The 72,089-nt window shown below is 40.8% G+C and overlaps 1 protein-coding gene and 1 pseudogene across 2 annotated transcripts; one reads left to right on the forward strand and one right to left on the reverse strand.

Annotated features, from left to right (window-relative positions):
- Positions 1–24,494: 24,494 nt before the first annotated feature.
- On the forward strand, positions 24,495–32,294 carry LOC143853213 (uncharacterized; annotated as a pseudogene). Its single transcript, XR_013237051.1, has 2 exons — positions 24,495–25,214; positions 32,177–32,294. The product of XR_013237051.1 is annotated as an uncharacterized LOC143853213 (transcript).
- Positions 32,295–46,603: 14,309 nt separating this feature from the next.
- LOC143853514 (7-deoxyloganetin glucosyltransferase-like) lies at positions 46,604–50,619 on the reverse strand. The gene is made up of 2 exons (XM_077363312.1): positions 50,038–50,619; positions 46,604–47,668 (listed from the first exon to the last, which is right to left on the reverse strand). Exons 1-2 carry the CDS (start codon positions 50,549–50,551, stop codon positions 46,767–46,769), a joined length of 1,416 nt encoding a protein of 471 aa, XP_077219427.1. The 5' UTR covers positions 50,552–50,619; the 3' UTR covers positions 46,604–46,766.
- Between the last annotated feature and the right edge of the window lie 21,470 nt (positions 50,620–72,089).

The raw sequence follows: 72,089 nt of genomic DNA on the forward strand, positions 1-72,089 counted from the left end.
CCCAAAGCGGGTCCCACAGAGGGTCCCACATCTGCGGGTCCCACATCCGCGGGTCCCACAGCGGGTCCCACATCGGGTCCCACAGCGGGTCCCACAGCGGGTCCCACATCCGCGGGTCCCACAGCGGGTCCCACATCAGTAGGTCCCACAGCGGGTCCCACATCCGCGGGTCCCAAAGCGGGTCCCACAACGGGTCCTACAGCGGGTCCCACAACGGGTCCCAAAGCGGGTCCCACAGAGGGTCCCACATCCGCGGGTCCCACATCAGCGGGTCCCACAGCGGGTCCCACAACGGGTCCCACAACGGGTCCCGCAGCGGGTCCCACAACAGCGGGTCCCACATCAACGAGTCCTACTATGAATAGTAGTTTTGAATAGTACTTATAAATAGTAATTATGAATAGTAGTTTTGAATAGTACTTATAAATAGTAATTATGAATAGTAGTTTTGAATAGTACCTATAAATAGTAATTATGAATAGTATTTTTGAATAGTAATCTTGTATAGTAATTATAAATAGTAATTATAACAGTCTTCAGCACAGGAGTCAGTCCTTCAGTCAGTCCAGGAGTTTTTCCTATCATCATAGGGGTTAGGATTCTGTCCATCCTCTCATCAAGTCGTGATCTTTACCCGCTCCTGCAAGGTATAGGATGCTGTCCAACCCTTGCCGAGTTATTTTCCTGTTCGTTCCCCCGCAAAGCATAGGATGCTATCCAACCTTTGCGGGATTCCAGAAGTCTCCCTACCCGTATGATGATAGGATTTTATTCTCTGGTGTCAAAAAACAATAAAAACATTTCAAAAATACTTGAAAACAACAAAAACATTCCAAAAAACACTTGAAAATTCAAAAACATCTCAAAAACAATTCAAAATCCAAAAACATTTTAAAAATCAAAATTTCAAAAAAAAATCTTGAGTCATGTGCAGAGTAGTTAGGAATTCTAGTCCGAACTACGGATGGCTTGATCCCTAGCTGAGGGGTACGTAGGCAGCTCAGGCGTGCTGCTGGCACCCTGAGTTCAGTCACCATTTTTAGACACCATTTTTACACCCTTTCACCATTTTTAGACACCATTTTTACACCCTTTCACCATTTTCAGTCACCATTTTTGTAAATATTTCTCACAACTTTCACCATTTTTCATAACTTCAAAACCTCAAAAAAATACAAAAAACTTCAAAACCTTTTCAAAAAGATCTTCCCCTAGAGTTAGGAGTCTGTCCTAGATATTTAGGGTGTTTTAGAGTTAGGAGTCGGTCTTGATTTGTATTGATGTGGTGTGTCCTGTCGTGTGAGTGTCCTTAGAGTTAGGAGGCCTCGAGTCGATCGGTCAGACACTTAGTCGAACCGATGGCTAGACTAGGAAGCATATAGTCAGCCCATGGTTTTCTTTATGTTGCACAGCCTAGATACACATAGGATGTAGGGCCCACCTGCATTAGCTTAAGGCTAAACAACCTGCATTAGTTAGGACATAGAGAGTCCTAAAAATCACAATCCACTTGAATTTAAGCAATCGCACAAAAAGCTTTAAAAACTAGTCGAGTCTAGTTGATCGAGTCTAGGATAGCGGTCCTAGAGGTTTAGGCATTGTAGTTTAGCATAAGACACCGAACTACGTTGGCTCTGATTCTTCCCGAGGTCGGGATACGTAGTGCAGCTAGGATGGATGGCCATCCTGGTCCGAGTCAAGCATTGCATTAGAGTTTAGGGTTTGTCGTGTCAAGTCATGTGTTGTGTTGTATGCTTTGTTGTGTTTTCTTACTTTCATGTACAGATCCTATACCTTTAGTTGTAGCATGCATGTGTTCGTCCACCAGAACTTAGACACCAATCAGGCATGTCACACATAATCTAGCTATTCGTAGGCGACACTTCTTTCATTTCTTTTGTGTGTGTTTCTTATTCATCTCCGAGACATGCATGATTAGCTAGACGTTGTCTCGGAGATATTTGTTCCCATTTCGCATGATTTTTGCCCAAAACTCTTCAAAATTAATAATAAATGGCATAAGAGACCAGGTGCTAGCACTTGGGCGAATTGGGGGCGCCTAATCCCTTCCCCATTCGTCATCAGGCACGAACCCTACTTTGTATCTCTGGTTATCCGTTGCGACAGAGCACAGCATGGGATCCAGGGCCCACTTCCTTGGATGGCGACTCTTCTTTGTTTAAGGTACGCCTCGAATCTGGGCTAGTCCCCGAATCGAGAGGTATCTCACTTTACATCGCCGCTCATGCTGTGAGGGGCACTCTTTCGAGGGTTCCTTGGTGGGGCTCTCCTTCACGTGGATGGTCTAGAGACTCGCGCGGGGGCCCGTCCCCTCACGCCCGTCCCGGATCGGGGTTCCACAGGCTGGCGACTCTGCTGGGGAAATCTTGAAACATTGCCTAACTCTATAAAAATGCCATTTTTATTAATTTTGAAGAAATTTGGGTCAAAACCAAGTTAAATGAGAACTTTATCGTTAGAAATCCAGGGGCACCAAGTAGGTGCGTAAATAAAACAAGGGATTCACACACTGCACATCATGCATTGTCATATTCTTTATTTCTTTCATTATTTTCCTTATTGGCCTCAGGGAATAGATATGACGCGCACCAGATGGGAGCCGTTGTATCTATTTCCTAGCTATGCGCCGGAGCTGCAGCCGTAGACACTGGGTGTGCTGGTGTTCTACAGCAGCCGATGAGCAATGAACATACTCTGTATAATGCTGGGTGTGCTGGCGTTATACATCAAGGGTATGGTCATAGGCATAGTACCCTGCAGAAATGCCTGGGCCCTACTTTCATTTCATTATATTATGTATATATATTAGTTGCTCCCTTTAGAACCAAAATTAGGGAACCCTTGCTAGGACACTATATATATGTACTCATATAGGACGAACATGTGTTGCTCACACGTGTGGAGCCTAGAGTTAGGAGCTTTGTCCCCTTTGTAGACTAGGGTAGTTCATTTTGACATGGCTACAGCGGTCCTAGTACACTCATCAGTCTGTCTTGAGTCGAGACTTCCTTGACTCCGCTAGTTAGACTAGGGTTGGTGCCCCTGGTTAGGATGTATATATATATATATGTATATATTTATTATTAGATTAGGGCTTGCTTCTTAGTTAGGTTTCCTTCTAATCTAATCAATTTTTCCCCATCTATCCATTCTGTGGATTATCATCAGATTCTTGGCTCTTTTAGTCATGATCTGTCTTCCGTGAGCTTGATCATTTGATTGATCCTGATCAGACCGTGTTCCACATGTCGATTGTGAGTCTATCTTGCCATTATCATTATCGGAGTGTGTGTTCTTGCTGAGAACCCTGCTTTATCTTGACCATGACGGCATACTCTTCATGTTTAGTTGCTGAGACCCTCCTAGTATAGCCGTCATGCTGCCAATTTTTTTTAGAACCCTTGAGCGTAATCATTATCCTTTTGGGTTCATTGACAAACCATGTGCTTACCTTACCACATCTCCTGGTATAGCCGTTATGCTGCCGAATTTTCTCCAAATACCTTGAGTGTGGTCATCATCCTTTTAGGCTTGTTGACAAACCATGTACTTGTCGTACCACATCTTCATGCACAACCGTTAAGCTGTCGGATTTTGATCCAAGGGAAGGATGTGTTGGCGCTACCTTTTGTCTCAACTTGCACATTACATTGCTATGGGATTAATTCTCATTGAGCCTAGTGTTTATGATGTCCATGACAGGAGTCTTAGTCACTCGTTTACCATCAACCCCAAAAAGCTTTCATCTCTAAACTCGCTTGGTCTAGCCCGCTATACCTTTTTCCTCTCACATTGCCCAGATGGCTGAGTATGCTGAAAGTCTCGTCTTGAGAGAAATGAGAGAGATGGTGATGACATCCATGACCTGATAGACGGGGATCCCCTCAGTCTTCTCGAACTCAAATGCTTCTGAGAACCCTGCACATAACCGTGTTGCACTTCTTTCACCCACCATGGGAACCATTCAACTCATTCAACCCTTCACAGATCTTACCACCTCTACCTATACCACCTCTGGGCTGGAAAATGATTAGGAAGGGAAAAGAAAAATGTCAGAGCTTGAACTCCTTGAAAACATTATACCAGAGAAAGCCTTGCCATTGTCAGGTGCTAAAGGACAATTTGAGCTGGATCAACAGAAACCAAAGAGGCCCTCTCTTCTGAGATTCTAACTCCAGGATTGCTCTCTCCAATCATTATCAATGAAGGCACGTTGTCCTTGAACTTTCAGCGCCAATCCGTTGCCTCCGATGAAGTGTCTCATCTTTGAAATTTGTTTGGAAGAGTGTATACCAACCCTCCTGTCAAAGTTGGTAAGCCTAACCATGCCAATATCAATTCTACGTACGTTGTGTTTATTGGTCTCTCTCATTGTGAACCAATGTCCAATCTTTTGTTGAATTTGATGGAGAGCCTATCGTGGCGCGTCAAAAATCAATGTATGTACTTCAAACATTCAACGCAACGAACATTTGATTCCAGTGTCGTCATTATTCTTGTATATGTTCACTCTTGGATCTAATGTTAATAAACAAATTAAGACACCCTCCTCGGACGAGGATGCCGATGAAATTCTCCTCGAGATTTGAAAGATGATCAAACGAGAGGAAGAGTGTTGAGCAAAGCCACTTGAAGATGAAATCGATACCGTGGATAGTGTTATCGAAATCCGAAACTCGGGAAATAAGGATTAGCAAAATCTCCCGAAGAGCGCAAAGAGTCGATAAACCTATTTAGAGGGTTCAAGGAAGTGTTGCTTGGTCCTATGAGGATAAATCAGAAGCGTGCCTTGGCACTGTTCAACGTGAGTCACCCTCAGCTTCAGACATCAGGTCGAAAGAGCAAAAAAATTCAAATGAAGAATACCAAACATCAAATGCAGTGAATGAAAAATTGAGAGAAGACTTTCAGACAACAAAGTCATGAGCATAGAGCATGAACCCCAAAAAGAATACTTGGGCTATACATTGCGATGGAATTTCAAGTTAAAGCATTCCAGGCGTAGGGGCATTCCCCACATCCAAGCAAAAAAATAAAAATCAGAATGAACAAAGAAAAATAAGATAGAATCCAGAGACGAAAGGAGAAGGGAGCATGCCCCACGTCAACTCCTTAGAAATATCAGAATCCCGAGAATTTGAGTCGGTTTTAAAGCATCTTCAGCATATAGAGAAGACCCTGAGTCTTAGAATACTGAGCATCAGTGCAAGATCCCAAAGACAAAGTGGGAATTCAATCAGTCAAGTTTGCGCAGTACAGATGAAGTCTTGCCAGGAAATGCCGCCAGACTCCTAAAAAAAAAAAGAGAAAAAAGTTCAAAGCCATTGAACCTTAGCCATTCAAGAAGCTTGTATGCCAAAACATCAGAAGGCCATCCTTGGACGCCTGAGCCTTAAACGCCAAAAATCCCAAGTTCAAAAAAAAAATCCTTTTGCGAACACCTTCGAGCCTCAACAAAATCAAACATTCTTTTCAAACACCCGCAAATTAGGGGCATTTCGGCCCGAACTACGTCTGACCTGATCCCCAACTCTTCGGGGGTACGTAGGCAACCTGATCAATTCAGGTTCGGTCAACCTTTGGGATAAAAATCAAATTATTCCCTTTCAACCTTTGGGATAAAAGTCAAATTATTCCCTTTCAACCTTTGGGATAAAAGTCCATTTATTCCCTTTCAACCTTTGGGGTAAAAGTCCATTTATTCCCTTTCAACCTTTGAGCTTAAAAGCCAAATCATTCTGTTCCAAATCTCAGTGAACTACGCGAACCTGATCCTCCATTATTGGGGTACTGAGGCAACCTGGCCAATCCAAGTCTACTCGAGACTTTGAAATCCAAAAGAAATATCCAACCGTTTTGAACCCCAGCCCACTTAGAAAGTCCTTCTGGTGAACAAGCAGAGGTTCAAAGTCAAGAACAAAAAATGATGGAGTCTGAAGACCCGCTAGGCTGAAAACCCAGGAGGGCGGTCTAGGCAAAATTTAGGGTCATTCACCCGCTAAGTTGACAACTGAAAAGTCAGCTTAGGCAAAAGTTAGGGTATCGAGCCCGCTGGATTGAAAACCCGAAAGGGCGAACCAGGCAAAAGTTAGGGCAAGCGGTCCGCCAGATTGAAAACCTGACAAGGCAATCTGGTCAATGGCAATGACTTCCAACGAAAAAGCGAATCATTGAGGTGGAGAAACAGTCTTCAACCAGGGTAAAATCTTGGAGTCCAAGTAGTGCCAGCAAGCTTACTTTAACATTCATCTAAACTAGGGGCATTGAAACCGAGCAATCCGAAAGGGATAATAATCATGACATAAACACCGAAAAAGGAGAATAGTGCCTCTTGACACGGTCTTCGAAATACTCTAAGAGTGGCTAAGCCATACCCTTGAAAAATAACACATCAGATCCAAGAGTGAGTCGAAAGCGAGTCGAGTCCTCCGAACAACAAGAATCTTCTTTGACCGAGTCCTTGGAAATCTATTCCTCCTTCATATTTGTGTTCCTTTTCCTTGCAAAGTCCAAACTGTCGGGTGCTAGAAGAATGGGAGCGTGTCCTCCAAATTGCGAAGAAAATTCAGAGTAAATCCTGGTTTAGGTATCAGAAGGGGCGGGAGACATCTTGTTCAAACCTACCCGAGATCTTAAGCCTCCAAAAGTGAGCCATGCGAAAGAAGAGATTTCCAGACTCAGCCATCATGGTTATTGTCCTATTCTCTCCATACAAAAGAACTTTGCATCCTCGAGCCTTCATGAAACGAAGCATCTTTTCTTCAACCATCATTGCCCTGCCTCCTTAAAACTCCTGTCATGGAAACACAATATACTAGGGGCATCTTTTATGACTTGCGTCATAAAAGATATCAAGCACAAAAGGCAATCAGTGCCAATGTCTTCAGTAATTTGAGATAAGAGATGTACGAGTATATCTCGAGCCAAACTTCAAACTTCTCAGACGAGTGCACTATCTAAAAGGTCTACTTCCCCAGAAAATCAGTTTCCCAAGCAGAGTCTAGAATTTGCTCGCGCAGCCTTCAATCCCCGGCAAAATCAGAAAAATGGTCAATACTCAAAACCTCAGCAAGTTACCTGTGTCTGGTTCTCAGCAGAGATCGCACACTCCTAACGTTCTCGGCAAGAGACAATCAATCATGTAATGGAATCGATCGAAATCTCGATTTCTTGAATCAAAATTGTTCCTCCTTGAGTTTCGTGCTCTTGATTCTTAGAGTGGTTTGATCATGATAGCTGTCTAATCATTCCGCCATGTTGATCTGTCAAGATGCTATCTTCCCATATCCCAATTTAGGTATGATCATGATAGCTGTCTAATCATTCCGCCATGGTGATCTGTCTAGATGCTATCTTCCCAGATCCCAATTTAGGTTTGATCATGATAACTGTCTAATCATTCCGCCCTGTTGATCTGTCAAGATGCTATCTTCCCAGATCCCAATTTCGGTTTGATCATGATAGCTGTCTAATCATTCCGCCGTGTTGATTTGTCAAGATGCTATCTTCCCAGATCCCAATTTAGGTTTGATCATGATAGCTGTCTAATCATTCCGCCGTGTTGATCTGTCAAGATGCTATCTTCCCAGATCCCAATTTAGGTTTGATCATGATAGCTGTCTAATCATTCCGCCATGGTGATCTGTCAAGATGCTATCTTCCCAGATCCCAATTTAGGTTTGATCATGATAGCTGTCTAATCATTCCACCATGTTGATCTGTCAAGATGCTATCTTCCCAGATCCCAATTTAGGTTTGATCATGATAGCTGTCTAATCATTCCGCCCTGATCATCTGCCAAGATGCTATCTTCTCAGATCCAAATTCAGGTTTGCATATCTTCGACCTTTCGGTTCATTCGCAACCAGGTCAATCCTTGAGTTTTGACTCATTCGCAGTCTCGCTCACATCCTCGACCTTTCGGTTCATTCGCAACCAGGTCATAGGTTTGATCATGACAACTGTCTAATCTTTCCGCCCTGATCATCTGCCAAGATGCTATCTTCTCAGATCCAAATTCAGGTTTGCATATCTTCGACCTTTCGGTTCATTCGCAACCAGGTCAATCCTTGAGTTTTGACTCATTCGCAGTCTCGCTCATATCCTCGGCCTTTCGGTTCATTCGCAACCAGGTCATAGGTTTGATCATGATAACTGTCTAATCATTCCGCCCTGATCATCTGCCAAGATGCTATCTTCTCAGATCCAAATTCAGGCTTGCATATCTTCGACCTTTCGGTTCATTCGCAACCAGGTCAATCCTTTGAGTTTTGACTCATTCGCAGTCTCGCTCATATCCTCGACCTTTCGGTTCATTCGCAACCAGGTCATAGGTTTGATCATGATAACTGTCTAATCATTCCGCCCTGATCATCTGCCAAGATGCTATCTTCTCAGATCCAAATTCAGGTTTGCATATCTTCGACCTTTCGGTTCATTCGCAACCAGGTCAATCCTTTGAGTTTTGACTCATTCGCAGTCTCGCTCATATCCTCGACCTTTTGGTTCATTCGCAACCGGGTCAAAATCTTAGGTTTCCGACTCATTCGCAGTCAGGCCTGTTTTCTAATTTCTTGACTCATTCGCAGTCAAGTTAATCTCTTTGACTTCGGTTCGTTCGCAGCCAAGTCATAATTCTGGCATTTTGGTTCATTCGCAACCGGGTCAAAATCTCGGACTCTTCGGCACATTCGCTGCCAAGTTCTCGCTGATTTCTTGATTCATTCGCAATCAAGATAATCTCCCTGACTTCGACTCCTTCGCAGTCGAGTCAATCTTCCAATTCTTAACTCATTCGCAGCTCAAATCAAATTCCAGTCTTTTGGTTCATTCGCAACCAAGCTAAAATCTTAGACTCTTCGGCTCATTCGCTGCCAAGTTTCTTGCTGATTTCTTGATTCATTCGCAATCAAGCTAATCTCCCTAACTCTGACTCATTCGCAGTCGAGTCAATCCCTGACTTTCTGGTTCATTCGCAACCAAGTCAATTATTCGGTCTCATAGTTCATTCGCAACTCGGCCAGTATCCCTGATTTTTGCTCATTTGCAGTCAAGTCAACCCTTCGCTTCTCGGTTCGCTCGCAACCAAGCAAATTTTTGACCTTCCGACTCATTCGCAATCAAGTCAATTCTAGGCTTCTGGTTCAATCGCAACCATGCCAATATCTTTCCCGGCTCTCTCGCAGCCAAATCAATCTTTTAAGGTTCTGCAAGAGAGGCTATCTCATCCATACATCCATTATTGAGTTACGAGTTCAAGAGAGGCTATCTCACCAGCGTTTGTAGAGTCAGAGTCCGGTGAAAGGCTATTTCACCATGTTATCTTTGTGAGTATCATTTTCAAAAATCAAAAAAAAAAAAAAAAACCTCTGATTTTGGGCCAGTCAAAATGTGTTGTCTGTTCAGCTTTGACATTCGCGCGACAAGCACGCTCTGCCAAAGAGGGGCATCTGTAGACACCCCATTTTGACCGTGCCCTAAACCTTCCAATTTTGTGCAAAACCCCATCAGATCAATGATCTAGGGTCCCAAACTTAACCCTAGGCTAGCTTTGGGTCCCAGCTAGGTCCCCGCAAAATTTCGTCAAAATCCGAGTACGTTCGCCTAGCGAACGAGCAGAGAAAGGACCGTAGTGTAAACCAGAAAAGGGGGGTGAATTATCCTGGAACGGTGCAGAGCAGATTTCGAATAAGACACGATTGGATGGTGCGCCCATCAATTTTTCCGCCAATAGTGCGCCCATCAATATTGGTAGTGCCAATATCACCACCCTGTTTTTATAAAATAAAAAAAATAAAAAAAATAAAAAATCCGTTTTTTTAGAGAGAGAGAGAGAAGCGAATCGTCGGTTTCTTTTATTTATATATATATATATATAATATAAAATAAAAAACCATCATCATTGTCCCCCCTTTTTCTCTTTTCTTGGGCCCACACCTCCCATTTGACGAAAAAAAAAAAAAAGAAAAAAAAAAAATCATGATGACTCATGATTGTTTTCTCTCTCGCGAGAAAAAAACCAAAAGACCAGGGGAGAAAAGAGAGGAGGGAGAGAAGAAAAAAACCAGAGGGAAGAGAAAAAAAAAAAAGGAAAAAAAAGAAAAACCAGAGGAAGGAAAGGAAGGAAAAACCAGAGGAAAAAAGAGAAAGGGAGAGGGAGAGAGAGAGATAGATCTGCAGAGGGGAGAGAGAGAGAGAGAGAGGAGAGATCTGTAGAGAGAGAGAGGGAGAGAGAGAGAGAGAGTCTTCTCCTCCGGCAACCCAGCCGGAATCCGGCGAGGCCAAACCCATCTCCGACCGGCCATCCACCGATCACCACCACCTTCTCCGGCATCCTCCCAACCAACCACCGGAGCTCCACCGGCATCCACATCTCCTCCACCCCACCTCCAGCGGGCCCCACCTCCAGCGGGTCCCACATCAGCGGGTCCCACATCAGCGGGCCCCACACAAGCACGACTCTGTCAACACCTTCCTGGATCTCTTGTGGCGTAAGTTCATTTTTTTTTTTTTTTAATTATTCATTCTTTGCACTACACACACGGGTCCCACAGCGGGTCCCACAGCGGGTCCCACATCCGCGGGTCCCACAGCGGGTCCCAAAGCGGGTCCCACAGAGGGTCCCACATCTGCGGGTCCCACATCCGCGGGTCCCACAGCGGGTCCCACATCGGGTCCCACAGCGGGTCCCACAGCGGGTCCCACATCCGCGGGTCCCACAGCGGGTCCCACATCAGTAGGTCCCACAGCGGGTCCCACATCCGCGGGTCCCAAAGCGGGTCCCACAACGGGTCCTACAGCGGGTCCCACAACGGGTCCCAAAGCGGGTCCCACAGAGGGTCCCACATCCGCGGGTCCCACATCAGCGGGTCCCACAGCGGGTCCCACAACGGGTCCCACAACGGGTCCCGCAGCGGGTCCCACAACAGCGGGTCCCACATCAACGAGTCCTACTATGAATAGTAGTTTTGAATAGTACTTATAAATAGTAATTATGAATAGTAGTTTTGAATAGTACTTATAAATAGTAATTATGAATAGTAGTTTTGAATAGTACCTATAAATAGTAATTATGAATAGTATTTTTGAATAGTAATCTTGTATAGTAATTATAAATAGTAATTATAACAGTCTTCAGCACAGGAGTCAGTCCTTCAGTCAGTCCAGGAGTTTTTCCTATCATCATAGGGGTTAGGATTCTGTCCATCCTCTCATCAAGTCGTGATCTTTACCCGCTCCTGCAAGGTATAGGATGCTGTCCAACCCTTGCCGAGTTATTTTCCTGTTCGTTCCCCCGCAAAGCATAGGATGCTATCCAACCTTTGCGGGATTCCAGAAGTCTCCCTACCCGTATGATGATAGGATTTTATTCTCTGGTGTCAAAAAACAATAAAAACATTTCAAAAATACTTGAAAACAACAAAAACATTCCAAAAAACACTTGAAAATTCAAAAACATCTCAAAAACAATTCAAAATCCAAAAACATTTTAAAAATCAAAATTTCAAAAAAAAATCTTGAGTCATGTGCAGAGTAGTTAGGAATTCTAGTCCGAACTACGGATGGCTTGATCCCTAGCTGAGGGGTACGTAGGCAGCTCAGGCGTGCTGCTGGCACCCTGAGTTCAGTCACCATTTTTAGACACCATTTTTACACCCTTTCACCATTTTTAGACACCATTTTTACACCCTTTCACCATTTTCAGTCACCATTTTTGTAAATATTTCTCACAACTTTCACCATTTTTCATAACTTCAAAACCTCAAAAAAATACAAAAAACTTCAAAACCTTTTCAAAAAGATCTTCCCCTAGAGTTAGGAGTCTGTCCTAGATATTTAGGGTGTTTTAGAGTTAGGAGTCGGTCTTGATTTGTATTGATGTGGTGTGTCCTGTCGTGTGAGTGTCCTTAGAGTTAGGAGGCCTCGAGTCGATCGGTCAGACACTTAGTCGAACCGATGGCTAGACTAGGAAGCATATAGTCAGCCCATGGTTTTCTTTATGTTGCACAGCCTAGATACACATAGGATGTAGGGCCCACCTGCATTAGCTTAAGGCTAAACAACCTGCATTAGTTAGGACATAGAGAGTCCTAAAAATCACAATCCACTTGAATTTAAGCAATCGCACAAAAAGCTTTAAAAACTAGTCGAGTCTAGTTGATCGAGTCTAGGATAGCGGTCCTAGAGGTTTAGGCATTGTAGTTTAGCATAAGACACCGAACTACGTTGGCTCTGATTCTTCCCGAGGTCGGGATACGTAGTGCAGCTAGGATGGATGGCCATCCTGGTCCGAGTCAAGCATTGCATTAGAGTTTAGGGTTTGTCGTGTCAAGTCATGTGTTGTGTTGTATGCTTTGTTGTGTTTTCTTACTTTCATGTACAGATCCTATACCTTTAGTTGTAGCATGCATGTGTTCGTCCACCAGAACTTAGACACCAATCAGGCATGTCACACATAATCTAGCTATTCGTAGGCGACACTTCTTTCATTTCTTTTGTGTGTGTTTCTTATTCATCTCCGAGACATGCATGATTAGCTAGACGTTGTCTCGGAGATATTTGTTCCCATTTCGCATGATTTTTGCCCAAAACTCTTCAAAATTAATAATAAATGGCATAAGAGACCAGGTGCTAGCACTTGGGCGAATTGGGGGCGCCTAATCCCTTCCCCATTCGTCATCAGGCACGAACCCTACTTTGTATCTCTGGTTATCCGTTGCGACAGAGCACAGCATGGGATCCAGGGCCCACTTCCTTGGATGGCGACTCTTCTTTGTTTAAGGTACGCCTCGAATCTGGGCTAGTCCCCGAATCGAGAGGTATCTCACTTTACATCGCCGCTCATGCTGTGAGGGGCACTCTTTCGAGGGTTCCTTGGTGGGGCTCTCCTTCACGTGGATGGTCTAGAGACTCGCGCGGGGGCCCGTCCCCTCACGCCCGTCCCGGATCGGGGTTCCACAGGTCACAAGGTAGCAGATTGTCCTCGGAAGAGGAATTTTCAGTCTTCAGGAGCACCCCCATCGGCGCAGGCCCCGTCCACAGGAGAGAATCGGGCATGGAATAAGAAGCAGAGGATCCCAAGCCGAGTCTATGCACTAACCGAGCAGGACACTATGGCCTCTAATGCCGTGGTGGCAGGTATGGCATTAGTTAGTTGTTGATATTTTTATACATATAAATGTCTATCTAATATTTCAACGTATTGCATTTTGATGTTTGCTTAGTTAATAGTGGGAATGGGTTAACCTATGGCAGGTACCCTTCCAGTAGCTTCGGTCTATGCATGTGTATTATTTGATTCGGGCGCCTCACATTCTTTTATATCATCCCGGTTTGTTGTGAAGCATGGCTTAGTTCATGAGCCTTTGGATGTAGAGTTATGTGTAGACACACCTGTAGGAGGTAGCCTGATTACCGACCGAGTTTGCAAGTCGTGTGCAGTGAAGATCGGTGACAGGGAGTTACTCGCTGATTTGGTAGTCTTGGAGATGAAGGATTTTGATGTTATACTTGGGATGGATTGGCTGGCTGCTAATCATACTGTAAGCCCAAGGGTTCCCCATGGGTTTATTCAATCACCTTGTTTTGATGATTAACAAACGCAAATTGATTAGTCGTTTATGGACTAATCATTTGCCTTGAGTGTTGTGCTTTAGACAAGTCCTACACAAGTCAAATCATACTAGCACACACCTTGTTGGCCTATGCTTGAAGATGAACCAAACACAATGGCAAAAGAGCTCAGAACATACTTGGACCAATCACACCTTGGAGGTACCAAGGAGAAGCTCATCATCAACCATCTCAAAGCATTGAACAAACAAAGGAAGAACAATGAAGGCCAAAGCTTGTGGATCAACAACTTGCAAAAAAGGTTGAACCAAATGGTGGCATCATCCTTGGAAGGTGTCAAGCAAAGAAGCTCAACCTTGAAGATCCCAAAGCAAGCCATGCACTCAAAGAGAAGATCAAGCAATGGCTACCTCAAGAGTTCATTCAAGAGAATGGTAAAAAGGGTAGATTGTATCACCTATCTCTCTTGTGTTTTTCTCTTATCAAGGCACATCTTAAAACCCCTAAAAATATATTTTTCAAATAGACTAACACACCCTTTAAGGACTTAAATGGATTAGTGAATGGCCATGGTGGTGTACCAACATGTTGGGACCCATATGGCATTCAACACAAGAATGAACAAAACAGAGTTCCGAAGCAACAACCTGGACCAGCAACTAAATCCTATCAAAACTTATTTAAAACATTTTCAAATATTTTTGAAAATATTTTTAACAGATAGCTCTCATTTTTCTCATATCCGTAGAGTATAGGAACGTCAAAATCCGACGAGAAATGAGGGAGATATGAATTTTACAAGTTCGACACTGTTTGCTGGAAACCAGTCTCGGAACTCCGAGAATTATTCTCGGAGCTCCGAGCTCGGAACTCCGAGAACATTCTCGGAGCTCCGAGAAATGCACCAGATTCTAAACTTAAAGGCTCTGTTTGAATTCTCGGAACTCCGAGAATTTGCTCGGAACTCCGAGAATTTCGCTCGGAACTCCGAGAAATGTTTTTCTTCAAAAAAATATAGCCGTTGGGGTGCAACGGCTAGTTGATTTTTTGACCCAGTTTTGACTGTTTTACCCCCCAAACGGTCACATGGAGTTGGGACTTTATATATACCCATTCAAGGGTCCAAAACACTAGAGGAACATTGTCCAACTTCAAGAAACCATAGAAAATCATTTGTGAACTATTTTTGGGTTAAATTCTCTCACCAACCAAACTCTTTGTGCCTTGATTTGAGAAAATCTTTTGAGATTGGTTTAGGCTTAAACTTGTTTATTCTTGAGAGCATCCTTGGAGCTTCAACTTGCATTGTAGTCTACATAGAGCCAAAGCTTTTATCTTCTTCTTTATTCGATCGGTGGCAAGGGCATCCGTTGTTTTTAATTCCCTTGGGTGAACCGCTTAGAACTCGGCGGGGAAGGAGAGTCATTGTAAAGGTGGAAGGGCATCCTTATTTAATTCCCTTGGAGTGTAAAAGCCTCGGAGCCGGGCGTCGTGGAGGTCTCAATAGTGAAAATCCTCAAGTGCGACCTTGAGAAGAGTGGAGTAGGCCGTTTGCCGAACCACTATAAATCTTTGTGTCACTTGTGTGATTGGTATTTCTCTCACTCCCTCTCACTCTCTTATTTGATTATTTGTGCTTAGAATTGAGTGAGTAGTTAGCATTGATAATCAACCTATATATCTTAACCTTGCTAACTAGGCTATATTAAAATTACCTAATTAAGTTTGCTAATCAACAAGGGTTTTGAACTTATATTAATTTGTAATATTGTTTAAGTTCAACTATTTCAAATTTAATTAAACAAGGGATAAGTCTTTGGTGAAATCTTAGGAAAAGTTTTTAAAAGGTAAAGATTTTATAAACATCCTATTCACCCCCCCCTCTAGGTTGTCAAACCAAGTCACTACTTGGATTTCAATTGGTATCAGAGCTTGGGCTCTTGATTAAGACCCTAACCGGTTAAGAGTTAAAAGATCAAACTTTTTGGCAACTTAAAAGATGGGATCTAGACTACCTATTTTGGATGGTTCGGATTATGGATCATGGTTGATCCATATGAAGACATACTTAAAAGGTCTAGATAAAGATATGATAAAGATAATTGAAAATGGATTTATGTTAAATGCTAGATCTAAAGGATTAAATGAATATAATAAAAAATTATCTTTACTAAATACAAAAGCCCTAATTGCAACATGTTGTGCATTACCACCACACATTTATGAGAAAGTATCCTCTTGTAAAAATGCTAAAAATGTTTTGGACTCTATTGAAAATCTTCAAAATCAAAACATGTGCTTAATGGGATTATCTAATGAAGACCCCTTGGATAATGCCGAATTCACACTTGAAGAACTTGTTGAAAATGTCCAAGAATTACATAAGAAACTTGAGGATCAACTAGCTAAGAATTCAAAATTGAAAAATAATTTACCTAGTATTCACAAGGAGTTTAGGTCACTAGAAATAGATCATGCACATCTTAGTGAAGAAAATGAAATTTTTAAAAAAGATTTTATTGAACTAAGTAATACCATTGCTTCACTAAGAGAGGAAAATCAACTCCTTAAAGAAGAAGAAGAGAAAATCAAAATGCTTTCATCTCTTGAATTAATAAATTTTAAAACGAAAATCAATGACTTAAACATCAAGAATGAAACATTAAGGTTGGAAAATCATAAGTTACAAGAGAATGTAAAATTCAATTACCATCATGATCACTCTTGTAATTCATCATGTTCATCCCGTCCATCTACCCACTCTTATGCATCTTGTGACTATTGCGGTAGATTTGGACATTACAAGTTTAAATATACTTTTAAACTTGTAAAAAGTAGTAAGTTTGTTTGGGTTAAAAAGGACTTATCACCTAGGACAAACTTGCTTGGAACCAAGATGGTTTGGGTTCCAAAACCCCTAACATGATCTATATTGTGTTTATTTTAGATTTGGGGATGTGCTTTAATTGAATATCATTTGAAAATATATTTGTTGATACAATGTGCTTGTTCTTGTTTAATTTTTTTTTGTATCAATATATGTTGTGCTTAAAATTGAAAATCCTTTCAAAACATGTGTATGTAGATATCATATGCTCATATTTGCTTAACATATATCTATATATCACCTTAAAATTCAAAGTCTATATGCTTAAATGTAATTAATTTGAGACTTCGATATGATGAGCCTAATTGAATATCGTTTTGAGTTTCCTAGTTTAAGTGCCCACATATACTTAAAAATCATCATGCACTTAAATATGTCATTCATCCACATGACAACCACAATAGAGCATTTAATGTGAAAACCATAAATTGATCCTTATAGAGTGTACAACAACATCTCTTGCCCATGTGTTCAAATTAAAAGCTTCAAGTACATCTCTAAAATTTGAACCCGTTTTGGTAGTTGCTAGGAGTTAGGCTAATTGATCACATCATTCTAGAAAAACCAAAAGAAAAGAAACTCATAGGTTTTAAGACTTGAACTTAAATGAAATTATTTTTGGCAATCAAATAGTATTTGAGCAAAAAATGAGAAAATGCCAAAGTACTATTCTTTTAACTTTATTTTGGACAAATATGGCACTTGCTAGACAATTGAGTATTTAATTGTTTTAATATATCATTTCTAGCAAAACTAAGATATTAGATGCTATGTCTAAGAAAACAACTCAAATCCCTTCTTAGATATCTTTTTGTGCCTTAGGTGAACAAACATGTTTATTACTTTGCACCTAATTATCCTATCAAAACCCATTCTATTACATGCTTAATGATTTTCATCAAATCTAATAAGAATCATAGATGGGTTAAAAATTAGTGTATTTCCAAAGAGCTTTAATTGGATAATCTTATGACTAAGATGAACCTTAATATGTATAGATATGTTATATGTATTTTGTTCAAGGAGTCATGAAAGTTCATAAATGGAATACATGTGTCCAAGGTAGTTTGCATCATTTGATACATAAATATTATAAAATCCTTGGATCTTTCCTTAAGTTCATAAAAGGATATATATTATATAGGAAAGTTAAATCATGAATCTAGATTCAATGTATGACTTGAAATGAAAATATCATAGAAATCTAGAATCATATTTGGGCATTTACTCACTTGAGTAAAATTACAATTCACTAAGTTGGTTGTATACATTAGATTGTGATGGGAATATGTGCCTCCCACACATTTTTGGTTTTCAATGGGCTTATGCACTTTTGTGCCTAATGCCTTGTCATTTTACATGTGGTTGTGGATGTAGATGTAATGTTTGGACCTTGTACTTCATTTGTCATGTTCACTTTGTCCAAACATAGTAGACTATCCATGAAGGCCTTGATATGGATCATATCCTTCTCATAAGGTATACTCTCACCTTCATGAATCATGGATGTCTCTCTAAGACGTGTATTTTATTCACCATTCTCACTATGTCTTAGTCCTATAGAATTGAACTCAAATTGGTATATATATATTCTATAGTTATCACCCCTTGTTTGATAATATCTACACGTATGAGATGTTAAACCTTAATCTTAAAAGTCACTCAATTGGTGCCCTTAGCCTTCTTAGATTCTAAGAGGGAGATGGTACATTCACCTTAATTAAAATATCTAACAAATTGGCCTTGTGCCAACATCTCAAACATGAATAGGTATACATTTATATGTGATCTCCCTAGCTAGTTATGTATGTTACATACTTAGGGAAGTAAAGCGTGAATTTGAGAATATGATATCACATTTAGGGGGAGCATGAGCCAAAGATTGAAAATCTTTTGTGCTATGCTTGTTTATCATGATGAGCTAGACTATGGCTATCATTTTATCATGATAAACTGACACTTGGAGAGTAAGTGTGATTGTAGCCCAAGGGTTGAGTTTAACTTGGTATCTTTTAGAAAATATATCCAAAAACCTTTGGAGTCTATGCAAGGACATCCCTTTGGATTCATGCATTGCATGATTCATTTTCAAAGGGGGAGCTTAAAGGTAAATTTGTCCTTAGTTACTTATCATATGATTCTTAATGTGATTATCACCTCACATATGATAAGTACACTCATTTGGAGCATGATTGCTCCACATGAGTTGTTTGGGCTTTTCTTGTGCTTTTATGTGTGTTTTAGAGTTTAAGACAAGAAGCCCATAGCCTAGGTCTTAGAATCATGTCCTTCTAGGCTTGTAACTTATCTTGGATAATCAAATATTATATCATCTATTTCAAGAATAAGTTTTGGTGGCCAAGTATTCCATTGTCATATCATTGGCCTATGATGTCATGTCATGCCTTAAATCTTAGGTTTATCTAAGGCCATTGACAAATACTAAGGGGGAGAGCTAATTATTGCTATCTTTATGGTTATATGGATCATTGTAAGATGTTTACACTATCCATTCAAGCATTTTCCCACTAATCATGCTAAAAAATGCATATCATTAAATTTTTTTTTAAAAAAAAGGGGGCTTATCATGCTAAACTTTAAACTTGCTTGTTTTCTTTCATGATAAGTAAAATATAAGCTTTAACTTGCTAATCTATTATTATATTACGGGTCATAGGGTAGAATTATATTGGATTTATATATATATATATATACAAAGATACACCCTAAAAATTTTTTTGCTAAAATTGAAATGTCTATTTGTTTTGCCAACATAGGCTTGATTTGTTTTGTGAGTATTCATTTCCTATGTTGATTGTTTCTTATCATGCCATATATACATTGGATTATACTTTGATTTTAATTGGTAACTCATTATAAGAAGTTAGGGGGAGCAACATATTCTCATTGAATATCTTTGATGCTTTATGTAATTGTGCTTACATGCTTAATCCTTCCTTTTTGCTAATGCCAAAAGGGGGAGAATTTGTATAATTGATTAGGTCCATTACCATATGCATTCTTGTAATATAACTTGTTAAATATAACTCATGCATATGTTGAGGGGGAGTAGTAATGATTAAATTGTCTATCTAATCCTCATAAGAGGTTCCTCCCACCTATCTAATCAATTTGGTTTGTCATCATCAAAAAGGGGGAGATTGTAAGCCCAAGGGTTCCCCATGGGTTTATTCAATCACCTTGTTTTGATGATTAACAAACGCAAATTGATTAGTCGTTTATGGACTAATCATTTGCCTTGAGTGTTGTGCTTTAGACAAGTCCTACACAAGTCAAATCATACTAGCACACACCTTGTTGGCCTATGCTTGAAGATGAACCAAACACAATGGCAAAAGAGCTCAGAACATACTTGGACCAATCACACCTTGGAGGTACCAAGGAGAAGCTCATCATCAACCATCTCAAAGCATTGAACAAACAAAGGAAGAACAATGAAGGCCAAAGCTTGTGGATCAACAACTTGCAAAAAAGCTTGAACCAAATGGTGGCATCATCCTTGGAAGGTGTCAAGCAAAGAAGCTCAACCTTGAAGATCCCAAAGCAAGCCATGCACTCAAAGAGAAGATCAAGCAATGGCTACCTCAAGAGTTCATTCAAGAGAATGGTAAAAAGGGTAGATTGTATCACCTATCTCTCTTGTGTTTTTATCTTATCAAGGCACATCTTAAAACCCCTAAAAATATGTTTTTCAAAGAGACTAACACACCCTTTAAGGACTTAAATGGATAAGTGAATGGCCATGGTGGTGTACCAACATGTTGGGACCCATATGGCATTCAACACAAGAATGAACAAAACAGAGTTCCGAAGCAACAACCTGGACCAGCAACTAAATCCTATCAAAACTTATTTAAAACATTTTCAAATATTTTTGAAAATAGTTTTAACAGATAGCTCTCATTTTTCTCATATCCGTAGAGTATAGGAACGTCAAAATCCGACGAGAAATGAGGGAGATATGAATTTTACAAGTTCGACACTGTTTGCTGGAAACCAGTCTCGGAACTCCGAGAATTATTCTCGGAGCTCCGAGCTCGGAACTCCGAGAACATTCTCGGAGCTCCGAGAAATGCACCAGATTCTAAACTTAAAGGCTCTGTTTGAATTCTCGGAACTCCGAGAATTTGCTCGGAACTCCGAGAATTTCGCTCGGAACTCCGAGAAATGTTTTTCTTCAAAAAAATATAGCCGTTGGGGTGCAACGGCTAGTTGATTTTTTGACCCAGTTTTGACTGTTTTACCCCCCAAACGGTCACATGGAGTTGGGACTTTATATATACCCATTCAAGGGTCCAAAACACTAGAGGAATATTGTCCAACTTCAAGAAACCATAGAAAATCATTTGTGAACTATTTTTGGGTTAAATTCTCTCACCAACCAAACTCTTTGTGCCTTGATTTGAGAAAATCTTTTGAGATTGGTTTAGGCTTAAACTTGTTTATTCTTGAGAGCATCCTTGGAGCTTCAACTTGCATTGTAGCCTACATAGAGGCAAAGCTTTTATCTTCTTCTTTATTCGATCGGTGGCAAGGGCATCCGTTGTTTTTAATTCCCTTGGGTGAACCGCTTAGAGCTCGGCGGGGAAGGAGAGTCATTGTAAAGGTGGAAGGGCATCCTTATTTAATTCCCTTGGAGTGTAAAAGCCTCGGAGCCGGGCGTCGTGGAGGTCTCAATAGTGAAAATCCTCAAGTGCGACCTTGAGAAGAGTGGAGTAGGCCGTTTGCCGAACCACTATAAATCTTTGTGTCACTTGTGTGATTGGTATTTCTCTCACTCCCTCTCACTCTCTTATTTGATTATTTGTGCTTAGAATTGAGTGAATAGTTAGCATTGATAATCAACCTAAATATCTTAACCTTGCTAACTAGGCTATATTAAAATTACCTAATTAAGTTTGCTAATCAACAAGGGTTTTGAACTTATATTAATTTGTAATATTGTTTAAGTTCAACTATTTCAAATTTAATTAAACAAGGGATAAGTCTTTGGTGAAATCTTAGGAAAAGTTTTTAAAAGGTAAAGATTTTATAAACATCCTATTCACCCCCCCTCTAGGTTGCCAAACCAAGTCACTACTTGGATTTCACATACCAACCTAGACTGTCACAGTAAGTTAGTGACTTTTCAGATGCCAGGACAGCGAGGGTTCAGTTTTATTGGTAGTCCTGTTGGTGCGCCCACCCATACCATTTCGGCTTGCAAGGCTGGCAGATTGTTAAGGAAGGGTTGTGAGGGATTTCTTGCCTCTATATCAGAAGTCAGTCAGGAGGCCCTCAGGCTAGAGGACATCACAGTTGTACTAGACTTCTCTGATGTGTTCCCTGAAGACTTGCATGGTTGCCTCCAGATAGTGACATCGAGTTCTCCATTGATCTGGTACCTAGCACGGGTCCCATTTCTAAGGCTCCCTATCGAATGGCTCCAATAAAGCTTAAGGAGTTGAGTGAGCAATTGCAAGAACTTCTTGATAAGGGGTTGATCAGACCTAGTGTTTCTCTTTGTGGTGCACCAGTGCTATTTGTGAAGAAGAAAGATGGGAGTATGCGGTTGTGCATCGATTATAGAGAGCTAAACAAGGTAACTGTGAAGAATAAGTATCCGTTGCCGAGGATCGAAGATCTATTTGATCAGTTACAGGGGTCTAAAGTATTCTCTAAGATCGATCTTCGCTCGGGTTACCATCAGTTGAAGGTCAAGCCAGAAGATGTGCCCAAGCCAGCTTTCAGGACCAAATATGGACACTACGAGTTCTTAGTGTTGCTGTTTGGTTTGACTAACGCACCCGCGGCATTTATGGATTTGATGAATAGGGTGTTCAAGCCATTCTTAGACAGATTTGTAGTAGTGTTCATAGATGACATCCTAATCTACTCAATGAGCCAAGAAGAGCATGAAAAGCACTTGAGGCAGGTGTTGTAGGTATTGAGAGCAGAGCAGCTATATGCAAAATTCAAGAAGTGTGAGTTTGGCTTGATAGAGTGGCTTTTTTAGGGCATGTAATTTCTAAGGACGGAGTGTCCGTAGACCCCCAAAGATTGAGGCTGTGGTGGATTGGAGCAGGCCGACTAATGTCGCAGAGGTTCGCAGTTTCTTAGGTCTGGCGGGATATTACAGGAAATTCGTAGAGGGATTCTCACGAATTGCTGTACCACTAACCCGTCTGACGCATAAGGGAACCAAGTTTGAATGGTCTGATAAGTGCGAGGAGAGCTTCCAAGAGTTGAAGCGAAGGTTAGTGTCGGCCCCGATCCTCACTATACCATTGTAGACACCCCATTTTGACCTGACTCCAATATTCCCTAAAAAAATCGAATAAATCCCGAAATCGATCCCTGAAATCGAATTCAAAATTCCCCAAACTCAAATTTCAAGTCCCTGAAACCGATTCTCGAAATTTCTAAAACTTGAGGTCCAATTGCAGAAGAGCCTGAAAAATCCGAAAATGCCCGCTTGAAAATCATTTCTAGAAATATTCTGAAAGCCTGAATGATCCCCAGAACTCTTGATAACCCCCGTTTAATCCCCCCAATTCTCTGAAACTTATGAAATTTGCAAAGTATCCCAGAATTTTGGTGTTGACACCCTCCTGCTTGGATCTCCTGGGCTCCAATGTATATCGACACAACCCTATTTTGATATTTGCACCCAACTGTCATTTATCCTTTGATCGGCTTGTCAGAGTTTATTTCTGAAAAGCAATAATCTATTGACAGCCATTTAAACACTAGATGACAAGACAATTTGCAAAGGTATGAAAATGAGGTAGTGCTAATATCATTTCTTCAGATAAAAGGGATAAAGGAGTGAATCCAAACGCCAAGGAGGCGTGCTAATATCATCGACCTCTAAAGAAAATGATATATTTGTCCCTCTTATTACCTTGGACAGCCCCCCTTTTTTTGCCAAAAAGAGTAGTCACAATCCCGCTAAAAGGAGGGGTTGTCCAGATAGGAATGGGGTCACAAATTCCGAGGAAGAAAGAGGAGGTAGATATATTTTCTTTCCTAGAGGTGGGGTGGATTAGCAAAGCAAGGATACCATTTGATTAAAAGAAAAAAGCAAGTAGAACTTAATGGCAAGAGGGTAATACACCTTAGCCTTGGGGGTATTTTGGTACAGTTGATATTGCTTCCTTCCCAAGCAATAAGCATGGGCCATTAGATCAAAAGGGTGAGGTGTAAGGCTGGATTGAATTAGAACACTCTAGATCCTTAGGATTTCTAAGATAGAATTAGGGTTAGGAGAGTAGATCAAGGGCTGAGGATAACCAAGGAGAAAAGGGCAACAAATGGAGGGTGGAGATGGGATCAAGAAGGGCACCCTAGCTATTTAACCAAAAATCAAATCGTGGAAAAAAGGGGGGGCTCAATCATTTTCTTCAAAAGAGAAAGAGAGAGAGGGAGAAGAGAAAAGGGGAGCCACCATCTTCGCCTCCTCCTCCGGCCGGAATCCGGCAAGCCCAAACCATCCCCGCCGGCGAGTCCACCACCCACCTACTCCATCTTCTTCTCCTTCCTACCACCAAGAGGACACACAGCAGAGAGAGAGAGAGAGAGAGAGAGAGAGAGAGAGAGAGAGAGAGAGAGAGAGAGAAGATGGAGGGAGCTCGAGCTCCATTCGCCACCACCAACACCCTCCCCATCTCCGGCAAGCCAACCATCTCTGCGCCCATCGACCACCTCAGCCACCACCATCATCTATTTCCCATCTCTGCAAACCCACCTTCTCCATTTTCACCCCCAAAACCCAATCTCTGGCAAACCCCACCGGAATCCGGCCACTCCCACTTTCTCCGACCACCATCTCCCCGCCAAACCCTCTTCCCAAACCCTTCTTCCTTTCTTCTCCACCTTCCCAGCCGCTTCCCACCGCCATTTGTTTTACCTCAAAACCCACACATAAACTCACCTAGATCTAAACCCACTTGGATTCACCTCCGTTTTCAGCCACCACCACCACTATCCCCCATCTCCATCTCCAATCCAGCCACCGTACCCTGTTTTTCTTTATCTGTTCCACCCCCATTAACAGCCACCATTACTCAGGCCGTGCCACTTCCGACCACCGCCCACAACCATCAACTCCGGTCATCCTCTCCACAATAACCACCTTCTTCTCAATCAAAACCCACTTCAAACCCTCTTCAAATCAGACCCCAAGACCTCCATCACCTCCATTACAGCCACCCCATCTGAGCATCGAACCCTATTTTAAGCAAACCCTCTTCAAATCAAAACCCACTTCAAACCCTCTTCATTTGCAACCCTTAGAACCAGCCACCATTTCTCCAATTCCATGAATCCGGCAACAACTCCTTGAAATTCCGGAGAAAATCCGACCCAATCTCAAGGCCTGCAACCACCACCTCTGGGATTGGATTCTCTTCTATCCTCTCAACCCTTCTGCAAATCCTGCTCTTTTTTAACAGCAACAAATAAGAGAAACAAAGATGGGGACTGAATCTGTTAATCCCAAAGCATACCCTCTGGCTGATGCTCAGATTACTATAACAATTCTAGATCTTATTCAACAAGCTGCCAACTATAAACAACTTAAGAAGGGTGCTAATGAAGCCACCAAGACTCTGAATAGGGGAATTTCGGAGTTTGTAGTGATGGCAGCTGATGTTGAGCCACTTGAAATCCTTCTTCACCTGCCCCTCCTAGTAGAAGATTAGGTACAGCCTCCAATGGAGAAATGGCTCACCAGGTTAGTATCGTCATTAGCAAAATATTGTAGCGCGGCTATCCACGGTTGGATTTTTTAATAGTGGCATTACTAAGTTTTGACAATTGAATGTAATCAGCTAGTCTATGTTATTTCAACTGATCTTATGTGATTTGCTATTAACAGCCATGTTGGGAGGCTATACCAATTTCATTTGTCTCGCACAATCACGTTCCTTCTCTGTTTGTTTTCTCTAGTTCCTGTTGCCCGGTTTTTGGTCCCACAACTATGTTGTTTGTGAGTGTAAGACTATCAAGCCATCTCGCTACACCACCACTAGTTTGTGAGTTTATAGTAGTGTTGTCCATTGTCGTGGAATGAGTTAATTATGATGCATTGCTTGATTCCCATATCATCTCATATCCTACTCGTGAGTTTGATTTTCACGTAACTTGCTCTCTTGTTGATAGAATTGGAGCTGTGTTGCCTCCTACTTTGAAAATCTGGGAATATGGATCATTCTTCAGGCGATGAAGGAATCTTTCTTGAGCCAACCCCTTGCCCTTCCTCTCATTTTCCCCATCTCAGGGTTTTCACAGGGTTTGAGGGGTTTCCTTTCTTTTCGGGACCACTCCTTGCATGTTCCTCGGGATCATTTTTGAGTTTCGGGATTCCATCGATTTTGGGAACGTCTTCTCTCGGGTCAAGGCGATGACGGAATGATTCTTGAGCCAACCCTTTGCCATTCACATCCTTCTTGGGATTCTTACAGGGCGTAGGGGTTTCCCTTCTTTCTGAGGTCATCATTTCTTATAGGATCTAGGGATTCTACCTTGATTTCTTTCGGGACTGTTCTTTACATGTTCTTCGGGATTCTTTTCGTATTTCGGGATCCTATCGATTTTGGGAACACTTTTCTCGGGTTTAGGCTATGATGGACGACAACCTCTTGAGCCAAAGCCCCTTTTTCAATCAAAAGGGATAAAAAACACATAAAAATCAAATAGCAAAAAATCTAAAAACGTCAAAAACATCAAAAGCATTTTTCGAAAAAGTTGTTTCGAACTACGTTGGCTTGATCCCTTTCCACAGGGTACGTAGGTAGGTTGGGTTCATCCAAGTTCAGTCAAACCTTTTTAATAAATATTTTCAAACATTTCAAAACAAAAACAAAAATGGGCAAGGATGATGATCGCCAGGTCACTCGGAGTCCCCTTTTCATTCCATTTCCGATTTCGATCGTGGTTTTCCGGTTTTCATCGGTTTTCCGACGTTTTATCGGGTTTTGGGACGGGCGATGGCGTAGCGTGGTCCCTTCATAGGGATTGTCCTCGCTGAGCCCAACGATAGGTCATGACGATCGCGAGACTGGTCCGATCTTCAGCAGGTTAGGATCGCTGGGCTTGATTCCTTTTGAATCGCCCTCTGAGCCTATCGTGTGTTCCATTTTCTTTTTCCTGGCAGTTTTTTGGTTCTCGTATACCGATGGTTTTCTTTTCTTTTCTTTTCTTGCATCTTTTAGGTTGTCGTGTACTTGCCTCAGATTTCTCATGCGTCGCTTCTAGTTTGTTTTCTTCTCAAGCATGTGATTGATTGTTATGTTCTTAACCTTATCTCTCGCATAGGTTCGCATGTTAGTGTGATTACTTTACTGCTTTCCTTATCTCATTATACCTATCATTGTCTGTTTAGTTATAGCTCTGCATGTGGTTGTTTACTGCTTTCTTAGATGTGATGAGTTAGGATTTGTTTGCTTTCTTTGCTCATCCCCGGGTCATGCATGTTTAGATAGATGTTTTCTCGGGGATGATTGTTCCCATTTCACATATTTTCGCCCAAAACTCTTCAAAGTTAATTAAAAATGGCATAAGAGACCAAGTGCTTGTACTTGGGCAAATTGGGGGTGCTCTTCGGATCTTCCTCATTCGTCACCAGGCACAGACCTTTTGTATCTCTGGTTATCCGTTGCAACAGAGTATTTCATGGGGTTCCAGGGCCAGCTCCCCTGGATGGCGACTCTGAGTTATTTTAGGTGCGTCTTGGTTTCGAGGCTTTTGTCTCCGGATCAAGAGGTATCTCATACATATCCATCGCCACCCATGCTGTGAGTGGCATCATCATTTCGAGAGTTCCTTGGTAGAGCTCTCCTTCACAATCTGGAGGTCTCAGAGGATTGATTGGGGGATCTCGCGTCCCTCGCTCACCGTCCTCTCGGGATCGGGGTCCACAACCATCTGGGAGTGGAGGATTCACCATATATAGTGATGCCTCTAAGAGTGGTTTGGGCTGCATGTTGATGCAGCATGGAAAGGTGGTGGCCTATGCTTCCAGGCAGTTGAAGCCATATGAGCAGAACTATCCGATGCATGATTTAGAGTTAGCAGTAGTGGTGTTTGCATTGAAGATTTGGAGACACTATCTTTATGGGGAGCCATGTGAGGTCTTCACTGACCATAAAAGCCTAAAGTACTTGTTCACGCAAAAGGAGCTAAATATGCGTCAGAGAAGATGGCTTGAATTGCTGAAAGACTATGACCTGACCATTAGCTATCATCCAGGGAAGGCTAATGTAGTAGCAGATGCTTTGAGCAGAAAGGCCCAGGGTAAGATGGCATCTTTGATAACTAATCAGAGGCAGATCATTGAGGACTTGAGGAGGTTGAGTATTGAGGTGAGACAGCACGAGCCTAGTGTGCAAATTGCGAACCTGAGAGTTCAGCCCACCTTGTTAGAGAGAATAAAGATTGCTCAGAGTACTGATTAGAGACTTTAAAAGATCAGGGCAGGAGTTGAGACAGGATCCCAATCAGATTTTAGAGTCCATGAGGATGGGTCCTTGAGGTTCAGAACTCGGCTATGTGTGCCTGCTGATGCGGATCTCAAGAGGGAGATTATGGATGAGGCCCATAGTTCTGGTTACTCGGTGCACCCTGGAGGCACTAAAATGTATAGGGACCTCAGAGAAATCTTCTACTAGAATAACATGAAACGAGATATTGCAGAGTTTGTGGCTCGTTGTATAATCTGCCAGCAGGTCAAGATAGAGCATCAGAGACCTGCCGGGAAGTTAGAGCCCCTCCCTATCCCAAAGTGGAAATGGGAGCACATCACTATGGATTTTGTGATCGGTTTGCCGAAGACATTGAAGAAGAATGATGCCATTTGGGTTATAGTCGACAGGTTGACTAAGTCGGCTCACTTCTTGGCTTATAAAGTGGGTTCGACACTGGATCAGATGGCAGAGTGGTTCTTGGAGGAGATTGTCAGGCTACATGGAGTCTCAGTGTCGATTGTGTCAGACAGAGACCCGAGGTTTGTGTCTCAGTTCTGGAGGAGTCTCCATAAGGCTTTGGGCACTAGGTTGAACTTCAGTACAGCGTATCATCCACAAACCGATGGCCAGTTAGAGCGGACGATCCAGATATTGGAGGACATGCTGAGAGCATGTGCCTTGGATTTTAGAGGTTCTTGGGATCGGCAGCTACCTTTGATGGAGTTCGTATACAACAATAGTTACCAATCCAGCATTCAGATGGCCCCTTATGAGGCCCTCTATGGTAAGAAGTGCAGGTCTCCCATCCATTGGGATGAGGTTGGTGAGAGGCAGATTTTGGGCCCGGAACTAGTGCATCAGGCAAAAGAAAAGGTCCGTTTGATCAGAGAGCGTCTCCGAGTAGCACAAAGCAGGCAGAAGAGCTACGTTGATGTCAGGAGGTGTGAGCTTGAATTTGAGGTTACAGATCGTGTTCTCTTGAGGGTGTCTCCCACTAAAGGAGTGGTCAGATTTGGCATTAGAGGAAAGTTGAATCCCAAGTACGTTGGGCCATACGAAATTCTTAAAAGGGTCGGGACAGTGCCTATCGACTTGCACTACCACCCAGTTTGGCTGGGGTGCATAATGTCTTCCATGTATCTATGCTGAGGAAGTATGTCCCAGACCCGGACCGTGTAGTAGAATTGGCCCCTTTGCAGCTCAGAGAGGATTTGTCATATGAGGAACACCCGGTGCGTATCGTTGATCGGAAGGACCAAGTTCTTAGGAGATGCACCATTCCTTATGTCAAGGTTCAGTGGAGAAATCACTCTGAGCGGGAGGCAACTTGGGAGCTTGAGGAAGAGATGCAGAAAAAGTACCCCCAGCTTTTTCAAGTGCCAGGTATGTAAATTTCGAGGACGATTCTTTTTAGGGTGGAATGATGTAATACCTGGTCCCAAGTATTTTTTTTATGTAGTTGTCCTTATCAAAGTGAATATATGACTTTTTTCTAATGGGTGTCATTATCAATTTTTAGCTTACAACTATTTGTTTGGAACGGGTGTCATTATCATAGTTGAGCATATATATGGGTATTTGCATATAATGGGGTCTCATTATCAGTTACTAGGTGGGTAAATTAGGAAAGAAACCCTACAGAATTTTGCCACATTAGAAATTCAAACCATTTTGAGAATGTAAGAGGCCAAGTAAACGTTCCATGCCTCTTGAATTATTAAGCCTAATTACGAATTATACTAACCTAATGCATTGAATTGAGTTGGCACCTTGCAAACCAACAAGGGAAGCACCTCTATTTATGTGTGAACGTTCCATATCAGTATATTATTATGGATTTTTTTAATGTAGTAGAAATCCTTATTTTAGTAAAGATAGAAGATTAGAATTCATCCCTTCTATATATAGGAGTGCCTACACGGCTGAGATTTTCTTGTTTTAAAATGCATGTGTAGTGTGTGGTGATTCATGGAGAGAGAATGGTATGAGCTTTTTGTTTTTTAGTGAGTTCCTTTTTCCTTGCCTCAATTAGGATGCAAGTGTATTTTGGCTTAAGCAATTTCCTTTTATACATTCTTCTAGAGTGGTAAGTTACTTAGTCCATTAGCGTATTCCTTCTTTTACTTGGCGTAAAGTCGGTAGGTTACTACTCTTACTTTACATATCAGCACCAAGAATGATTTTGAGACTATTACTCTACTCAAAACGTATGGGAATTTGGAACTTTCCTAGGCTGCTACCTTTTCTCTCCACTCTCCTCCTTTCATTGCATGAAAGTTGGTTGTTTGTGGGCTTTAGAAAGAAGGAATATACGTGGTGTTTGAGGCCATCGGGATGATTGAAACTCTCCTACAACACCAAGTTCTACAGCACTTTCGAAGTCTATAATCAGCCCTGGAAACCATGGCAAACCAGTCCTAGAACCTCTGCAAACTGCTATTGCTGCCCGGTAAATAAACCACTTTCCACCATCTTGTTGTCCTTGTCTTTAATGACCAAACATCTTGCAAAAGTTTAGAATTTTTAGAACTCGTAGCACTTGCAAAAGTAGCCGCTTTTAGTCAAAACTTCAACAAGTATATTGCTGAATCGTCGCCAACCACTAGAGTCTTTCCTTTCACAATTTCATCATATCTTCAAGCTTCAATAGGGCAAAGTGAAAGCAACATCTACTATCTCTTCTCACATTGCAATCCAGGTTAGTACACTGCTACAAAAGTGAAAATCCTACATCATGTTTTATGTTTTTCTTTGCCTTGATACCAACCTCGCAGCCCCACTATATTTTCTTAGTTGTATCAACCAATCTCATTACCTTGATGTCTTTCAACACAAGCTAACTGGCTGCTCATTTCTTGATCAGCCAACAACACATTCTCAGTTGACAGCAGCCCTTGTTTTATTTGTTTTAATCTCCAAAGCCTACTACTAATCGTTAGGTTGATGCCCATTGAGGCTGTCATTAGCATTAGTAAACCAGTTCTTGGAAGTTCTCTCCATCACCAACTACCCTTTGTTTCGAAAACCCATTAATGGTCATGTGCCTTGCTTTCATAGCCACAAGTTCAGAAAGCGAAACTATTACAAACAGTTCTTTTAACTAACATTTATGAGTGTATTTTTCCCACCTCAACAGTCCTATATAACTCTAGGTTTTTATTTCGTTTCAGCCTCTTACTTTACATCACATCTCTCTACGCTCTAGGAAGATCTTCGTGGGACTTTACCTTGCAAAGGAAATTTCTGGAGATAGTGCATAAGGTAGGTGATCATATCCTATGTTAGTGTATTACGTATATTCCATATACTTAGATTTGTTGCAAGCTGTATTTGCAGTCCATTATATGGAACTTGTTTTGGAAAGGTTTCTCACTGATATCTTTTAGCATGTCATACTAATGGTTGAATTGTCATTATCCATGAAATGCTTTAGTCTTAACATGCTTCCTTATTTATACAAAAAAAGATCTTTGTGACTAACATGATTTTGGAAACTCAAATTCATGAAACACTATTGAAAAGCATTCTATATATGATATGGTTTCAATGGTTTGGAACGGGGGAGCCCCCAATGTTTTGAAACGTCTTCAAAATTTATGGCACGGTATTGAAAACATTAAATTGCTTTTCTCTATATTTGTATACAGTCTTGGTATGGAATGGATTCTGCCAGTAAGGTTGATCTCTGGTGGGGATCTAGTGCCCAACCTGCCAGTGGGTGAGTGCACTGGACGTGATCACGTTGACCGGTCGAGTTTATTTGCTCGTAAGGTTGATCTCGGGCGGCCAGTAGGGAGTCCTCTGGCTATTGATAATATTACATTTCGCGCTTTAGGACCTGTGAGTCCTGCGAACGAGTGTTCGCCTTGGGTTACGCTACTTGCCAATAAGGTTGGAAATTGGCCACAGAGAATACTGTTTAAGTATTTGATTTCTAAATGGAAAACTGCAAAACCAAGTGGTTGAAAATATATATTCTTTATCATTGCTTTCAAAGTGGAAAACTGCATAACCGAGTGGTTGGAACCGTTTTTGTAAAAAAACATGTATTTTTCTTATATAGCTTATGTAGAAATGATTTTCTTGCTTCTTATCAACTTCTGCATAGACGAAAATTCCATTGCATGTTACTTCTTTTCCTTACCAGCATGTTTTCGTTTTCCTATTAGCTGGCTTGGATTTGGAAAATCGGCTGGGCTGTTAGCTCATTATGTGGTTTAACAATTTTCAGATACAGAGGAGCGGCAGTAGACTTGCTGAGATCAGGCACTTGGATTGGAGCTTAGGAGATTTCTTGCTTTCTTTCATTAATCCAGTTAGAGACTCTCGTTATTTTATTAAGGTGACTGTTATCGAATAAGTATTGTTGGATTTAGACTTATGGACCTATATATGTATTTCCTTTGAGCTTAAATTGAGACTAAAATTTCCTCAATTATTAGTCGCTCTGAATGTTGAGAATAGTTGATGTAAAGGAGCCTTGCATGCTTGTAGGGGCGACCCTATGGGCGTGTGGCGGCTGTCACGTGGGCCTTACCTCAAATTCTGGGTTCGGGACGTGACATTCTTCATCCCATCTCATCCCATTCCATCCCAGCTCAAGTAGAGCTAGGATCCCAACACAAGCTCAAAAGGAGTTGTGTAAGTAGTAAGCAAGAGAGAGGGAAAGAGTTAGAGAGTGAGAGACTCTCAGAGAGAGGGAGCAAGAGTGAGTGTGAGACTCTCCATGAGAAAGAGAGAGAAAGAAAGGGAGAGAACACAGTGAGTCTGTACACCCCGAAAGGGAACTTTGTATAGTGAGAGACTATCAAGGTGAGAGATCTTGTGAGAAGATCAGTGTGCCATTGTACTCTTCCATGAATAGTAGATTCGCAGAAGTGCCTCTGTGCGGCGACGTAGCTAAGTTTCTCTTCTCTATACTTGTCACTTTTATCTAGTCTTTGCAATTTTATCAAGTGCCTCTGTGCGGCGACGTAGCTAAGTTTCTCTTCTCTATACTTGTCACTTTTATCTAGTCTTTGCAATTTTATCTCTGCCTGTGGTTGCTTGTTATTATTGAACCGGTGCACGGTTCCCTAACAAATGACACCAAGACACAATTGTATCACGATTTTCCCAAACAAAGATGTTATTGTTACCATCTGTAGCGATTCTAGCGTGTGGTTGTTATTTTAACAAAAGAATAAGATTATGTCATTTGGGGAGAGCTATAGAGCGAGAAACACCTAGGCTAGATGCCAAGATGAGTTTGTCTTCAAGAAAGACAACAAAACTTCACAAGTGTGAAACGCCAAAATTAACCTTCACTTTTAACTTATATTAGCTCGGTCATAAAATAAAGGCGAAAGTGAAAATGACCTATGATTTTGTCATTTTCACTGTGTTTTGGCATCTTATGGGGATTCCTGTTGGAATATCTAGTTCAAACTAGTAGGCCCGACCATAGTTGGACGGATGAGTTTCTCTCTAGAGCTTTTAGAGTTTGAGTTGGACTTTACTTTCCATTGTGAATGAGTTTTTGTCATATCTTTCCTTAATATTCTAGGAGCTATTATTTGAGTCGGTACATCAACTAATAGAGTTTTAGAGTTTGAGTTTTCTTAATATTTTAGAGTTTGAGTAGGTACAGTTTAAAAAAAAACTTTATTTATTTTCTTCTTGTTTTATACCTTGGTACATCAAATTCAGCAAAGTGGTATCAGAGTAGAAGGTCTTGTGATTTCTCTTTCCATAGAGCAGAAAAGCTAGGGCGAATTCAAGAAAACACCGGCAAGGGTTTGATAAGTTCGCAACACGGCAGGTGACACCAATTCTTCAAATTTTTAGCAAAATGTTTCTTTATTTAAAGGTGATAATTTTCAGTTTTGGTCAATTAAGATGAAGACGTTATTTATGTCTTATGAATTATGGGAATTTGTGGAGAATGGGTATGAAAATTTAGCAGATCTGGAAAGATTGACCACGGCACAAAAGAACGAATTGAAGGAGAGCAAAAAGAAAGATGCAACGGCTCTTTTCCTCATCCAACAAGCCATGGATGAACCAATATTTCCAAGAATTATGGTTGCAACTACGTCAAAGGAAGCATGAGATTTGCTTCAAGAAGAATATCAAGGTACTACGAAGGTAATCTCTGTTAAGTTACAAACCCTTCGTCGTGATTTTGAGAATTTGATTATGAAAAATTCTGAATCAATTCAAGCGTTTTTCTCTAGAGTTAATTCTATTGTAAATCAAATAAGAACTTACGGGGAAAAATTAGATGATCAAAAAATTGCTGAAAAAGTATTAAGGAGTCTTCCAAATAAATCTGATCATGTAGTTGCTGCATAGAAGAGTCTAAGGATTTATCTAAATATTCTATGAATGAGGGTTCTTTGCAAGCACATGGTAGAGATTGAATAGGATTACAGAAAAACCACTAGAACAAGCGTTTCAATCAAAAGTGGATTCGAAGAAAAGATTTGATGATTCAAATAAAGGTTTTTAAGGAGGAAGAGGCCGTGGACGTGGTGGATTCCGCGACAGAGGAAGAGGTAGAAGCCAATTCAGTGGTTATCAAAGAAATCAAAGTGGAGGTAACCATGAATCTACTTCATTATTTTGTGCCTTTTGCAAAAGATCAAATCATAGTGATAAAGATTGTTGGTATAAAGATAGTGGAAATCAAAATAGAAATTTACAATAAAATTTTTATTGCAAAAAATATGGTCATATTGAAAAAATTGTCATCAAAAGGCTATGGAACAAGCAAACTACCATGGAGATAAAAGTGATGAAAAAGTTAAAAAAGAAGATAACGTATTTTTATCATCTCTTACTACCAATGTTGAATTGAATGATGAAATATGGTATTTAGATAGTGGGTGTAGTAACCATATGACCGGGAACAAGTACTATTTTCTTGAAATAGATGAAACTATTAAACAACAAGTAAGGATGGGTGATAACAATCATGCTAACGCCCATGGAATTGGTCTCATCGTGGTTTCTACAATGGTTGGCAAGAAACAAATTCATGATGTTATGTATGTTCCTGGGTTGGCTCAAAATTTGCTAAGTTTGGGCCAATTTATAAAAAATAGGTATCGTGCTATTTTTTATGAAGGAGAATGTCAACTTTATGATAAGAAGAGTATGAAGCTAGTGTTTTCTATTAAGATGACAGAAAATAAGATGTTTCTACTAGTGTTTTCAAAACTAAAATTCAATGCTTTTAGTGCATGCGATGATGACTCAATATTATGGCATAGAAGATATGGACACTTGAATTTTGGTGGATTATCTTTACTGGAAAAATTGAATATGACTGTTGGTTTTCTCTTTGAAATACGGTGGAAAAGTGTGTGAAGCTTGTGTTTTGGGAAAACATCACCGTGAGCAATTTTCAAGTGGTAGGTCTTGGAGGGCATATAAGCCTTTGATACTTGTACGTGCCGATATTTGTGGCCCTATGCAAACCTTATCCTTGAGCAAAAATAAATACTTTATTTTATTTGTTGATGATTATACAAGGATGACATGGGTTTATTTTCTGAAACGAAAAGATGAGGCTTTCTCTATCTTCAAACAGTTTAAGGCACTTGTTGAAAACCAAAGTGATCATTCTATTATTACCCTTCGTACTGACCGTGGTGGTGAATTTATTTCCAAAGAATTTCAGAATTTCTGCAAAGAAAGTGGAATCAAAAGACAGTTGACAGCGAGCTATACCTCACAACAGAATGGAGTCGCAGAGCGAAAAAATAAAACCTTAGTTGAGGCGGCAAGGGGCATGCTGAAAGACAATTAAGGGGTTGCATAATGATTATTGGGCTGAAGCAGTGGCCACGGCGGTATACCTATGCAATCACGCTCCTACAAAAGCAGTTCAAGGAAAACTCCATATGAGACTTGGAGTAGAAGAAAACCCAATGTGAGTCATTTTAAAAATTTTGGTTCTATAGCCTATGCTCTTGTTTCATCTGAAAAAAGACAAAAGTTAGATGATAAAAGTAGAAAGTGTATTTTTATTGGATATAGTGTGGAGACAAAAGGGTTCCGACTTTATGATCCTATTTCTAAAAAAAATGATCAAAAGTTGTGATGTTATTTTTAATGAAAAAGATGCTTGGAATTGGAAAAATAATTTTGAAGCCCCCTTATATATTCTAAATGAAAACACATGAAGTGAGGCACCTTCCCTTGAAATCTGTTTACCAAATCCTAATGAGTCACCAAGTTCATCTGGTAATTCTACTCCTATGAGAATAAGAAGTCTTGATGATATATGATTCATGTGAGTTTGCTTGTTTTGCAATGGAGCCTTCTAGTTTTGTTCATATAGTGAAAAAGAAAGAATTGTGTGATGCAATGAAGAAAGAGATTGATGCAATTACTAAGAACAAGACTTGGACATTGGTAGATTTGCCTCCAAACAAAGAAGCAATTGGACTTAAGTGGATCTACAAGTCAAAGTTCAATGCCGATGGTTCTCTCCAAAGACACAAAGCTCGTTTAGTTGCAAAGGGTTATGCCCAAAAGCTAGATATTGATTACTTTGTTGCACCTGTTGTTAGAATGGATACTATTAGAACTGTTTTGGCTTTAGTTGCTCAAAAGAATTGGCAAGTTTTTCAGCCTGTTGTGAAATCAGCCTTTCTTAATGAAGAACTTGAGGAAGAAGTGTATGTGGATCAATCTCAAGGCTTTGAAATCAAAGGCATGGAGCATAATGGGTATAAATTGAAGAAGGCACTCTATGGGCTTAAACAAGCGCTAAGAGCATGGTATAGTAAAATTGACAGGTATTTCCTTGAAAGCTAATTTCAAAAGAGTGCTAGTAAACCAACACTTTATGTTAAAATTCACAGTAATAATATCCTAGTTGTTTTTTTATATGTGGATGACATGATATACACTAGGAGTTCTCTTGATATGATTAAGGAATTTAAAGAGAGCATGCTGAAAAATTTTAAAATGTCAAATTTGGGTCTATTGCGTTATTTTCTTGGAATTGAAGTTATTAAAGGATCTAATGGGATTTTCATGTTAGAAAAAAGTACGCTTTAGATTTATTGAAAAAATTTGGAACGGCAAATTGTACACCTGCAAAAACACCTATGAATACTAATGAGAAACTTACTTTACAAGATGGAGTTCAAAAAGCAGATGAGAAGAATTTTAGAAGCATGGTTCGTGGTTTGATTTATCTTACTCTTACAAGGTTAGATATTATGTTTGCAGTTAGCATTGTTTCCAGGTTTATGCACAGTCCAACCAAGCACCATTTTGGTGCAACAAAGAGAATTATGAGATACATCTAAGGCACAATCAATTTTGGTTTTGTGTACTCAAAAGCCATTAACTACAAATTGATTTATTTTTCTGATAGTGATTGGGTAGGTTTCATTGATGATAGGAAAAGTACAATGGGCTATTGTTTTAGCCTTGGATCGGGTATCATAGCTTGGGCATCTAAGAAGCAGCTCACTACAGCGCTCTCAAGCACGAAAACCGAGTATATTGCTGCTACAACTACAGCTTGTCAAGCAATTTGGCTACGAAGGAATTTGCGTGATTTGAAAGAGGAACAAAGTGGAACTACGTGGATGTTTTGTGGCAACAAATCCACAATTGCCTTAACAAAGAATCCAGTTCATCAAGGGAGACCGAACAACATTGAGATTCGTCACCATTTCATTAGAGAAGTCACAACCAAAGAAGAAGTGGAACTAAAGCATTGCAACACTGAAGATCAAGTGGCGGATATTTTTACTAAAGCTTTACTAGAAGACAAGTTCAAAAAATTTTGTCATATGATGGGAGTACAAACACCCCACATAGTTTGAATTAAGGGGACGTGTTGGAATATCTAATTCAAACTAGTAGGGCCGACCATAGTTGGACGAATGAGTTTCTCTCTAGAGCTTTTAGAGTTTGAGTTGGACTTTACTTTCCATTGTGAATGAGTTTTTGTCATATCCTTATCCTTAATATTCTAGGAGCTATTATTTGAGTCGGTTCAGAGAACGTATGTGTGGTTCTAGAGTATTTTTAGTTAGGGAAAGTCAGATGCTATTTCATAGGATATAGAGATTATCTAGTAGAGTTTTTATGTTATTAGGAAGTTGAAATAGCGTTCCATACTGTTGCTCGGAAACTGTGCTGTTTTTCTATTTTAAAAGGCTGATGGTGTAACTTGTTTTCTATGGAATGAAAATATTGAATGAAAAGTAGTGTCGTCCACTAACTTATTTTTACAGTTTAAAAAAAAGCGAAAATGACAAAAAAAAAAGCCATTTTTTTTACTATTATTGAAAAAGCAGTAAGAAGTTGAAAGGACAAAAAATGAAGTGTTTTTCACTTCATGGATTTTGGAGGACAAAAATGCCATTCACCTTTTTTCAATCACATCTATTATTTTATTATTACTTTTTGAAACTTACCTCTCTCTTCCTTTTCAATCACATCTACAATCACATCCATTATTTTATTATTACTTTTTGCAAAACAAATTTCAATAGCTATTAAGGGTTTTTTTTTTTGGATTTTGCAAAACCAATTTCAACTACTATGTAGGGATTTTGTTACGGTTTTACAAATGTGAACCACTTTTTAGGATTTTGTAAAACCAATTTCAACCACTATTTAGGGTTCTTTTAGGGTTTTTCTGAGTTTTAAAACCCTAGTGGTTTAGAGTGTTCAAATAGAGGTTGAAAATTCCTAAATAGTGGATCAATTTATAAAATAATGGTCGGAAAAATGATCCTACTAGGTCGAGTAGATAAGCTTATCTACTCAGTCGGGTTAAAAACAGTGCGGGCCCACATCGTTTGGGTGATCCAAACCATTTATTTGAAAGGCCCTTACCTAGATAGGGTGTCCACAAAAAATGAGATCCATAGGATCATCTTAACCCATCCAAAAATGGAGGGAAATGGAAAATATCTGTTTGAACCATTAATATATAAATAGTGGTTCAAAGATCTATAGTGTCCAAGTAGTGGTTGAAAATGAGAAAGCAGGTGTAATATTGTGGTTAATAGTTACAAGTTAGTGGTTAAAGTGTCTATTTAGTGGTTAAAACTCTGTATTTAGTGATTGAAACTCTGTATTTAGTAGTCGAAATTCTGTATTTAGTGGTTGAAAGTCTGTATATAGTAGTTGAAAGTGTTTGTTTAGTGGTTGAAACTGTCCAAATAGTTCCTGAACTCTGTAAATTATTGTTTGGAATGTGGTTGAATTCTATAATTAGAATTTCCCTTATCTTGTTCTCTTCTCATTTTCAGCTTTCATGCTCAACCTTTTACCTCATACTTTTTTCAATAGCGGTTCAGGAGTGTTGGAATAGTGGTTAATAGTGTTCGAATAGTGGTTTATGTGTTTACATAGTATTTTCTAAGTGTAAATAGTAGTTAAAACTGTATAAATAGTGGTTCAGAGGGTATAAATAATGGTTCCAACTATACCATCAGTGGTTAATGGGTGTACGTAGTGGTTAAAACAATATAAATAGTAGTTCAGGGTTGTAAAAAGTGATTCATTGGATCTGATTCCATCTAGTTTAAATTGGTTCATTGGATTGGATTCCATTTACTTGAATAGTGGTTTAGGAGTGTTGGAATAGTGGTTCATAGTGTTTGAATTGTGATTCATGTGTTTATATAATGTTTCCTAAGTGTAAATAGTATTTCATATGGTATAAATAGTGGTTCCAACTCTACCATCAGTGGTTAATGGGTGTACTGATGAACACATTTATGTGTGAATGATAGTGGTAGGATGCATGTATATTTTATATTTTAAGCGGTGCTACTAAGGTATTTTTGTTGTTTTTGTTGTTTCAGGATTTTTATTGGAATCATGAATGAAATTGAGCTTAACATATGAAAATAGTGAAGAAATGACCAATTGCTATGAGAATCCAAAGTTCCAAGATGCCTTAGTTGGCCGAATTGGCATGATGCTTTAGTAGGATCAAATTGATAATGCCACACTCCCTTATTTTGCTTTGAAAGATGAAATTTCAAGGATGGATGATGAAAAACAAGAGAAGAGAAATGATCTTAATTCCAATGGTTGAGATTGAAATGATTAAGAGAGTAGAAGGGAATTATTAGTTGTTTATGTGCATTACAAAGGAAGGGTAGATTTGCCATTTGCGAAAGTATATGGCATGGTTGCAATTCATTCGAAAGATAGGGACAATTTGGTCCTTTCATGCACATATTCCTCAACTTGGAAACTTTCCATTATTTTTCTACCATTTATAAAGTTGCTTGACAAAATAATTAGAAGGTTTTAGACAAACCTTTGGAACGAAAAAAAAAAGAAGGAAAGTAACCCCATGTGTTTTTTAGAAGAGATATAGAAAGCACATTCAAGCCTTAATCTTGTCCTTTCATTTGTTTCCTAAGATTAGCTTTTTAATCTCCACCTTACATCTTTTTCAATCTCTTAATTTAGCAACCTTTCTCACCCAAAATCTATCTATCAATCTCTCTTGAACTCTCTCCCATCTTCTTGAATTTTTAGTCTCGTCGCGTCTTCAGCAGTTTTTTTTATTTTTTTCTAAACCTTCAACGGACCATAACTTCTTCGATTTAGCTCCGATTCGCGCGTGGTCGGATCCGTTGGACTCATATCGATGAGAAGAATCCGATCAAGGCTTGAAAGAGGATAATGATTCAACCATTGAAGGAGAAAAAAAATAAGTTTTTCTTATTTTGCTCTTTATTTTAAATTATAATTTGATGTATTTTTGCTTTCAATTTTAATTAAAGAAGAGTTCTTTTTCTTTTCTTTTTCCTTCTCAAGTTCTTAATGGCAATTCTCTTCTTTTTACTTTTTATTTTTGTTTCTTTGACTTTCTTCATGAGTAACTAAATCCTATATACTTAGGGTTTAGATGAAACCATGGGGAAGGAGAAAGGTTTTTAATTAAATTTAATGGTATGGAATTAATGGTTTATAATTGTTGCATACAAATCATTCATGCCATTGGCTTTCCCCTTTCGTATGAGCGATTGCTATGAACATTATAAATATTTATATAGCTTTTAAAATTGTAGTGTGTCTTTGATAAATTACTCATGGGCAATGACATCCATTGATCTAATTTCCCATAGACTAATTATCAAATATACAATTCAATACACACAAATTATTTTAATTAATCAATCTAATCCAAGCCCATGGTGGATTCTAACCCTAAGTAATCTTTTATATTGAATTAAGGTTTTTACACTATTTCAAATTACTTTTGCAATTTTTCAATTTACTTAAGCCCTTAGAATTTTGGTTTCCTAATTAAATTAGATAAGTAGTTAAAAGAGATCATTAGAACCTTGGTACACTTTGCCTAAATTAGGATTTTAAATAAAAAAGATCTTAGTTAAATTTGATTCTTAGATTGATTAGAATATACGCTTATATATAGTGTTGGCTCCGAGGTCAAGTCCACGGAAATCCTGAGTCCATTCCAGGCAACATTATATCATAGCTAGTATTTTAATCGGTACAAGAATAGGATTGACAAGTAGATTTCTCTTCCCTGAGTTCGACCCGTATTTACACGATCCGTGCACTTGCGGTTATTTAATATTACAATCATTTACGTAATGGTTAAAACAATATAAATAGTAGTTCGGGGTTGTAAAAAGTGATTTATTGGATTCGATTCCATCTAGTTTAAATTGGTTCATTGGATTGAATTTCACCTACTTTAATAGTAGTTCAGGAGTGTTGGAATAGTGGTTCATGTTTTTACATAGTGTTTCCTAAGTGTAAATAGTGGTTTAGAGGGTATAAATAGTGGTTCAAACTCTAGTAATAGTAGTTTATGGGTGTAAGTACTTGTTAAAAAAAAACCAAGAGTCGACTCAAGCTTTGACTTCGAAACTTTTGTTTTCTTTAAAAATTGAACAGAAACGTTGCAAGGCACCTCAAGAGTCGACTTCAAAAGAAAATGAACCTGAGTCGACTCTGAAACTACTGTTTTGCTTAAAATCGACTCTAAGGTCGACTCCGAACCTTATGTTGCATATCATAATTAGCAGAAGCCTTTTGAGTCGCCCAAATCATGCAGAGCTATATATTGACACGTCCAAATCTTGAACATGTAAGAAAACAATGAACTTTTTCTGCTACGTATATTCAATTACAGAAAATAATTAAAGACATTAAAGTGGTCATTCATCTATTCCTTCCATGTAGATTCAATTATAGAGAACAATTATAGAAATTAAAGTGGTCTTTCATCTGTTCCTTCCATGTACATTCAATTACAGAAAATAATCAACGACATTCAAATTTTCCTTCCATGTACAATGTTGGCAAAGTAGTATATATTGACACGCCCATACACACCCTTTAAGAATTCATCGAGTAGAGTTCTTCTCATAGCAGTAATATCAACGTGCACAAAGTCAAAACTTTTATATCTGCTCAGGCATTCCAGTTCCTTAATAACAAATAGCCTATAATCAAAGCTGCAAGAAATGAAGAGTACATAAAGTTAGAACTGAAGAGATTTCAAAGTTGTAGAGACTAGTTGAAATTAGTTTACATCACCGGTTTTTTTAAATGGGTCGTTGAGCAGGTCCATCCACTTGAAATGCACTTACATCTACATCTTTCGCCTATCATACTTAATCCTAAAATTTGTGCTACATTCCTAACTTCGAACCACTAGTATCACACCACCTATTCTAAATGCCCTAAGTTGTTTTTGCCAACACCGCACTAAAACTGTCATAAGTTTTTTGTGCAGTTCGACACCTTCTACTTTGACCAAATGTCCAAATGAGCTACTTTTTATCAAATCTTCATGCTCTTTCCAAAGTTTTAAGGACTGTATGCAGTCGTGAAAATAGGAAGGACAACATCTAGATAAAAGATAAATAGCCTACACAGAAATGCATTATTGTAAAAGAGTAAACATTTACAAAAAATCGCTAAGGAATGAATAAATGTACAAGCTGAAGTCATAATTACTCACCATAGTGTCAGCGTAGCCTTACTTATTCCGCCATTCTCTGTAGAAACAAAACCATTGTAGTATGTGAACAGATATTTTACCGGAGTAGATGCATACTAAAAACAATAAAATATAGACACTTTCAACCACTAAGTACAGATTTCAACCAATAAACCACTACTACACTTTCAACCACTAATTACAAATTCCAGCCACTAATTTCTCATTATATACAGCTTGCTCAAGTATTTCGACACTTCGGACCACTACATTGACACTTTCAACCACTAATTACATATTTCAACTACTAATTTATCACTATAAACTACTATTACACCTATTTAGACCACTATTACACCTATTTAGACCACTATAGTAACTCTTAACCAATCAAAAACAATAATTACAGAGTTCAACCACTAGTTGGACAGTTTTAGCCACTAAATAGAAGATTTCAACCACTATTACACCTGGTTGTGAATTATCATACACTGTTTACACATTGTAGAAGCACTAAAAAGACACTTTAAACAAGTAATTATAGATTTCAACTACATTTCAAACAATAATTATAGAGTTCAACCACTATTTGGATACTTTGAAGCACTAAAACAGATTTCAACCACCTGATTTCATATTTTTAACCATTATTTTACATACTATAGACAATTTGAATCACTAAAAAGACACTTTCAACCACTAATTATAGAATTCAACCACATTCCAAACAATAATTACAGAGTTCAGGAACTATTTGGACACTTTCAACCACTAAATAGACACTTTCAACTACTAAATACAGAGTTTCAACCACTAAATAGACACTTGTAACCACTAACTCGTAACTGTTAACCACAATATTACATATGCTTTCTCATTTTCAACCACTACTTGGACATTATAGATCTTTGAACCATTATTTACATAATAGTGGTTTAAACAGATACTTACAACCACTTATCACATTTTCAACCACTAAATAGACACGTTCAACCACTAATTAATTATTTCAACCAGTAATTTATCACTATTACACCTATTCCGACCACTATGGACACACACCTTGAACCAATTTCAACCTATAATTCAAGATTTCAACCATTAACTCCTTACTGGAAACCACTATTTCAACACTATAAACCACTATTGGGAAAAGTAAGCATACTCGGTCGAGTAGATAAGCTTATCTACTCGGTCGGCTAAAAACAGTGGGGGCACATTTTTTGGGTGATCCAAACCATTCATTTGAAAGGTCCATACCTAGATAGGGTGTCCACAAAAAATCAGCCACATAGGATCATCCTAACCCATCTAAAAGTGGAGGGAAAAATGCTCAGATTTGTGACAAACAGTGTCCGTCCATTTTTTTTCCATTTTCCCTCCATTTTTTGATGGGTTAAGATGATCTTATGGATCTGATTTTTTGTGGACACCCTATCTAAGTAAGGGCCTTTCAAATAAATGGTTTGGATCACCCAAACAATGTGGGCCCGCACTGTTTTTTAACCCGACCGAGTAGATAAGCTTATCTATTCGACGGAGTAGGATTACTTTTCCGACCACTATTTTATAAATTAAACCACTATTTATGACTTGCAACCTCTATTTGAACACTCTAAACCACTAGGGTTCTCAAACACAAAAAAACCCTAAATAGTGGTTGAAATTGGTTTTGCAAAATCCTAAAAGTGGTTCACATTTGCAAAACCGTAATAAAATCCCTACATAGTAGTTGAAATTGGTTTTGCAAAACTCCAAAAAAAACCCTTAATAGCTATTGAAATTTGTTTTGCAAAAAGTAATAATAAAATAATGGATGTGATTGAAAAGGAAGAGAAAGGTAAAGAAAGAAAGAAGTAAGTTTCAAAAAGTATTAATAAAATAATAGATGTGATTGAAAAAAGGTAAAGGGCATTTTTGTCCGCCAAAATCCATGAACAGTGAAAAGCATTTCATTTTTGTCCTTTTCAACTTCCCACTGCTTTTTCTTCTTGTTTTGTACCTTGGTACATCAACTTCAACAATTCGTCCTCTCTTCCTTGTTTTCATGCACAAGTGAGACCAAGAGGATATGTGCACCATTGAAATCTTCTATTCCAGAGAAAGGTCGATCACAAAATGTCCCCTAGTAATTCACAAGAGGAAGCTCTCACAAACTGATTAAAAATGAGAAGACAAGCAGTGTTTCTGCAATTATTAAAGAATGGTTGTCCTGATATCATTTCCCTTAAAAAAATTCATTCACAAAATATAGAGGGGTCAATTTCAAAAGTTTGCCAAAAAAACGCGCTTAATATATTTAGAATATGACGCACGTAATATATTTAGAATATGTTTTTATTGGATTTGCTAGCCAATTTGGCGGAGAGCCATTTCATGAATTAAATGAGTAAGACAAAATCTGCCAAAAATTCAGCCTCTCACATGCAAAAGCTAAATGAGCAAGGCAAACTCTGCCAAAATCAGCCTGCTTGGCTGTTCTCAAATGCAACGTGTTCCAATTTGTTGGTGTAAAAAATTTAAGCGGAGTATTATTAAACGGCAAACATAAGAAACGTGTTTTTTTTTTTTTTTAAAAATACCGTTTTAAACGAAGTTTTGCCAACAATACGTGGTCATAAATACACTAGGGTGGTGGCCCAGGAAAGAAAAGCGGTGAATATATTTCCATTTTTCTGTACTGACTATGACCAAAAGCATGTGGGGGCCACTATCTTATGTTGATACTTGTGAGTTGTGAATATGGTGGCCCCCAAGCACGCCATGCGTAAAATCAACAGTCTTGCTTGCAATACATGTCCCCATGCGGGGCCCTAAAATTAATCGTCACCTTTTATCCTGATGGGCTGATGGTACTGCATGGTGGCCCATGCAAGCATGTGGGGCCAAATCTCGTTTTGATGTTTGTAGATATGCTAGACCAAGCATGCCACGTCTAAAATAAAATGGTCTTGCGTGCACAGAAACGTATGTCCCCAAAATTATAAGAGGAACCATAAAATGAACGGCCCCCTTGCAAAAAGAGCAGCGAGGCCGAGAATCATCAAGATCATGTCAATTACCAATTAACCCCGTTTCTATTTTTCGGTTTAACAGGGCATTTAGGGCCGTTTGGATATGCAGATTTTAGAATCCAGGTTTTTAGTTTGAAAACAGTGTAAAAGAGGGCTCATGATCAAGCTGTTGTATTCTGTCCTGACAGCGTTTCTTCGATTTTAAGTGAGAAATTCAGGTTTTAAAAACCTCTCCTGTATGCTGAGATTTCTAACACCAAAAATATGGGAGGATCTACTACTCTCTTGCTGACGAAAAGAAGGGCGAGAATCCAAAAATAAGTAAAAAACGATGGCTGGTCTGCTTCTTCTCTGGTCTCTTAGCTACAATTTTGAAGAAATCCCAGATTCTAAAATCTGCGTATCCAAATAGCCCCTTAATACATAACCCCCCCTCTCTCTCTCTCAACGGGCACATGATATCTCCATGTATGTATAAAGCTGCCCTTCGATGCCTAGACAATATGGAGTACGCTATTGCAACTGTATAAAGAAAACGATGGAGAACAAACTCCATATGCGACCTCGAGAAGGATATAGTAAAAATATCATTACAAGGTCTAAAATGAAGTATCCCACTGAAACAGGCAATGCAAACAAAGACAAAGGAGAATTAGAATGATATTTTGCAAAGTCTTATCCCACCTTTCACAGAATTCCACCGAATTAAACGTCGTGTTTTGCAAAAGCGCCAAACCACATTTAGGGGCTTTTTGTGTGTGGGTGTGGCGCCCACATCATCGGTTGGACCCCAAAACAGCTTATACTTGTTTTTCGAAAATCTACTCATTTTGCTAATGAGAGTTAATTCAGGCACGTTTTAGTTGAAGCACCTCGGAAATTAGTTTGTCAAGATTAGTAGAAGAAGATCCTCCTTGTCTAGTAGCATTTTCAGCAGTCTCCTTCCACTTCATAGCCTTCAGCCTCATCTCCTTCCCTTTCTCTCCTTCCATCAATTCTCGAACAACGCGTTGGATTTCCTCTCTTTTTACATCATCACTGATCTCCATACCAATTCCCCACTCATTGCATGTATAACGACAATTAATCAGTTGATCGCCGAATTGTGGCCAACAAATCATAGGTACACCACCACATATACTCTCCACCGTGGAATTCCATCCGCAATGCGTTAGAAACCAAGCTATCGAAGGGTGGGAGAGAACTTCCTCTTGCGGACACCAACTTGCTATAAAACCCCGTCCTTCAATATCTGTCATGAAATCTTCTAGCAAAATTTCTTGACCATCTCTCCCAATGTCACGCCTTATGATCCACAAGAAAGGATGATTACTATTCGCAAGCCCCCAAGCAAATTCATTCAATTGTTTGCTTGTCATGTTTGCAATGGTCCCGAAATTCACGTAAATGACCGAAGTCGCCTCTTGCTTGTCCAACCATTGCAGACATTCTGTCTCTTCATTCCATACGTTCATAGCAGCTGATTTCAACGGACTCTGGCAATGTAATGTCAGTGGGCCTATGGTATAAATGTTACCATAGATGGATCTCATTGCACCTACTACTTCATGTTCTAAGTCATCGAATGTGTTGAGAACAATCGCCGAAGCCTTGAAACCATTTTGGATTTCTTCTACCATGTATTTGAGCATAGTATGATCGGGATCATCTATAAGGGTGAAATCCTTGAGACGGGTCCCTCTCAATCCTTGTATCCAATCAATTGTCCCATTTCTCGAAACACTCTCGTCTGCATGTATATAAAAAATCCATTAAGATTTGAGTGGAAATTTTTTTAGCATGATATGTAAGATAATTATTTTTGTTCACTAGTATTATATGAGCACTTCGTTCTACACTTGAAAGAGTACCACGGTGGTGTTAGCCATCGATACCTCCCGAAAAATATCGTCTTCTACTAGTTTTTAACAGTGGTAGTTTCTGGTCTTAGCAAGAAGATAAATGTAGTGAGTTGGGTGTCTTGAATTAAATCCGGTTGGGATCCGAAATATTGTGTGCGACACAAATGCAATCTGTTTAACTTATTTAGGCCCGATCTGAACAAGTTTTGGCCCGTCTTATATAAAAGGGGTTTAGGGCTTATTTTCGCTTCTTGTCTAAGAAGAGGGTTGAGAGGTCAAAAGAGGGAAAATTAGACAAGGGTTGAGAGGCCAAAAGAGGGAAAATAGTGTATGGTGAAAGATATTGATCTTCTCTTGTAATCTCTTGTTTCTATAGTGGATTTTTTCACTGCCGCTGCCATGGATGTAGGCTTTGCCTAACCTAGTAAATATTTGTGTCTTTGGGTACTTGCTTGTGTTTGGTTCTTTAGTTACGCTTTGCCATTGAAATCGGACTTTTCGCAACATAATGATATATTTGCTCCTCTTTTTAAATTTTTACGTGTGGCACTGTGGGAGCCACCTCTAGTAGTGTAAAAAAGAATTCTTAAATACACTAGAGCACTAACTCCTACGTCCCAAGCGAAAAAAAACAAAAGACAAACATTTATGGAGCATTAATTATTCGAGCCCCGGGTGAGCTTCTTAAATACACTAGAGCACTCTGTCCCAAGCCCAAAAAAAAGGCAAATATTTATGGAGCATTAATTATTACAGCCCCAAGTGAGCATTATTAAATACACTGAGCACTCTGTCCCAAGCCCAAAAAGAAAAAGAAAAAGGCAAATCTTTATGGAGCATTAATTACTAGAGCTCCAAGTAAGTAGTCTTAAAATACACTAGAGCGCTCTGTCCCAAGCCAAAAAAAATGAGAAATATTTATGGGGCATTAATTATTAGAGCCCCAAGTGTGTGCCCTGTCTTTCTGTGAGAGAGAGATATTATTTTTGATAGGCCGAGAGAGAGAATTATAAGACACTGCAGGCCTCAAAACTAAGGCTGCAACAGGGTCGGGTTGGGCCAGGTTTTTCAAAACCCTAGCCCAATCCTGATCCCATTATCTGGCTCTGACCCGCCTTGACCCTGAGTCAAGGCTAGAAGACCTCAACCCAATGCCTGCCCTGTAGGACTCAGCATGGCCCTGGCCCGCCCTGATTGGCCCTGATTGGGCCGGGCCGGGCCGGGCTGGCCCTTATTGACCCTAGTGCAAATACATTGTTGTCCATAATATAAAAGTGAAATTTTATAAGGTGTGTGGTTGTATAGTCCAGTATTTTTCAAAAAGTACTGTACAATCCTCTTCATAGGATGATCCAAACCATTCATTTGTTGGGCCACAACATAAATAGGTAGTGGAGGCCAAACCGTTAAAAAAAAAAAAAAATGTAGTGGAGGCCACCTTATTCGAAGATGCAAGTCATTCACCCCAATATAAATGGGGCATGCCCCTAAAATAATGTAAATAGGATGATCATAAGTTAAGACCAATTGTGGTTTGGTAAGTCACATATACTATGAAGTGTAAATAGGGTTGGGTTTGGCTGGGTCAGGTTTGGCTGGGTCAGGGTAAAGTGTAAACAGGGTCGGGTCAGGTTGGCCCGAGGAATCAACCCTGAGCCCGATCCGACCTTGAGTCAGGGCCTAAAAAATGAACCCAAGCCCGTCCTCAGGGTTGGATTTTCCAACCCTGACCCTATTCGGGCTCAGGGCGGGTCACGGCTCACAGGGCCAAACTTGCACCCCTACTCAAAACCAAAGAACTGTAGTGGGAAAAGGTCTTAATAGGGCTCAAATCACAATTTGGTATCACATCCGAAAGACTATTAAGTATTAAAAGATGGATCCACTCAAAACTCATCTGACTTAATTTGGCTTGCTAGTAAAACGGAGGAGGCATAAAAAGCAAAAAACACATAAGGAGTTGCTAGCATATGTGAGATCTTACTGTTGGATTGGGTAGATATCTCCCCATCGGATCGTCTTGGTACTATTTTAAGCAAGTAGAGTAGAAGAGGTAATCTAGAGTGGTAAGGACTTAGGAACCCTCCACACCTTGTTAATGTAAAATGAACGAAGACACTGCAACTTGAATCTTGAGTTGAAGCCACTTGACCCACTTTTAATTTAGGTTTTTTAGTATTTTGAACTATGATCCAAATGCGTCTTAAATTTGCAAAATTATCAAGTCGAACTAGGTAAAATCATCATAAGCTCATACCTTTTAGTGGAAGGAGCCCTCTTTCAACCATTGCCGGAAAATGGAAGAAGACCATGAGACTACAAGCTGAGATCGGCCAAAACACGACCCCAGGGATGCCACATTCTTTTGCAACTGGTAGAGTGAAGGTCATGACCCCATCAGTAACTATGCAACTGACGCTAGGAACATTTGACGACTGATTCAATTTCGTTACAAGATTACGAAATGGAGTAAGGCAATTCTTCTGTGTGGAAAGGCTGAGATTTCGAATATCTTGCGTGGTGTCTTTGGAGGAGGATTGCATACCATCACTTATCGTTTCGAATCGGAATTCGTCAGAGCCCTTAACGGAATCTGGGCCTCGAGATTTTAGAAGGCGGGTGTGGAAAAATTCAGTGAGGACAAAGGTGACATAGAAGCCTTTTGAATTGAGAAGCTTGGCTAGTTGCATCATGGCGTTTACGTGGCTTTGTAGTGGAAAAGGAACGCAAATGACATGTTGTTTTTCAATTACAGGAGGTTCTAACTCCATGTTTTAGATTGAGGGAGATGCTATGAAAAACACACAAGATAGTATTCAATAGAGGTGAACTACTGAAAGTGATGGGTTCTCTACCGTCTTCTTGTTAGAGGTGAGTAGATATAACTATATAGGGCCTTAATGTTACCCTATGTACCATTCCTTTGAGATATGGAAAATGACACCCTGAGAGAGGGTTGTCCCAAACAGCTGTTAATAGAGAAAGGAAAAATTACTAATGGATGACACAAAAATGACGAGATTGTCAATGGGACCCATACTTTTCTGAAATTATCTACGAGGGACAAAAGGGGCTTTTTCAGTAAAAGCTGGACGAAAATGCCCTTTTCTTAAGCAACACGTTTTACTTTTCCACTTTTTCCTCTTCTCTCTTCTTCCCTCTTTTTTTTACTTTTCCATTTTCAAATTTGGTGTTTTGCCCTACCAGTCATATTCCTCATTGTTCAACCACCATTGTCGCTGAGAAGTCTCGAAAACTTAAAATGTGAGTTCATTCTCATCTATCTCTCTGTATCTAGGTTTTGTTTTTCATTTGTTATAGGGTTTTGCATTTCTCCTTCTCCCTTTCAATGGCGGATGAGGAAGATGAATTGTAGGGTAGAAAGAAAAAAATGATAAAAATGAACGAGTGACAAAAATAGGAAGTAAAAACGTATTCATTAGGGACTTGATAAGTCCATTAGGAAATTGATAATCCCATTTTTGATACTTGATAACCCTAATCCTAGAGACTTGAAAACCCCCTTCTAGACTCTAGTACCGTAGGCCAATTTTCAAGGACTTGATAAGCCCATTCAGAAATTGGCAACCCCAATTTTTATACTAGATAACCCCAATCCCAGAGACTTGAAAACCCCCTTCCAAAACTCGATACCCACTCGGCTAATTTTCAGGAACTTAATAAGCCCATTCGGAAATTGGTAACCCTACTTTTGAAAGTTACTAACCCCCTTCTAAAGAGTTGATAAACCACTTCTACTACAAAACCCCCTGCCTATAGCAACTCTTCTAATGGCATTACAATTCTGCTAATGATAGAAATGGATGTTGTATTCATTAAATGTGCTTCATGTATTACATCCCAATTCGTGTATTATAAAAAATTTAAGTACATCAAAAAATGTGTAGCCATCCATTCATGTATTACATCAAAATTTTCTTATACAACCAATTGTCTTCCAAAAAGTAAGTGAAGCTGTCCATCCATCATCTCCAGAACACACCCTAAAATACAAACCACTTAAACCCTAAACAAGATAAATAAAAAATAGAGAAAAGAAAATTAGTACAAAACCGTAAAAAAGAAAAACAAAATCTAAATACAGGGAGATGGATGGTAAGAACTCAAGTTTCAAATTTCAAGACTTGTCAGCAACAATGATTGCTTGTTGCTGACTATGGAGGAAGCTGACTAGTTGGGTAAAAATCAAAAAGGTGAAAATGGAAAAGTTAAAAAAGGGAAGAAGGGAAAAAAAACATGATGAAAACGTATTGTAAGTGCCAAAGGGCATTTTCGTCCTGCTTATTCTAACAAGACCTCTTTTGTCTCTCGTCGATAATTTCATAAAAGCGTACGTCCTATTGATAATTATGTCATTTTGTGTCCCCCGTTGGTAATTGTTCCATGATTTTTAATACTTTTGTTTTGGATGTGACACAATTGCGATTTGGGCCCACTTCGAATCTTTTTTTTTCATTGCAGTTTATTTCTTGGGACATGCAATGTCTAATAATATCTTGCGATTTGGGCCCAAGTCGAAGCTTTTTATCTAATTGCAGTTTACGTCTTGGGACATGCAATGTCTAATAGTATCTCTCTCATTCTCTGCATCTCTCGACTGGCTGATCGTGACATTTTCTAAAATTTAAAAGCCTTTGACAGTAAGTAAGTAGAGTTGTAAACATAAATAGGAGTGCCATTATTGAAAGTTGGGAGTGCATGTCCTCAATGCACTATATTACCTTAGTTAGGACCTACACCGTGTAGATGCAGCCTAGATTGATGGATTGAACCAGTCACATGGTGTTTCACATCCCAAAAAGTTCTTTTTTGGAACTATACAATGAGGACAAAGGTGACATAGAAGCCTTTTGAATTAAGGATCTTGGCTAGTTGCATCATGGCGTTTACTTGGCTTTGTACTGGAAATGTAACGCAAATGGCATGTTGTTTTTCAATTACAGGAGATTCAAACTTCATGTCTTGGATTGAGGGAAGAGGCTATGAAAAACACATAAGATAGTATTCAATAAAGGTGAACTGAAAGTGAAGGGTTCTGTTAGGCCTAAAATCGGTAACAGATACGGCAGTGACGTAAGAGCTGGGCTGGAGGACCCGAGGAGCTGAAGTTAAGGAGCTGAGTCTTGCACAAGAGCAAACAAGGTCAGAAGACCAACCCGGAGTCGTTGCTCCGGACGGGCCATTTGACACTCAAGTCAGTACCAGCAGGAGTGCAGAGCCAAATTTTTAGAGTGGTAGTTCCAGAAGTTATTACCCCTTGCTCTAAGCCTTGAGAGGCTTTTTATAAAGGGAGACCTGGGGTGGTTGGATTACCTACCCCAGGAAAGGTGTCGGACCTTTTGTGGGTTTAGGTTCACCCACTCTTAGGCAATTACCGAATTACCCCTGCGCAGCAGTTGGGTATGTGGTGGGCCCTTCCGGGGCTACGTGTCGACAGCTCATTAGTTGCTGTTTTTCGTACCCAATCAGTTGCCCCCAGTTCTCCAAGTCATTGTAGTGATTTGGGGAAGTGTGAGGAGTTGTATTCTTAAATAGTAGAACGAGCCGGTGTTCGGGATGGCTCGATGGAAAACCTGTCCAGCCAAGCAGTCTGCCCGGCCTGGGACAGCCAGAAGCGGAGCGGAAAATCTGTTCGGCTAAGCCGTCTGTCCGGCCTAGGAAATCTGTCCGGCTAAGCCGTCTGTCCGGCCTGGGGAATCTGTCCGGAAAATCTATCCTGCTAAGCCGTCTGTCCGGCCTGAGAAATCTGTCCAGCTAAGCCGTCTGTCCAACCTGGGGAATCTGTCCGGAAAATCTGTCCGGCTAAACCGTCTGTCCGGCCTGGGGAATCTGTCCGGAAAATCTGTCCTGCTAAGACATCTGTCCGGCTAAGCCTTCTGGGTGGCCTGTGATGGGCAAAAACATGATGTGAAATCTGTCCGGCCAAGCCTTCTGGGCGGCCTGGGATGGACAGAAACTTGGAGTGAAATCTGTCTGGCTAAGACGTCTGTCCGGCCTGAGAAATCTATTCGGCTAAGCCGTCTATCCGGCCTGGGGAATTTGTCCGGAAAATCTGTCCGGCTAAACCGTTTGTCCGGCCTGGAAAATCTGTTCGGCTAAGCCGTCTGTCCAGCCTGGGGAATCTGTCCGGCTAAGCCGTCTGTCCGGCCTGTCCAGCCAAGGGAATCTGTCCGGCCAAGTCCTGTCCGGCTTGGGCCGGACTGATTTTTGTCGTCTAGCGGATGCGTCATATTTTGTCCGGCTTGGGCCGAACTAATTTTTATCGTTTTGCGGACGTGTCATTGTGGGACATGATCCCGCGAGAGGGGCGTGGGGCGCGAGCCGCCGCGCGCTCTCTCTTGGTCTCTCGTTCCCACGCGATTGGCGTGTGCATTTTATTTGTTGATTTGAATTCGTCTTTCCTGTGAACTTGGGATCACTAAGGCAATCCGAATTCCACACAAAAGAGATTGACAGAGTCGCCACCTAGATGTGGGATCTAGGACCCATAATTAACCAGAAATCTAGACTCGCTACCTGGTTACGAGAATGGAAGGTATGGGGAGTTATCCACCACATGCACCATTCTTGCCCGATAGTCGGTCTTCGATTCCAAAAGCTAACTCTTTTAAATTTATTTTAAATGGCTCATTCAACTCTATGTTATTGTGCGAACTAAGTGACATGCATCCTATGATCTAATTTCAATGTGAATCCTAAATGTGTATCTTGATTTCTTAATTTGTCTGGATTCAATCTAGGTGAAAGTTCTCCTAAAATTCTAATTTCATGAAAAATCCTAAGTGATTTGATTAAGCATTTACAAGAAAATTAATATACAAAACACCACAATTTGTTGTGGTGCCGACTCGCGGGTGGTATGCCATCAGACATCCAAGCTGCCTACGTACCCAAGCCTCACTGGGATCAGAGTCGACGTAGTTCGGTGCACCTAAGCCAAGCTACTTATGCCTAACTCAACTAGGACACCGACCTAGACAGAATTGACTGTTTCAACAGTTTTGAGAGAAGTTATTTAATTCAAGTTGAGGATTTTATTATCTTAGGATTTCATCTGAGATGCTATATGATTCTTATCTAAATGCAAATTGTTCCTTAGACTAATGCAGGTTTGCCTACATCCTAGGTTACTAGGCTCGTCTTAAGGAAAGATTGGGTGACTAGTGTGACTAGACCTATGGCACGGTTGTTATACATAACAAACGTTCGTGATGAGGCTGGACTCCTAACTCTAGGACTCCCTAAAACTTAGGACACGACACAACACTAGTGTTCCTAAATTGGGCTCTAATGGTTCTTAGATTGGAAACCATAATCCAATGGTTCCGGAAGACTCGAGACAAATCAATTCAAATTCTTGAAGTTAATTAATTTCAGATTTCATGGATTTTCGATTTATGGACACTTGAGGATTACCAATGGTTCTAGGGTTCACCAATTTCGGCCCAGAATAGCATCCAAGGAAGGGAATCGTGCGTTCTTTCCTTGCGCAATTTAATATTTAGGTTATAACATCTTATTGCCTGGCATATCTCAGGATTTCCGTGGACAGTAACCTCGGAGCCAACAACATGCTATAGCTTAAGTATTCAAATTGTCAAAGATCGGTTGCAATTGGGATACGATTATGGATGCACTGACCATTTTTCCAGGGAATTCTAATGATCCTAAGATTTCTGTTTCAATGGATTAAGAAGTTAATGTGTGACAGAGATTTAAGGTTCTTTAGAAATATTCAGATGATTTTCAATTAATTTCGGATTTTCAATGAATTTTATCAATTTTAAACATATGAGTGATTTTACAAGTGAAATTGTAGCAAACGAATTCGAAATGAGTTGAAATTTCTACAGCAGCAAGATATGATGAAATGTAGCTTACGGAAAGAGTTTTACAGATTTTTACATTAAGCTCATATTTAATTTCGATTTAACAATTGATTGACCAGATTGCACAAATAACACAGAAACCACTAGAAATATGAATCTAAATTCAATGAAATTTCTACATTAATAAGATATAAGTAAAAATAACATACTGAGAAATTTTCATGAATTTTGGAAACCATTTACTATCAGTTTCAGATTTTTTAATTTTCAGACCAGATTATGAATGAACCCTACATCCCATATGAAAACAGATCCAAATCACTTGAAACTTTTACAGTAACTAGAAATGTGAGATTGAAGACTACTGTAAAAGTTTTAAGAATTTTAGTTGTGATCTGATGTCAGTAACAATTCCTCCAAAAGCTGGTAAATTTCAAAGAAAGCATAAAATAATATACCAAACAAATTCTCAAAATTCTCAAAATTTCATGGTAGAATGTACTGGTATCATATTAGTTTCCCACGAAATTTCATTAATTTTGGAATTCATTTAGTATATATTTTATTTTCGAAACACTCATGGAGATCATGATTTTGAGCATACATATTTAATTTTCAACTAAATCCAATTAAATACTAAAAATCATGCAAATATACCAAATAATTCTAGAAAAATCTAAAAATTAAGTACCTACCTGTGATCGAAATCCTCGCCGAATCCGAGAGCCGAAAAATTCGAAAATCGCACCGCCGCTTGATCCGCTTCCGCTTTCTTTCTCTTTTTCTTTGTTTTATTTTCTTTTATATTTTTTTTTATATGGAACAAGGGAGAGAGATGGGGAGAAACAAATAAGGAGAGAAAGTAGATAATGATAGTGTGAGAGTGAGAGAGTGAGAGATATTGAGGGAGAGAAAGAGAAAACTATCCAAAAACAATGTGTTGTTTTTTTTTTTTTTTCTCCTCTCATCACCTCTCTTTATATAGTGAAAAACTTAGTGGAGAGGTGGAAATAAACAATGAGAATGGTGGGTGTGGTGGAGAATAATGGAAATAAACAATGATAATGGTGGGTGTGGTGGAGAATAATGGAATATATAATGGTAATGGTGGGAATTGTGGTGGGGAATAATGGAATATATAATGTGAATGGTGGGTGTGGTGGAGAATAATGGAAATAAACAATGGTAATTGTGGGAATGGTGGTGGGAATAATGGAATATATAATGGTAATGGTGGGAATGGTGGTGGGAATAATGGAATATATAATGGTAATGGTGGGAATGGTGGTGGGGATAATGGAATATATAATGGTAATGGTGGGAATGGTGGTGGGAATAATGGAATATATAATGGTAATGGTGGAAATGGTGGTGGGGATAATGGAATATATAATGGTAATGGTGGGAATGGTGGTGGGGATAATGGAATATATAATGGTAATGGAGATAATGGTGTTATTTTAAAGGGAAAAATGAAGTTAGTGGAAATGGTAGAGAAAGTTAAGTCATGCTAATGGTGAGTCCCACATCAGCGGGTTCCGCACAAGCGGGTCCCACATCAGCGGGCCCTACACAAGCGGGTCCCACATCAGCGGGTCCCACACAAACGGGTCCCACATCAGCGGGTCCCACACTAGCAGGTCCCACACTAGCAGGTCCCACACCAGCGGGTCCCACACAAACGGGTCCCACACTAGCAGGTCCCACACTAGCAGGTCCCACACCAGCGGGTACAAATTCTCCCTAGTTTAGATTTTTCTGAATAATCCTTCTCAACATTTAGCGGGAAAATGCGAAACACGACGGAAATGACCAAAAATATTTAGAAATGTAACAAACGGATGCGGGAAAGAAAGACATTGGAAAACCGACGGAAAACAAACCCTAATTTCTTTATCGATTAAGGTAGAGCAAAATGGGGTGTCTACAGTCATATCCTGTCCGGCTTGGGCCGGACTGATTTTTGTCGTCTAGCGGACGCGCCATATTCTGTCCGGCTTGGGCCGGACTGATTTTTATCATTTTGCAGACGCGTCATATCCTGTCCGGCTTGGGCCGGACTGATTTGTCGTCTAGCGGACGTGCCATATTCTGTCCTGCTTGGCCCGGACTGATTTTTGTCATTTTGCGGACGCGTATTATCCTGTCCGGCTTGGGCCAGACTGATTTTTGTCGTCTTGCGGACGCGTCATATCCTGTCCGGCTTGGGCCGTATTGATTTTTGTCGTCTTGCGGACGCATCATATCCTGTTCGGCTTGGGCCGGACTGAGTTTTTGGACGAGCACAGTCACTTGGAGATTTTTCCGCACCCGCATTTATTAGCGTCGTTGCTTCGGAGTGTGTGCCCTTCATTAATGAGGGACACGTGGCACCATCCGGTTCACAAATGCAGATCGCCTTTAGTCTCAAGGCTATAAAATGAGGTTTCACCTTTCATTTTTTCACTTTTACTTTCACTTTTCGCTCTGCCTTCTCTGCCTGTTCTGCTCTGTCAGCCCGTGGTCGTTGTCGTCCGTAAGCTTAAGAGCTATCCTCCTCAGGCCGGTAATCTTCTTTTTAGATCGTACATATTTGATTTCTCTTTCAGTGTCATCGATGTCCAGTAGTGCTTCGAGTTCTGAGTCCGGCTCCAGGTCCTCTTCAGGGGAGTCCACATCTTCTAGTAGTTCAGAGTCTAGTTCGTCGGAAAAGACCCAAGTTAATCTGACCAAGACTCCCGGCCCCTATATGGCGAGTTCTGATGTTAGTGTAGAGGTCGTAGATAGTGGGGACGAGGTAATTTTGGATCTGAATAACATTCCGCCCCCAACGGATAGTTACTTTCGGGCAGAAATGAGTGCGAGTAGCGACGCCACCGAGGCGTCCACCACATTCCTACCAAGCCGGGCTGTCGAGGTTACTGGCAGGGCTCGGATGGACGCCAATCCCAAATATAACACCCATGCTCTTTACGAGGAGAGTATCCTTGATGAATCCATACTAGGGGACATTGGGGATAGATATTGTGTTTCCCAAAGGTTCAGGCTGAGGGCTGCGATGGAGGGAGATAGGGCTTGCAACGACAGCACCGATGTCTGTATATATGATGAGTCTCTAAGAACCGGACTCAGGTTCCCTTTGCACCCTTTCTTCATCGCGGTCCTTCGATACTACGGCCTGGCCCCGGCCCAGGTTGTGCCGAACTCGTGGAGGATGCTTATTGGTTTCATATACCTCGTCCAGGGCCGGCTCCAAAGGAGCTTGTCCGTACCGCTGTTTCGGATGTGTGCGCACCTGAAGAGGCATAAGGACAGAGGTTGGATTTACATCAGCAAACGCCCTAAGGTGAAAATGATTACCAGCATTCCCTCCTCCATACATCTATGCAAGATCTGGTTCTTCTACGTCGAGGACGGCGAGCCCACTGAGCCCTGGCTGGTTCTTTTAAAGTAGGACACCCCAGATACACTTGCGCTGAGCCGCAAGTCGCTCATGGAAGGCGAGGATGTGAGAACGTTCGCCCTAATCTGTGAGGAGTTACGCCGGGAGGGCCACATTCACTGTGCGGACTTCTCTAAGAAGGAGGTTTTGGTCGCGCTCGACATCAGTACAGCGACCCCAGCACGTATGTGGCTAGTCTTGCTTTTGAGTCTTCTTTTTTCTTCCTTTTTCTTGACCGGCTTCTGTTCATGCTGTTTGAATTTCAGAAATGCAGTCGCAGTCTCAGCTGGAGAAGGTGAGGCAAGGGGCCTTCGTCAGGGGCCAAGGCCAGCAGGGCCAAAAAAGGAAAGCCCCCGAGATCTCCAGTCCTGCACCATCTAAGGAAGAACCGCCACCCAAGCGCAAGCCAACAGTGAGGCTCGTCAGCTCATATGGGTGAGGAGCGGGAACACCCAAGCCAGGGGACGGATCTACCGGAGTCCGTCCCACCCCCGTGAGGTCCGGGGACAACATTTTCTGGCCCAACTGGGCCGTTCAGAAGAGCGACACTGGCCTGGGTGACAGCCGTGTTGCCAGGGAGATAATCACCAAAGGCGAACTGAATTAGGATCAGCTCCAGGTTCTTAACGAGCCCCCGGATGCGGCTGATGAGGCCATTTTCTCCTCGCTCTACCAAATCGGCGTGTATTATCACGACTTCCGTGAGAAGAGTCGGAAGTCCTCTTCTGCAATCACCAGGTCTGACGAAGAGAACGGCAAGTTGATCCAGGAGGCGGCCGAGCTCAATAGGTCCATTAACGAGAGGGATGATGAGATAAAAAGACTCAAGTCCGAGAATGCCGCCCAATTGCAGAAGGCCACCGACGCCCTCGAATCGCAGAGAGGGAGAGCCCGGGAGCGGCAGATAGCGGCCGTGGCAGACGCCGTGCAGAAAAAGGAGGACGAGCTAATTAGCTTGTCCACAGAGTCTGAAATTCCAAGGGTGGTCCCGAGTACGGCAACTATGAGGAGTGAAAATTAATTAGGTTTCTAACAAGTTTTAATTTTTTGAAAACTCAAACCTAAATTTGGAAATTAAGAGATCAAAATGAAATTCAAGCACACAAGTTAAATCTAGAGGTGCAATGCAAAATAAAGAGCTAGAGTTCAAGAGAGAGTGCACCCGAGATTTAAAGTGGTTTGGTCCTCAAAACGCAAGGCCTACTCCACTCCACCAACAAAGACCCGTTGATGGGTTCACTAAGTCATCTTCTTAACCTCGGCGAAGATCAATACCGATTACACAATTCCAACCGCCTTTAACCTTGGTAGTGATCTTCACCACGGAGAGTGGGCTACGCTTCTCCGAACACTCGCCCAATACAAGTTCTTGAAAAGAAAGAAAGAACAAAAAACAATCCCTCACAAGGGTTTACAAAATGTAGAAGATGTACAAATTGAGCCTATGATCCAAATCCTAATCTTTAGATGATGAGAGGCATAAACAAGTTTGATTCACTCTATGGATGTTCAAGCAGGTTTTTAGAGGGTTAAGATTGATGGTTTGGAAGTTTAGAGTGCCCATATATATAGGAAAAACCAAATATGACCGTTCAATGGCATTGTTGTAATTCCAGGAAAAATCGCAACGGCTAAAAATCCGACCGTTGTAGTGTTCTCGGAGTTCTGAGAAAAAATCTCGGAGTTCCAGGAATACAAACAGAAGATGAAAAAAAGTCTACTGGACCATTTCTCAGAGTTCCGAGAATATTTCTCGGAGTTCCGAGAAGCCTATGAAGAGCAGATTTTCACTTCATGTTTTTGGGCTTCCAACTTAACACCAAGTTGGGATTGCTATGAGGGTTCCAATGTGTTGGAACACCACAAAGACAATCACATATAAATTTAGGGTGTGTGTTTATTTCCTTAATTATGCCTTTCAAAATCCTAAACTAGGATTGGATCTAAATACAATATAATATAACTTGATCTTCAATGGATTCTTCAAGTCTTTATTTGTCTTGGATTTTAATGTCTTTGGCCTCCATGATGTGGTCCAATGAGATCCTTTTTGCCTCAATCCAAGCAATGTTGTCTTAGCACCAATGTGATCTACAACTTAGACAATCAAACACATTAGTGATCATAAATCACTTGTGTATTGGAATCATCAAAATAAGATGGGAATGCCAAGGTGGAAACCAATGGGCTTACAATCTCCCTCTTTTTGATGATGACAAGCACAAGAGATTTTCCAATAAAAGCAAACATATTTTCCTTACACTAGAATTCTCTCCCCCTTTGGCATCAATAAAAAAGATTGGGGTAAAAGAGAAACAAAGGGATGAAATATTCGATTTAAGGCTCCCCCTTTTTCAAGAAAAAAGACAAACCTAGAGCTCCCCCTATTTAGAATTTTTATTCAACATAAGAGGGGATATTTAATTAACTTTGAAAAAGATATTCAATTGTAAAGCATGCCCCTAATCTAAGCACATATGATGAAAATCATATGGGGGCTTTGGGAACCCAAGATTTCTTGGTTCCACCATTATCCCTAATCTTAGATGCACATTGGAATTGGTAATGACCATTTATTCCACAATAATGGCATCTAACATGAGGGATAGATACGCTGTCCTATCATATGCATGTTTAGGTCTTTGACTAGTCTTCCTCATGATTATGTCAATAATTTTATCACCATTTAGGAAACCATGGAGACATAATCTTAACCTTTCATTTTCATTATGAAGATGGGTTATTTGATTTAGAAAATCATTAAATTCATCTTCATAAGATTTGGAAGAGCTTGCCACATCTTGGAGTTTTGCAATTTGGCAAGATTTCTCATCCAAAAAACCCTTAAGGGTTTCAATCTCAAGTTTAAAATTTTCAAGTTGTATTTGAGATTTGGAAGAAAATTCATTTTTCAAAAAATTAAGTTCATTTTCTAATTTTGAAATGGATTTCTTTTGAACTTTATTTTTAGAAATTTGAGAGTGCAAGGTTGAGCACAATTCATCATATGATATTTTTTCACTATAACTACTAGATGAATAACATGAAGGGATAGAGTTTACCTCGTCTTCATGGGTGAGTGCCATGAAGCAAAGATCGTCTTTCTTTTTTTCCCCTTCGCTTGAACGCTTTCCCGAGGTGCTAGTAGCATCCCATCCGGCGGCAAGAGCTTTATGTTTCTTCCATTCCTTCTTTCCCTTGTATTTTGAGGAAGATGATTTGAGAAGTGGACAATCCGGTCTTTTGTGTCCGGTCTTCTTGCAATTATAGCACCTTATTCCTCCTTCTACTTCACTTTCTTCTTTCTTCTTCGTTTTATCCTTTTTATGTTTCTTTCTCCATAAGCTTTTAAATTTCCTTAAAGCTTCTTCTTCATCGCTATCCGTCTCGCTAGAGGATGATGAGTTTGCTTTGAAGACTTTTAGAGCTAGAGATCGACTCTCTTTCTCTTGCTCTTTCGGCTTCTTCTCCTCTTGTCGGCTAGTGAGGAGCATCTCATGGGTGATGAGAGATCCTACAAGCTCCTCCATGGTTAGCGTCTTGAGATTCTTTGATTCTTGTATCGCGGTTACCTTTGGATCCTAATATGGATGAAGAGACCTAAGCAACTTACTCACAAGCTCATCAGTAGGATAAGATTTACTAAGATTTGCTAATTCATTAGAAATTTTAGAAAAACGGGTATACATTTCGGAAATGCTTTCGTTTTGATCCATTCTAAACATTTCATATTTGCTCTTTAACAAGTTTATTTTGGAATCCTTAACTTGAGATGTTCCCTCATGGGTAACGGCAAGTGTATCCCAAATAACCTTGGCGGAATCAAAAAGAGCAACTCGATTAAACTCCTCCGTAGATAGGGTGCAAAACAAAGAATTTATAGCTTTGTAATTCAAATTTGCATGCCTTTTCTCTACGACATTCCATTCTTCAAATGGTTTGGAAGGCAACATGTATCCATTTTCAACAATGTGCCAAAGCTCCACATCTATCGAAAGAAGATAGATGCGCATCCTTGTCTTCCAATGTCCATAGTTGGACCCATTAAAGAAGGGAGGTCTAGTTGTGGAATGGCCCTCCGGAAGTCCGGTTCCATTTCTATCCGCCATTTCACAATTAGAAAGTTGCCAAAGATCTTATGATCTTTCCCTTGTTGAAATTTTTAAAGAAAAATTTTCCAAAGATTTATAGAAAAGAAAATCTTTTAAGAGCCTTTGCTTTGATACCAAGTGAAATTCCAAGGGTGGTCCCGAGTACGGCAACTATGAGGAGTGAAAATTAATTAGGTTTCTAACAAGTTTTAACCTTTTGAAAACTCAAACCTAAATTGGAAATTAAGAGATCAAAATGAAATTCAAGCACACAAGTTAAATCTAGAGGTGCAATGCAAAATAAAGAGCTAGAGTTCAAGAGAGAGTGCACCCGAGATTTAAAGTGGTTCGGTCCTCAAAACGCGAGGCCTACTCCACTCCACCAACAAAGACCCGTTGATGGCTTCACTAAGTGATCTTCTTAACCTCGGCGAAGATCAATGCCGATTACACAATTCCAACCGCCTTTAACCTTGGTGGCGATCTTCACCACGGAGAGTGGGCTACGCTTCTCCGAACACTCGCCCAATACAAGTTCTTGAAAAGAAAGAAAGAACAAAAAACAATCCCTAACAAGGATTTACAAAATGTAGAAGATGTACAAATTGAGCCTATGATCCAAATCCTAATCTTTAGATGATGAGAGGCATAAACAAGTTTGATTCACTCTATGGATGTTCAAGTAGGTTTTTAGAGTGTTAGGATTGATGGTTTGGAAGCTTAGAGTGCCCATATATATAGGAAAAACCAAATATGACCGTTCAATGGCATTGTTGTAATTCTAGGAAAAATCGGAACGGCTAAAATCCCGACCGTTGTAGTGTTCTCGGAGTTCCGAGAATATTTCTCGGAGTTCCGAGAAAAAATCTTGGAGTTCCGGGAATACAAACAGAAGATGAAAAAAAGTCTACTGGACCATTTCTCGGAGTTCCGAGAATTCTCGGAGTTCTGAGAATTTCTCTCGGAGTTCCGAGAAGCCTATGAAGAGCAGATTTTCACTTCATGTTTTTGGGCTTCCAACTTAACACCAAGTTGGGATTGCTATGAGGGTTCTAAGGTGTTGGAACACCACAAAGACAATTAGATATAAATTTAGGGTGTGTGTTTATTTTCTTAATTATGCCTTTCAAAATCCTAAACTAGGATTGGATCTAAACACAATCTAATATAACTTGATCTTCAATGGATTCTTCAAGTCTTCATTTGTCTTGGATTTTGATGTCTTTCGCCTCCATGATATGGTCCAATGAGATCTTTTTGGCCTCAATCCAAGCAATGTTGTCTTAGCACCAATGTGATCTACAACTTAGACAATCAAACACATTAGTGATCATAAATCACTTGTGTATTGGAATCATCAAAATAAGATGGGAATGCCAAGGTGGAAACCATTGGGCTTACAGAGTCATACAAGTTGGGGTTCATGGATTGCCTCGAACAGGTGAAGGGATCCAACCCGAATGTCGTTCTCACATGCCTTGTCCTTCCTGACCCGCCGGCGGGTTAGGACGAGGACGGGCAGGATGCCGCGGCGGGGGGTCCTTCGCATTAGGGTGGCCATGGGGTGCCTTGAGCTGCTCATTTTTTCTTTTTGGCAGTTCACTGTATTCATTTTGTAATGGCCCACGAAGGTCCTACTCTTTTATGAATAGAAGTTGCATTTCGCCGTCCACTGTTTCCGCTCATGTCTGCCTTTGGCTAATTATTGATTAACTCAACCCTGTGGGCCAGTAATACTTGTAAAACAGTTCGTTTCCGAGCAGAACAGTACTTCGAGCAGGCATCTAAGTTTTTGTTGACCCCGGTCTTTGTAGAGACGAACCGGGGTGAACCAACAGTGACTACCCACGTTCTGGTGAACTGGGTTTCCGAGTTGGTTTGGTTTTTCTGGCCGGGCCTTTTCCTGACTAGGAGTGCGCTCCCGGTCTTTGCGGAGACGGGCTGAGGCGAACCAACCAGCAAGTACCCAAGTTTTAGTGAACTGGGTTTCTAAGCAGGTTTGGTTTTTCTACCCGGGCCCGTTCCTGACCAGGAGTGCGCTCTCGGTCTTTGTGGAGACGAGCCGAGGCGAACCAAGCAGCAAGTACCCAAGTTTTAATGAACTGGGTTTCCGAGCAGGTTTGGTTATTCTACCCGGGCCCGTTCCTGATCAGGAGTGCGCTCCCGGTCTTTGGGGAGACGAACCGGGGCAAACCAAGCAGCGAGCACCCAAGTTTTAGTGAACTGGGTTTCTGAGGAGGTTTGGTTTTTCTGCACGGGCCCGTTCCTGACCAGGAGTGCGCTCCCGGTCTTTGTGGAGACGAGCCGAGGTGAACCAAGCAGCGAGTACCCAAGTTTTAGTGAACTGGATTTCCGAGCAGGTTTGGTTTTTCTACCCGGGCCCGTTCCTGACCAGGAGTGCGCTCCCGGTCTTTGTGAAGACGAGCCGAGGCGAACCAAGCAGTGAGTACCCAAGTTTTAGTGAATTGGGTTTCCGAGCAGGTTTGGTTTTTCTACCCGGGCCCGTTCCTGACCAGGAGTGCGCTCTCGGTCTTTGTGGAGACTAGCCGAGGCGAACCAAGCAGCGAGTACCCAAGCTTTACTGAACTGGGTTTCTAAGATGGTTTGGTTTTTGTGCGCGGGCCCATTCCCGACTAAGAGTACGCTCCCGGTCTTTGTGGAGATGAGCCGGGGCGAACCAAGCAGCGAGTACCCAAGTTTTAGTGAACTGGGTTTCTGAGATGGTTTGGTTTCTCTTCGCGGGCCCGTTCCTGACCAGGAGTGCGCTCCTGGTCTTTGTGGAGACGAGCCGGGGCGAACCAAGCAGCGAGTACCCAAGTTTTAGTGAACTGGGTTTTTGAGATGGTTTGGTTTTTCTGCGCGGGCCTGTTCCCAACCAGGAGTGCGCTCCCGGTCTTTGTGGAGACGAGCCGGGGCGAACCAAGCAGCGGCATGATCTGAGGAACTCGGAACTTTGCAAAGAAGCAGTAGCCTTTTTTTCATTATCCACACAAGCGTAACTACAATGGCATCCGCTTTTGTGTCGGGCGGCAGGCTGTTGATAGTATTTTCTGAGGTCTTCGGCGGGTTCAGTCACCTGAGCTTCGTGTCTCAGATCAAGTAGCTCAATCGGCAACGATTCCGATGCATTTTTGCCTTTGTGTGCCATGGCATAGCACTCCTTGGACTGTGGTTGATCTCCTCTGACCTCACCCACGCCGTTTGGTGTTATAAACTTCATCTTCTGGTGATATGGTGAGGCTACGGCACGGATGAGGTTCTGGCCGGGTCGTCCCACGATAGCGTTGTAGACCGAGGTGGCCCTCACTACTAAGAAGTTGACCATCGCGAAAGTTTGACAAGGCGGCTGCCCGACGAGGAGTGGGAGTTCAATCTGCCCTTCTACTTTCACGATCTTTCCCGAGAAACTGAACAGGTCGAAGTTTGCAGGCCTCAACCGGTCGTCTCCTATCATCATTTGCTTAAAAGCATGATAGTATAGGATATCGGCTGAACTTCCGTTGTCGACAAGGATTTTCTTCAGCTCCCAGTTTGCGACGAGCATGGTTAAGACCAGTGCGTCGTCGTGAGGTAGTATCAAGTTGTCGAGATCTGCATCTTAAAAGGCGATTCCGTTCTCCATCTTCATCTTTTTGCCGCACATGTGCACGGCATTGACTCGGCGTGCGTAGGCTTTTCGAGCGGCGGATGATGTGCCCCCAGCGGCCGGTCCTCCCATAATCGTGTTGATGACCCCCTTTGGCTGGGATCGGCGCGCCTCTGGTCGTGGACTGGATGGCGGGGGAGATTGATCCAACGCAGGGGGCGGTTGTGACCGTCGAGGGCTCTGGCTCTGGAGACTCTTCTCCCTGTGCTCTCTTCTGTGGTCGTCATCTTTGACATACTTTTTCAAGTATCCCCGACCAATCAGCAGCTCGATTTCTTCCTTGAGCTGCCAGCACTCGTCTATGTCATGCCCGTGGTCCCTGTGGAACCGACAATACTTTGACTTGTCTCTCTTATTTTCCTTGGAGATCATTCGGGTCGGCCACCTTACAAATTCTTCTCCTCTGATTGCGGCCAGTATGTGTCTCCAGGAGGTGTTGAGAGGGGTACAGTTTTCTTCCCTCCTCTGGGGGGGGACCTCTCTCTTCTGGGGGCCTTATCATCCCTACGCTGCTTGGTAAGGTTCTTTTCTTTGGAGGTTCCCCTCCGGTTTGAGTCTAAGGCCGCTAGAGTCTCCTCCACGGATATATATTCCTCGGCCCCTGCCATCAGATCCGCCAGTGAGTGCGGGTTCTGGCGAGCAACTGATGGGCGAAAATCGTTGGATTTGGTACCTGTGAGGAGCGCATTCATGGCTGCTAATAGATCCAAATTCGGCACTTGGAGAGCCTCTCTATTGAAGCGGCTGAATGTTTTCAGAGGTTCGTTATCCTCCTGCCGCAAGGCCATCAGGAATCCTATTGTTTTCCTTGGCCTCTGGCTGCTCATGAAATGGCGGATCAGATCGTCCCCAAAGTCTTCAAAGTTGCTGATGGAGTTTGGCTTGATCCTTGTGTACCAGTCCTGGGCCGCGCCCGTCAGTGTGGTCGGGAATGCTCTGCAGAGGAATCCGTCAGAGGCGCCGTGGAGGAGCATCATAGTCCTGAACGTCTCCAGGTGGTCCACAGGGTCGGTGGTTCCGTCATATTGCGGAACCGTCGGAATTTTGAACCCTCTGGGTGCTGGCGCGTTCATAACATTTTCGGTGAACGGAGGTTTACTTGAGTACGTCTTCACAGCAGGCCGGCCTTGATTCTTTGCTAGCTCTTCTATACGGTGGTCTATCTCTTCTATCCTCTGTAACATTGGGTCAGCCCTCCGGTCTACTCGGCCCAACGACTTATTTTTCTCTACTGAGGGGCTCGCGGCGGAGCCAGAATGACTTTCTGGACTCCTTCGATGATGGCGGGATTTTTCCCCCGGCGCTCGGTCTTCCTTGGCTTGGTGCTTCTGCGCGGAGCGAGATCGTGGTCTCTGGCAGTGGCGAGGCTCTGTATGGGCCTGCCTGGTTATGGAATGATGGACTCGCCTGGTGGAGTGGTGGGTCCGGTTTCCACTAGGGCGCGCTGGCTCTCCCCTGTGGGCACTCAACCTTTCCTGTACAGGTCGTGGGGCCTCTGGGGGATGCTGGGGAGGCACTTGGATCAGATGTTGGTATTGATCGACAAGAGCAGTCATCTGTTGGAAGAGAGCTTGCACTTGATCCGGAGTGGGAGTAGGATTGAGGTGTTCTGAATGAGCTGGGCTCTGCTCTGCTGTAGCAGAGAGAGCCACCACCTGCGAGGCGATTCGCTCGCTCCGGGTCCTACGAGGTATTACGGCTCGGGTAGTTCGTGTAGTTGGTACCCGAGCACTCTTTCACCCTGCCATTTTGTATAGGGGATTCGAACAGCTTTTAGTTCGGGATCCCACGGATGGCGCCAATCTGTTAGGCCTAAAATCGGTAACAGATACGGCAGTGACGTAAGAGCTGGGCTGGAGGACCCGAGGAGCTGAAGTGAAGGAGCTGAGCCCTGCACAAGAGCAAACAAGGTCAGAAGACCAACTCGGAGTCGTTGCTCCTGATGGGCCCTTCGACACTCAAGTCAGTACGAGTAGGAGTGCAGCACCAAATTTTTAGAGTGGTAGTTCCAGAAGTTATTACTCCTTGCTCTGAGCCTTGAGAGGCTTTTTATAGAGGGAGACCTAGGGTGGTTGGATTACCTACCCCAGGACAGGTGTCAGACCTTTTGTGGGTTTAGGTTCACCCACTCTTAGGCAATTACCGAATTACCCCTACACAACAGTTGGGTTTGTGGTGGGCCCTTCCGGGGCCACGTGTCAACAGCTCATTAGTTGCTGTTTTTCATACCCAATCAGGTTCTTTGCCTTATTGTTACCCTATGAACTGTTGGATATTTTAATTATATAAAGCCTTAAAGGTCTTTTAACTTTTGAATCAAATTTCAACGTATAAAATGGTTTTACCTTTTTATTCATTTTGGAATACGTTTCTTCATTTCATTACTTTTGTAACATTTTGAATTCAATGCATTTAATGATTTTTTATTCCTTGCTTCATTCTTTATACGTTTTCACTTTGATTATTTTATTAATGGGAAGAGACATTGGGGAATGGGGATATATACCCCTCTATAGTGTATACAAGGACTATCCTCTTCCTCTTGTTGGAACAACTCTCACGAAAAAGTCTCTTCTATTCCTACTGTTTACTCTTTCAAAAATGTTTTGCTACATGTTTCAAGCTTTTTAAGCTTTCCAATTTTTAGGTTTATTTGGGCAAATTGTTCGACATAAACCTTGTTCGCTAGGTCCGAGCCGGTGCGTGCACACCGTCAACGACAGAGAAAATGGTGTTGTATCCTGGAGATAGGTCGCAAGAGAACCCGATTGCATACCAAGTGTGGTGGGGGCGATAATCTATCTTAAGGGTAGCGTTATTCCGTAACGTGCTTCTACCACTAAATTCTTCTCAATTTCTCACATATATGCTTTGATCTTTGGTTACAGATTTGCAGTTTACATTCGGGATCATCAAAGGTAACCATTTCTTTATTTCATTTCAATTAAATATATCACTAGTTTTGTTGAACTAATCTACTTAACCCAAGATTATTTCCAACAATCTTAAGATAGATTATTGGATTAGTTCAACATGGCCGGTGAAGATTACACTCGTCCAGAGAAGTTTGACGGATTGAACTTCAAGCGTTGGCAACAACGCTTATTTTTTTGGCTTTCAACTCTTAAAATTGCCTATGTCTTGACCACACCCAAGTCTAGTCCCGAAGAGCATGAGCCCGCTCAATCCAAGGTTACTCAAAAATGGGAAAATGATGACTTTTTGTGTCGTGGTTATATACTTAGTGCCATGACGAATTCCTTGTATAACATGTTGTAGACACCCCATTTTGACCGGACCCAAGTTCGCTATGCTTGGGAGAAACCCCATCCGATCATTTCCGCCATGTTTCGCATTTTTCCGTTTAGTGTTGAGAGGTTGAGAGAGATTATTCATAAGAATCCAAGCGAGGGAGAATTTGGACCCGTTTGGTGGGCCCGCATTGAACATTTGTTTAAAATTCGAATCAACCGAGGGCCCACATTGTGGGGCCCACGTTGTGGGGCCCGCGTTATGGGGCCCACATTGTGGGGCCCACATTGTGGGGCCTCAGTAGGGCCTCTTGTGAGGCCTCTTATGAAGAAGAATGATGATGGATTCTCCACTAAGAAACATGATGGGCCCTCCACTAAGAAGAATGATGATGGATTCTCCACTAAGAAACATGATGGGCCCTCCACTAAGAAGAATGATGATGGATTCTCCACTAAGAAACATGATGGGCCCTCCACTAAGAAGAATGATGATGGATTCTCCACTAAGAGGGACAACATGATGAGCTCTCCACCAACACATCTCTCTCTCTCTCTTTCTCTCCCTATATATATCTTCCTTCCCATCCATAAAAAAAGGAGGAGAAAAAAAGGAGATTTACCTTCCATTATCTCTTTCTCTTCCATTATCTCTTCCAATCACTCCCTCAAATCCCTTTCCCTATATTCTTCTTCCATTATCTCTCCCAATCACCTCTCAATCCTTCCCTCTAAGAGAAAGCGAAAGACGGCGGATCGGATCGGCGGCGGCAAGATCTTCACCACAGGTAGGTGCATTTTTCTCAAAATATTTCTGTATTTTTCCGAATTTTTCTGATTTTTTCCGCAAATTGTGTATTAAAAATAGAAAACTCTTCAAAAAACATCTTTTGACGAAAAAAAATTAAATTATATACCAAACAGATTCCAAATTTAATGCAATTTCGTGGGAAATTAATATGGTACTGATTCATTTTACCATGAATTTTTAAGGATTTTTGGAGTTTATTTGGTATATTATTTAATGCTTTCTTTGAAAATTATCAGATTTTGTGAGACTTATTACTGAAATCAAATCACCCTTAAAATTCTTAAACTTTTTACAGTAGTCTTATCTTCCATATTTCTTGTTACTGTAAAATTTTCGAGTGATTTGGATCTGTTTTCATATGGGATGTAGTGTTAATTCTTAATCTGGTCTGAAAATTGTAAAATCCGAAATCGGTAGTAAATAGTCTTTATAATTTATGAAATTCTCACCGCATGCTCATTTTATTGATATCTTATTTCTGTAGAAATTTCATAGAATTTATATGTCTATTTCTTGTAGTTTCTGTGTTAATTTGGCAATCTGGTCATTTAATTGTTAAATCAAGATTAAATATGAATTTAATGTAAAAATCTGCAAAACTCATCTATTAAGCTACATACATTCCCATCTTGCTGCTGTAGAAATTTCAACTCATTTCGAATTCGTTTGCAATAATTTCACTTGTAAAATCATTCATATGCTTAAAATTGATACAATCCATTGAAAATTCGAAATTAATTACTACCAAGTGATTTTCAACATTCGAAATTCGAAATTAAAATTGATAAAATCCATTGATAAAATCACATTTACTCAAACTTAATCTAACAAAACCTGAAGGCATCATAGATTGCGCGAACTTATTGCACACACTTACATCACTTGCATCTAAACCCCTGCATCTCACAAGCACACACGTCCTATTTTAGGAACCCGGAGTGTTATCTAGCATGGTTGACTGGGATTTCATCACCTGGTGCCTCTGTGCTAGAGAAGCATTCCACCCTTAGCCTAGTACCTTTATGGTACGTAAACGGATCTCTTGTTCACGTACTGATACGCCGGACACTGGTACAGTATATCGAACATGGATTCGCGCTAAGGGAACTCTTGGCCTTACCCCTAGATTAACCCACACATGCATGTAGTATACGAACACATGTGCATCACGTGTGTGAGCCTAGTTTAGGATATCCTACCCATTTGTGTCTAGATTAGGCCGTAGTCCATCTTCCAATG

The sequence above is a fragment of the Tasmannia lanceolata genome, unplaced genomic scaffold (genome assembly GCF_043159265.1).
Source record: "Tasmannia lanceolata isolate RefF3 unplaced genomic scaffold, GAP_Taslan_0.1 ptg000019l, whole genome shotgun sequence".
In the NCBI taxonomy this organism is placed as follows: domain Eukaryota; kingdom Viridiplantae; phylum Streptophyta; class Magnoliopsida; order Canellales; family Winteraceae; genus Tasmannia; species Tasmannia lanceolata.

Bases quoted from the DNA above. Each gene is read 5' to 3' on its own strand.
- LOC143853514 (XM_077363312.1), bottom strand. From the start codon at position 50,551: ATGGAGTTAGAACCTCCTGTAATTGAAAAACAACATGTCATTTGCGTT. The intron at 47,669-50,037 runs GTATGAGCTTAT...ATATACATGCAG, and splicing joins AGGGCTCCTTCCACTAAAAG to ACGAGAGTGTTTCGAGAAAT.